Raw genomic sequence first — 72,089 nt, forward strand, 5'->3', positions numbered from 1 at the left:
ACCGTTTATATTGATCTTAATCTAATTAGCCCCTTCAAAGGATGGTATGTGTCATAATTCATGTCTTGATCTAATTAGCTGCTGTAGCTCAGACAGTGTGGATTTGAAATAATAATTGCTACTATGCAAACTTCTCCTTTTGTGTGTGTGTCAGAAGTTGTGTGCTAGATATAGGCATTTCCAAACATCTGAGATAGTTGACAATGTCAAAGATTCAGGCTAAAATGGCTCAGAGTTTGACTGGGAGTGTTGATGAACTGGCTTATCCATGTGACACTTAGCGTATGTATCCCCCACTTCTACCCCCCTGAATATTCTTCTTAGCACTTCAGATGAGAAAATAATTTTTTTCTTCTGGTATCTTGCTTTTGTCAGGAGGATTCCAGGGACTTTTGTGACCACACACCAGCCCGTTGACTTAGGCTTTTGGTATTGGTGTTGTCGTTGTTGGGGTTTTTTTTGTTACCGTGGACCTTGTGTTCTAAGAGTTAACAATGGCTACCAGAAAAAGACTTAGGTAGGAAATCAGGACATCTAGATTGACTTCTCACAGGTTGTGTTTGTTTTTGAAGAGGACCATGACATCAGGGAAATGATGACATGACTTTCAGTTGACTTTGATTTGAGTGAGGGAGGGCTGTGCAAGGTCACCAGCCTCACTTTTTCCTCCAGAGCCATCAGGATGACTGGGGATGGTCCAGGATGCAATGGGAAACCCTGGCCCTTTTAGGCTAAGGCCTTTTCAGGTACTCACTTAGAGTGAGGTAATGCCCTTTCAATGAGTAGGCCTCTTTAAGAAGTGATTGAAGGGATGGCCCCTTTAATTAGGAAAAGAAAAAAAAATCTAGCTGGGAGGGGAAGACCCTCAGGGTTGCTGTTCCAAAGACAAACAGTTCCCATTGACATTCACTCTAAGCCAGGAGGGCTCACAATACAGCCATCGGTGGAGCTTGGGCAGGGACCTATGCTTTCTTACTTACTAGTTGTGTGCTCATGAACAAGTCAGGATTATAGACTCCTGAAGATCATCTAGCTGAACCTTTTCATTTTATAGATAAACAAATTAAGGCCTAGTCAGATTTGAAAGTCACCTACATGGCAAACACTAGGCCCCTGGCTCATCTAACTCTGAAGCTGACATTTTCACCCCACCAGACTCACATTGCCTTTTCATCTCAGTTTCTCCATCTGTAAAACAGGAAAATAATACCTCCCTACATACCTCATAGGGATGTTATGAGTAAAGTACTTCGAAAGCACTACAGAATTGAAAGCACTATAATTTGAAAGCCCTAGAAAAATGAGTCATTAATAGCAACAATAAGAATAATGCCATTTTGTGAAATAAGTTAATTTTATCACACCTTTCTGTTATGGCCCTTGCTATAGGGAATGGGAGGAAATCATCTCTGATCCTTTGTAATTCTGATTAATCCTTTGAAAGCCTGCTGCTAGGAAAAAAAATCTATTCTTAGCTCTGGTTGTCTTAAACAGCTCCTAAAACAGCAGGTCTGCATTTCATTATATATTTTCACTTTGAATTAATGATTTTATTTTTTCATGAAATTAAGCCTCTCATCTCCAAGTGTCGTTGTATGCTTAGAAAAGATTGAGGGCATTCAACATGAACTCTCTTGGCTCCTCTGACCTTTTCCTCAAATTCTCAGAAGTATCACCAAATTTCTCTTCTTTGTTTTGTTCTCGGTAAAATAGGTTTACCTGCTTTCTATCCTTAAGATCTGTGTGTGAATGCAATTCTCTTTGCTTCCCCTGGGGCCTTGTTCCAGCAATCACTTCCTCTCTCTTGTGACTCCTCAATCTCTCCCTCTCCATTGGCTCCTCACACAGTTACAACTGACGTTTATCCATTACTTCCCTGGTGCATTGTATGTGCCAGGCTCTGTGGTAAGTACTAGGGGATTCATAGAGAAGCAAACATGGTCCCTTCCCACAAGGAGCTGACATTCCAACCAGGGAGATTACATGCAAATAAAAAGATAAGTACAGGATTCCACCTTGGTAGAGGGGGGTTATTTACCCTTAAAAATCTTGTCATACTTCTTCTACAATCCTAAAAACAGCTCAATACCACTCTGCTATAGAAGTGCAGGAGGGCACGTTGCTCATTTAGTCCAACCCCCTCCTTTTAGAGATGTGGAAACTCAGAGCCAGAGAAGGTTACTACGTGGGTAATAAATGGCAGGGCTAGAGTGCAAATTCAGGTCTTGTGACTCCAATTCTGGGTCTTTTAACTCATTTAGGTATCATCTCAACTATCTCCTAACCTTTACCATGAAAGTCACAAAATTATCCACACCCAACATGTCCAGTTCCTCATTGCATAATATAAATTCCTTCAGAGCAGAAATTGTTTCATTTTTTTAAAAAATGGTCTTTTTATGGCTACAACTGTGTTTATTATTGTTTTCCCTCTAGATTTGTTGTTTTGACTTTCCTATTTCTGTTTATAGCTTGATCTAATCTCCCATGTTCAAAATGCTAGACTTATCTTTGACCCCTCCCTCTGGAACATGTATCATATCTAATTAATTATCAAGTCCTGTCTTTTCATCTTCTTCAATATAACTTAAATTCATTTCCTTCCCTCTTGTTCTTCCATCACCCTCCCAGTAGAATCCCTTATTGCCCCTCACCTGCATTACTGGGGCAGCTTCTTAAAAGGGCTCACCATCTCTACTCTATAGCATCTCTCCTTTATCCGTCCTTCCTGCTGCCACCAGAATAATCATTGTTATTCATAAGACTGTCACTTCTCTGCTCAAAAACCTGCATTTGCACCTCCTTACTGCTTACTGAGTGAAGTTCAAACTCTCTGTCTCTCTCTGTATGTATCTCTGTCTTTCTGTCTCTTTCTGTCTCTGTTTCTTTGTCTTTGTATCTGTCTCACGTTAGTGCAAAGCCCTTCACAATTCGGCAGCAGCCCTCTCTCATATCTCTAAACAACCCTAGGCTGACAACAAACATTAATACCCTCTGCCATTGTTAAGTGGCTTGCCCAAGGTCATACAGCTAGTATGTGTCTAAGGGCATATTTGAACTCAGAAAGATGAGTCTCTTTTGACTCTAGGTTCAGCACTCCAACCATTGCACCATCTAGTTGCTCAGGCAGTTCCCGCCTTCTAGGAGCTTATATTCAAATGGGTAAGACAATGTGTAAATGGAAAAGAATAGTCAAGATACGCAGAGACAAGTGGAAGGGATGGGATAGACTCTATAATCCTTTCTAGCTGCAGATCATATTGCTATAGTCCTACCTTTTGGACTTTAGTTTCCTTATTTGTAAAAGTAAAATCAAGGTCCGAACTTTGTAAGGTCTCTTGTTCATGCTCTAGGTTCTAGAATTATAATAATAATAATAATAATAACATTTCAACTTTGTATGTGTGCAATGTGAAAAAGTATGAAAAATGACTTTCTGGAAAAGCAGGTTTTCGTAACAAGATGAAAATAAACCATTGGCTAATATGTGACTTTTCAAAACTGAACTCAACCCTTAGGGCTCCAAATCAAGCAAACCTCTTTGGTGATGAGTTAGTTATATGACTTTAGAGATCCGAGAATCCAACTCATTCAGTTTTAGGTGAAGAAACACAGAGAAGTTATGTCACTTACCCCAGGTTACTGTGGTTATGTCAACAAGGACTGGGACAGAATTGGAAGGACCTCAGAAGTCAGTAATACCTGAATAACAATCTCCTCTACAATATTCCAGGAAATCCAATGAAGGGGAACTCACGTCCTGAGACTTGAACTCAGGTCTTCTGTCTCTGATTTCTTGCTCTTTATATTATACTACACTGATAATTTTCTCTCTCTCTCTCTCTCTCTCTCTCTCTCTCTCTCTCTCTCTCTCTCTCTCTCTCTCCCTCCCTCCCTCTGTTTTAACAAGGACATAATCCAAATGCAGAAACAGCATCATTCCCTAAATGTTTCCATTTTTGAATGAATAATTTAGTTTATATGCATAATTTCATCTCAATAGGGCTAAAGGTCAAATTTTATTAGGATTGTTAATATTAATAAAGTATTCCTCACAAAGAAACATAATCTCTGATATAGAGACAAGTGGTGCTTGAAAGTAGAAAGATCAAGAAAATGCCAACTCAGTAACCAGCAATTATGACTGTCCTGTTCCCAGTTCCTTTGATGAATCACACTGGCTACCAGTCTCCAGAAGAATTGAATGAAACTCTCGTGTTCATATCTGAAATAAGGAGACTAAGGTCTCTGAAAATGAGAAATGTATTATTTTTTAAAAAGCAAAACTTCCAAAAGGGAACATTTAAAATCATATTAATAAATACAAAACTATGCCTTTCTCTGATTTTTCTCTTATCAATCCTAATGCCCCCATTGTAAACAGTTTAGAATCTTCTGAATGATCTCTGAGCTCTCATGATAAAACAGTATGCATTTTGGAATTTGTATTGACTCATAAGTCAAATGGCTAACCATGAATGAGAAGCTTATCTAAAATAACTTATCTTTTAATAATAATAATAATAATAGAACCAAAAAAACCCGGAAATCACAAACTCAGTAATAAAGGGAACAGTGGAGTTGACTATCCAAAAGAGGCAGCCTTGAAGTGGGTAACAAAGGTTCTCATTTAGTACGGGTTAGACTACAATAGTGAACATTTACATATTTCTTTATCTTTCCATCATGTAATTGATTATTCTGTTAAAAATGTTAATTGAAAAACTATCATTGAGTAAAGCTTTTCCTTGAAAGAATCCCCACTGGAGTTGTTCTTTCTATGTATATTTAAAACTAGACTTAACAATGATCACAGATGGAATTTGATCAAGCTAAACTGGGAAGAAAATTCCAGTGTTAAGAAATGAGTATAGAAAATATACTGCCTCTTGAGCTTCAAATCTATGGTCTGTGATCAGGTAGGAGCCCATGATCTCGATTGCCATGACAACCTCGTTCCTTATGCATTATCTTGAAGCAACCAGGATTCAGACCCTAATAAAATTTATAAGTTGAAACCATCACCTCATATTAACCCAGAAATGAATTGTGAGCTAGTATAGAAAGAGGTTTTCTGTTTAATATTTGAATTCCTGGGGTGTTTTAGGTCCTGTGTGGACTAGAAATATTACAGTCTTTGCCCTATAGTAGGTTGTTTTTGAAATATTAGGGTCAGTCAGAAAATAAGGCCTTCCACTTTCTATTTCCCTACATTGTCATGAGTAGATTGTAGAATATGTGTGTGTGAGTCTGTGTGTGTGTGTGTGTGTGTGTGTGTGTTTGTGTGTGCGCGTAGAAACACAACATATACATTTGTTTGCAATAAAATCATCACGTTGGAATATTGTAGCATCTAAATTAAGGAAGCAAGTGCTTACCATTAACTCTTTTGCATTGTTCAAAAACAGCATACATAACACAATCCACCTATATGGTAATTTTCTTTTGGTGAAAGATCAGTCTATGGTAATTTACAGGGTGTTCCTAAAGTCTGGATACATAGGAAAAAATGCATATTTTCAAGAAATGAAATGAATGAAATTTTCAACATTTGATTTAATTGGAATATTAATAAATACCATCTTCAGTATGGTTTCCATCATTTGTAATGCAAAGGTTGATGCGCTTTGCAAGATTCAAGTGAACTCGATGCAATAACTCCACACTTCCTATGTGTCCAGACTTTAGGAACATCCTGTAGAATGATTTCTTGATTTTACCTATGTTGATGACGTTCTAGTGAGAGAAAACATGGCATTAGAAAAGGTAGAGAAATCGGAATTGTACATTCTGAGTACTGGCTCAGCTGGGAGACCCTCAACAATAAAGCTACAACTACCACAGGGCTTCGTACCAAGGTATTGACTAGATGTTGTTGATGAAAACAGAGCAGAACCCCAGTATATGGGAAGAAAATGCCAACCCTCCACTAGACTGTTGGGGCAGTAAGAAATCATGCTCAGGGACCTGGTGTGATGTTAGGTCAAGCTCTCAACGGGACTCCTGGGCCAAATTCCACCATTCCATAGCTGCTGAGGCAGCAACTTGTACAGAGTAGCTACAGTTTTATTTGGTCATCGCTAAAAAGAAAAGGGAACTGAACTTGGAGCCAAGAGACCTGAGGCTGCAGCCCTGCCATTTACAAACCACACACAAATTTCTTCCCTTCTTTCAGGCTCAGTTTCCTAATTTTTAAAATGGGCAAAGCTTATTAGAGCTGGAATAATCCTTAGAATCCATGTAGTCCAACTTCCACGTTTTACACTCAAGAGTGCTGAGTTTGACTGATTTGCTCAGAGATGACTGATTTGCTGAATTTACCCAAGAGGTTGTAGCCATCCCCCATCCCCTCTCTTCCTCCCAGATCTTATCCACTCTATATGTATCTTGTATGTACCTATTTGGATACATGTTGTCTCTTCATTAGAATGTAAGGTCTTTGAAGGCAGGGACTGATTTTGTGTTTTCTTTGTATCCCCAAAACCTAGCATAATGGTGTGCATAAATATTATTAATTTACATGTGTTAAAGCCAGTTCATACTGGCCCTTGAGAGTTGAAAGTTAAATTATCAATATGAACATTTATTGCACATAAATTGATAAACTCTACAAATCAGGGTTTGCTATATTGTTCTGTTGATTGTCTAGACCAGGGGTGGGGAACCTGTGACCTTGAGGCCACAGATTTCCTACCTCTGCTCTAGACTTAAGAAAATGATAGCGGAAATAATAATTATAAACTTAAACTTAAAAATGTGTTATGTCCATTCACAAGCACAATACTGGGTGGACCTCACCCCACAGCTGTGGATTTAAATTGATGAGCAGGTGAAGTTGAGATTAGCCCAAGGAATGTGATGTAATCTACTGTCCATAATTAAACTAGAGAGAAGCTGAAGACTGGAAAAGTAATAACTGTGAGAGTCAGACCTGACCCTAGTATTTCTAGCCAAATATGGGGATCCCATGTTTGATTCAAGTCTTTCCCTTTCTGAAACCATTTTAACCTGTTTTTTAACCTATATTTTTAACATATATTTTAACCTAAGCACAGAACTGGTTTTGGAGGTCCTTGGATTTAACTTGCATGCTGAACCAAAGGGACGTTATTGCTTGGATTTAGGCAGGAACTGCAGGCATCAGCTCATACTCAGTCCTATGATAGATTTGCTTTTATTCCTTTTCCTGTGGTTATGATTGAAAAATCAAATGCAGCTAGGCCATGTTTTTGTAAGGTGGACTGCAAAAAAGGTAAACATTTCACATGCACTTGCCAAGAGTCTGAATGAATAATTCCACATACACTTAAATCTTTAGAATAAGGAGATTAGACTTTCCACCCACCAAAGAGGTAGAACTGAGGAGGAGAGGTAGCCAGCTCTCTGAGAGCTAAAGAGAGCTTGGTATTACTCCAGTATCTCGAAACTTTTAGGAATAAGAATATAGAAGGCTAGTAGTACTTGGTCCTTTTACCCTAACAGGATCAGGCCATTAATCAGCAGCAACCCCTGGTAGTTAAGTATAGATGAGAAAACTGTGGCCTTGCATACAAATGATTTGTTCAAGGTCATGTAATGTCAGATTATGTAATACTGAAACTTGCTTTCACTTAAAATCACAAGAAGTATTGCTGAAGCCCTCCAGCTGGTGTCAGAGGAATAGTATGTGATTCAAAGTAAAATAATCTGGATTTGAATTAATATACTGACATAGTCTTGCCTCTGTGACCTCGGGCAAGTCATTTTCCCTCACTGGGCCTCAGCTTCCTCATCTATAAAATAAGAAAGTTAGACTAAATGATGCCCAAGTTCTCCTCCAGATCTAGATCTCATGAGAAACCATAATATAAAGTGAATAGAGGGGGGGCTGAGTCTGGAGTCAGAGAAGCTGAATTCAGGTCTTGGCTATGCTGTTTAACCTTGGGCAAGTTCCTTCATTTCTCTGGGTCTCATAGGTTTCTTCATTCCTAAAACTGGAGAATTAGGGTTAGAGTGCAATAGATATTTCATTTAGCTCTAAATCTATGAGCCGATGACCCTGATAGCAACCATGACTATAAGGCTTTAAAGATCACAAGACACTTGACATGTTATCTCATTCGATCCCCACACCAACCTGGGGAGGTGGATGCTATTATTCCCCCTTTGCAGATGAGGAAACGGAGGGTAGGAGAGATTAAGTGATTTACCTAGGCTTACAACTAGTAAGTTACAAGGTGAACTCTTCTGCTAAAAGCCAGCAGGGGTTGATCTCAGGTCTTCCTGACTTCAAGTTCAACATTCTACCCATTGCACCCACCTAGATGCCTATGAACTATAAGAAGCAATCCAATCTGATAGCATTTAACTCAGTCCTCTCATTCTAACTGTCAAAGGTCAGATAAGTAAAATGGAGGTAGGGTAGTAGATAGAGGTACTAATGATAAATAATAGCTAATGGTTATATAGTGCTTACAATGTGCCAGGCATTGTGCTGAGTACCTTACAATTATTATCTCATTTGACCCTCACAATAACCCTGTGTTATTATTTTCTTCATTTTACAGATGAAGAAACTGAGGCAAACAGAAGTCGAATGACTTGCCCTCGGTCACACAGTAAGTGTTTGAGTCTAGATTTGAAGATCTTCCTGACTTGAGGCCTGGGACTCTATTCAGTGAAGCGCCTAAAAGAGGGCTAGCGATTGTGGGCCTGATATTATATGGTTCTGGGAAAATCTCTTCCCCTCTCTGGGTTCAGTTTTTCATCAATTAAATCAAGGTGGTGGTGTTCCTCTATAATTCTTGTCTACTCCTACATAAAGAATCTTACACTACTTTGTTTTCAGATGAATATCCGGCAAATTAAAGTTCCCCCATTGATGTCTTTAGGTGCTTGGAGGAATGGAGGCGACTGGATTCTTAAAGCTCATGGTCATGGAATATGACTTCTCCCTGTCTTCCAATATTGTAAAGACTTCCATTAGTGACCTGATGATGTACTTTGTGTTTCTCATCCAAAGTGCAACCCTGTTATTTTCAGAGAGACTCCTTACCAGCGGATGGCTACTATAGGATGAAGGAGATTTTTAGCTCATCTATCTTTGTTGTTGTTGTTGGTTTTTAAGCAGACCTACTTACAAGATCACCTACTAAGTAGAACAGGGACCATAGTCTGTGGGGGTGGAGAGAATACTCATGATGAACTTAGGGATATTTTTTCTTCTGGTGTAGAATTACATCCTTAATGATTTTACATTTGAATTTTATCAATAAAATCTTTTGGAATTTGGGCATGGACATTTTTGCAATGGGAGGCAGCATGGTAGAGTTGGGAAAAGTGCTCAATTTGGTGTCACAAGACCTGATTTCTACTCACTTCTGCTGTTTACTACCTCTGCAGCCATTGAAAAATCATTTTATTTCACTAGACCTCAGTTTTCTCATTTGTAAAGATGAGGAAGTTGGATGAGATGACCTTTATAAACCCTTTTAGATCTAGACATATAACCCTCTGAATTCAAATCTACATGGTGGAAATTCATAGAATAATAGCTCCCCAAATGGAAGGGATCTCAGAGGCCAACCTGTTCAACTTCCTTGTTTTGCAGATGGGGATGATGGATCTTAGGAAGGCTCACAGACCTGCAGCTGGTAGATCCTATGTGCAGGCTAGAAACTATTTTAAATTTACCATCAAAATGTGAAATACAACAACAAATCAGATTTGGCCTATTTTGATCTTAATAAAGTGTTGTTGTTGGTCATTCATTTCTGACTCTTTATGACCCCATTTGGGATTTTCTTGGCAAAGATACTACAGTGGTTTACCATTTCCTTCTCCAGCTCATTTTATAGACAAGGAAACTGAGGCAAACAGGGCTAAGTGACTTGCCAAGGGTAACATAGCAAGTAAATGTCTGAGGCCAGATTTAAACCCCAAAGATGAGTCCTTCTGACTCCAGACCTGACACTCTATCTACTGTGACACCTATTGCCCTGCCCTGCTTAATAAAGTAGACATAGCAGAATGTTAATTTCCCTTTGTCTAATAGATAGCAGGATTTCAATAAGTCATGGAGCTTTATGTAATATGATCCAGGCATGGATTTAAATTTTCAAGGTATTCAGAGGACCTGACTCCCCTCACATTGCTACCAACACTTTCTCTTTATAAAAACCAGTTCTGATGAGCATGCTTTGATGATGAATTTCTGATAAACTTTTTAATAAGTAAGATGACAATTTCATACAGGAGTTGCATGGAATCATAGCATGATAGGGTCTGAAATAATTATTTTCAGGGTATGCATTTCATAAGCCTGGTTGGTATTGTGAGCGAATTTTCATTTAGTTATTAGCTCTCTAGGAAGTAGATCTTTCTTGTTATAGAAATTTTAATATGCATTTAATAGATTTAAGCTCTCACAGGCAAACACTATATCTTTCTGTCTTGGATTCTCTATGAGATTATATACATTATGAGTTAACAAATATTAATAGGAATGCCCGCTGGAAAGATCATAGGGCTCACCTCTTACTGCCCTGGCAAATAGAAACCCAAGGCCTTGAGGTCAAAACAAAACAAAATAAACAAACCCAAGATATGCCACATCATGGCTCAGCGGGATTAATGCTGGACTCAAAAAGAGTACACTTGGAGTCAAATCTTGCCTCTGACAATTGCCCATGTGACCATGGGCAAGATTGTTTATTTCTTGGCATTTCAATTTTCTCATGTGTAAATTAAGGTATTATTACATATGTTCAGAGAAGGAAGCATGCAGGGTACTGGCTCTGGAGTCAGAGATCCCAAAGCAAATACATTCACCTTACATTTATTTTCTGTGTGATCTTGGCCATATCACCTCAAGTTTTTGAGTCCCTGCTTCCTCATTTGCACAATGAGAAAGCTGAACCAAATTATCATTAAGATGCCTTCCAGTTTCAGAGACTGTGGTATTACAAATGAGGAAATAAAAACAGAAATTACTTCCTCACTGTCACACAGATTAAGAAGAACAAGGCTAGGATTGGAGCCAGCTCCAAATTCAGTATTCTCCTTTATACCACACTTAACCAAAGGACTTTCCCCCACTCTCTAACAATAGTAACACTAGATCATAGAAGTGTACTGGCATGTGAATCACACTGGTACTAATTTAGACTTGCCATTTGTCAAAAGATGGTGAATGCAGTCCAACTCCAGTGAAATGAAGCAAAATGGATGAGCTTTAGACTTTGCCTGAATGATGCTCTTTCAAACATATCAACAACCGGATTACGTTCTGCTCTTTAGTAGGAGAGATTGAAGATCATAACAGGCAATTATGTTAAGGGAAATCAATGCCAATATGTGTGTTTCTATTATCCCTCTATACCATGAGGGCTTAGCTTGTGAGTAATTTGAAGACACTTTCATTATTTCACTTACGAGTAAGCAGAATGAACAGTCCATGAACAAATGAACTATGGAAGCTTGTGATTAAAAGAAAAAGTACACAGCTGGCCAAACCCAGTTGTTCACTTAAGGTCATTAGGTGGTATTCAGTAGCATTAGATTAGTCTCGCTTCTCAGGACTTACAAGTAACACATTTAAGTTAGAAGACCACAAGTTGGAAAAATGGCAGTCCACCATATTCCTCCATGCCCTAGATTGCTCATTTGTGAGACTTTGTCATTTTGATGGATTTTTTGTCTCACAAAGATGGACTTTTCTATTAGCTGTTGTCATAATCATTCTATGACCTCTCATTCTTTGTGATTCTTACTTGTGTTTTTTCATAAAGTCAACGTGGAGAATTCTCTATTTCTTTGTATATTTTTTGGATTCTATTAGACTAGGATACTTGGGCTATTCCTCTTGTTATATGATCTATCTTCTATCTCTTTTTATATGTTCTGTTGACTTCCTTTTCATGTGTTAACTGTATGATGTATATGGAATGATCTGTCGTAGGCAAGTCATTGGTGCCAGTATGCTATAGCCCATCATGAATCTTTGAATTGGATTTTGGATTGATTATGATTTTTATTCTTCTCAGTTTGTGTTATTCTATGATTTGTAACCATAGAGAATCACTAGGAAATGAAAATAACAATTAATCCAATCTCCTGCCTAGAGAGGATGTGTACTTGAATGAGTCACACAATCTCCCTGGCCCTATTTTTTCATCTGTAAAATGAGAGGATTGGACTAGAACGTGAGTCCCCTTCCATGACTAGATATTTGCTGCTATGAGCCTATTTTCATATTTACATCTGTGTGTGTCTCTATCCATCCATCTATCTATCTATCTATCTATCTATCTATCTATCTATCTATCTATCTTATAAGTAGTAATTGTTTCTATTCTTGCCAGAAGCTCTGAGGGTCTTCCCCTCCCAGTTTGACTTTTTTTTTGAGAAGGCAAACTAGGCTATCTTTTGGCTCATTTCTTACCTAACCTTAATCATTGAATGGCTGTTGCCTCAGACAAACTGAGACCTGGGAAAGACCTTAGCTTGAAAGGGCCAAGGTTTCCCCCTGCATCTGGGATAATCTTTAGTCATCCTGTACTTGCCACTGGACTCAGATAACCCTGGAAGAGAGAGTCAGACTAATGAGTTTGCACAGCCCTACCTCAGTTAAATCCAATTCACTTGAAAGTCAAGACTTGCCTGTCAAGACTTGTCTGGACCTGTCTGCTGTCTCTGTCATTTTTGCTCTTGTTATATTTTTCTATGTATCTGTTAGATCTTTCCTACTTGCAATCCGAATATAAGGTCCTTGAGGGGAGGGGATTTAAAAAAAACTTTTTATATACAGTGCCAAGTAGTATCATTGATAAAGAGCAGCAGGTTTAGTACCTATCCATCTTTTAAGTAAATGTTGGAGGAATTGAATAGAAATTGACTTGCTGAATCAAGGAATTTACCATAGTGTAATCCTCCTGCTTATCCAGGCATAACAAAAATTCTTGGACTGTAGTTGTTAAAATGACCCTTAAGGATAATCTTGTCCAACCACTCATAAAAGCTAAGTGAGGCCCAGAAAAGGGATTTGAATTGACAAAAACCACATTAATAGTTATTTTTTGAACTAAGACTTCCGCCTATGTCACCTATCAACCATCCAAGCGCTCATTTCACTTAATAACATCACAGTTTCCTCTATTTTCTTAAATAACTTTGGAAATTATTTGGGGACATGGCTTGGCCCTTACCATGGCTTTTTGCCCCTTGGCTTGTGGGGCAATACATTATGGACTATGAGGTTTAGTTGCCTAGCTGCACTCTTTGAAGGCTGGACAAAATCAGCCATTACTTCAAAGATAATCCACAGATAGTAGCATCTGAAGGACCCTTCCCCATGCCCTGCCCATGTCTGAGGCATTAAGAATGTTTACTCTCTTCCTGTGTTTCTCACATAAGGCATTCCATCTACCATCTCCATAACACTTTCATGCCAAATGTCTCTTGTGCTTAAAAAAAAGGTTCTCTTTCCCTCCAGCCTCATAGAATTCCTCATTCCTCTCTAGATGAAGCTCAAGCACTGTGTTGTATATGAAGCCTTTCCCAATCCTCTGATTGCTTATGTGTTCCCTCCCTAATTTATATGTATGTATATATATATATATTCACATATATTACATATGTTATGTGTACACATATATGTATATATTTATATATACACATATATACAGGTATGTATGTGTATGAATATATGTGTGTGTGTTAATTTTATATTTTTACGTATTTACATGCTATCTCCCCCAATAGAATTGAGAGCAGGCATTATTTCATTTTCTGCCTGTATCCTGAGCGTGTAGAACAGTGCCTGTCAGTTCTTAATAAATGCTTGTTGGTAGATTGATTGATTGATTTGGACTCTCCATTGGGTCCTCTATGTAAGTAGCAAATACTTTTGGTCCAAATTTCTCTTTCTCTATTCTTCCTCCCTGGGTACAGAGGATCTTTGAATATATGTACAGTGTCCTAGTAATCTGTACCTTTTAAGGAATCTGATGCTTCTGGAATATTCAGGAAGGACACGTTGGAGGTGCGCTCTTTAGGTTGTGTTTGCTCAACTGAATTAAATGTCATTTTGTAATCAATAAAGTACTAGGACCTTGTACTCAGTATGGTGCTTAATAAATGTTTATTGACCGATGGACCTACTATATCTTTCCTTCCATTGTGCTACTGTGATGATGTAGTTGGCTGAAAGAAGTTGCTTTTGAAAGCCTGCCTGTTTCCTTCTCATCTGTAAAGGATATCGCATGATTACTCTTCAGTAGTTTCCTTGAATTGAGTAGAAGCAGGAGTGTGGGCTGGATCTATGGGACAAAACATGATTTCATTAGATTGGGCATCTCCTTGGACGGTAACTCCTTCCATCTTTGCAGAGCTGACCCTCATCTATAGCTTATATTCTTCTATGTAAATCCTTTCCTGGTTCCCACTGCTGGTGCCCTTACTCACAAACTACCTTGTATTTAACCACTTTGCATTGATTTATGTTATTACCTTTATGTTTATAGTACACATAAAAACTTAAACATATTTTTGCTATCTCTCCTGATAGAATATAACGTCTAAGTAGGATTGTTTCATCTATTGGAGTTGTACCCTTCCCAGTAAATAGCATAGTGCCTGACACATAGTATGCCCTTAATAAAACAATTGCAGATTGAATATTAATGATAAATTTGCCAGGGGCATTTAGAGAGCCAGTAGCTTGCTCCTTGTGGCACAATCAGTATCAGGGTCAGGATTTGAACCCAGAACTTTCTGACTACAAAATCTTCCCTCTATCCACTGATTCACATAGTCTCTCATAGGCTGGATTACTTTTGCATAATTGTGTAGGACTTTCAAAAATCCTAAGTGGTTCCTAACATAGAAAAGAAAAACAAAAATAAAAACAAAAACAAAAAAAAACCCCAACAACCTCAACCTTTTAGCACCAATATTTTTCCCAGAGACTCTGTATGGCTGCAGCCATTAGATAATAATCATTTATCTTTTATTATGGTGCCAGGCTCTGTACTGAGCAGTGGGGCTACAAAAAGAGGCAAAGAACAGTCCCTGCCCTCGAGGACCTCACAATTAAATGGGGGAGATAATAAGCAAAGAAATATATACAAAAAATCATGACACATCCTAATGTCTGAGGAATCAAAATTACAGGTGACTGGAAGAACAAAGGAGAGATGCAGCCTGAAAAGTAGCCTGATATGGGATCTTATCTAGGAAATGTATCATTAGAAAGGGAGTTATCAGATGGTCATATACAGATGTGTAGACTGAGTATTCATGGAATATTAAAATACTGGGAGCAATGGCTCTCATACTTTGAGTAGTCCCTTTGTGGAAGATGTATGTGAGGACTTGCACAAGAATATGACACAAGATGAGATAGGATGCACAAATTCCAGTCTGTATCAATGCAGGTATTGGCTCCATTGATAAGCTGAGGTATTTGGCCACTGGCCACCTAAGGTATTTCTATAATGCTTTGTGCCTTTTAAAATACTTTTCCTCAAATGTTCTCCAGAACAACCCTATACTGGAAATTGTACAAGTACAATTAGCTCCATTTTAGCCAATAATAAGCTCTTAATCCATAACATTACCCCCATAACACAACTTGATTAATCAGGAAGCATTTGAAAATGATGGTGACTTTTGTTTTTGTTTTAGTTTTTGTTCTTGTTTGTGTCCAGGCCTTGTACTAGATCCTGAGGATACAAATATAAATGGAGGCAATGTCTGCCCTCAAGACACTTGTAGTCTTTGGGGAAGCATAATGGTGAAACTGAGGTATTGATGGGCAAAGTGGCTCCCCCTAAGGCAGGAAGACTAATTAGTGGCAGCGATATGAGCCCTAGTCCTTGCCCATTATAGCTCCATGTCTTGCTGGAATTTATCCTTCTCTATACTTAAACATGAGATAAAAATGACCACATCGCTAAAGGCAGGTTTCTTATCCATGCAACCTGTCTCCGCCAATAAAATTCACAGGTTCACAACTGCCTCTACAGCCTGGCCACATCATGGGGGTGGATGCTGAGCCAGGTAGGAGGTTTCTCTGTACCATGCCAGAGAGATATTTGATCTATTATGTTCACATTCAAGTCCTTTATGTTTGGGCCAGATGTGTCATTCCTCATTTGCTTAGGAAGTGGTCTGTTGCTGCTGAAACGGCTTCTCTAAATGCTAGTGAATATTTGTAGTGTCCAGGATTAAAAGCATTCATCAGTTGTAGGAGGATGATTGTCACCGACAGACTTAACAGAGCAATGAGTTCCACCACAATAATGTCACTCGACACTTGCAATTGGCCAAAACACAGGCCCGGGCACTAGAAGACCATGATAGCAGCAAGGCCCAGACACAAAGGTAGGTGAATAGGCCATTTACAATCAGTCTGCTAAGGAGTAAAAGGTAGAGACTGCATATTTATTTGGCAATGTCAATCAATCCTAACATAGTTAATAACCAAGTAGAAAGCAACATGGTACATTGGAAAGAACATTGGCTCTGGAAATCTGAGTTTAAATCTCATCACTGGCATTTCCTATGTGTGGAATTTGATGAAAATCATTCTACCTCCCTGGGTCTCAGTTTTCTCACATGTAAAATAGGAAAAGTGAGCTAATTCTGATGTCCCCTTCAATCCTAAATCTATGATGCAATGGTGGGGAAAGAGATTTTAAACTACCAAACTACAAGATGCTTCATGATCCACATACTATAGTTACTTGGCTCAGTGGGTAGAGTGGATTGGGAATTGGGGAACTTGGGTTCAAATCCTGCCTTAAATTCATATTGCCTGTATCTAGGTGTGTTTCACATTCCATTTATCCAACCAACAGAACACCAGGATTTTCTAAGCACCCATGAGAATTTTGCCCTGCCCCTCTTCCCTTCTCTTCACCTGGTACAAAGATCCTCTATTGACCAATGCTTCTAAAGATCATACTTCTTCCCTACATCCCTTCCTTTCCCTAAAAAGTAAATTCAGCTTTGGAACTGTGTCCTGAGGCTTAGCTGTCCTGATTTCCACCAAGGGACCAGGGACCAGGGTCTATTTGCCCAGTATAGGCACCTGGGCATTTGCTCAGTATATCTCCCTCTCCCTTTCCGTCTCTTGCTCTTTCTCTGCGAATAACAGATAATCAATAGTACCATTGTTTTGGGAAAGAGCATGACAGTCTGCTGCCCTCTTAAAACCCCTGTAACTACCTCTCTGGACTTAGAATGAGAGATCAGGGATTTTTCTTCTTGCTACGTTACTTTCTTTTTGTGTGATCCCAGGCTAGCCGTTTAACCTCTCTTGGCTTGTTTCATACTCTGTAAAATGAGAGAGTACTCAATGAGATGTAGGTATTGTTCCAGCTCTAAATCCTTCAACTGACATCCATATCTGTATCCCATGGTATCCTCTTCGTAGCAGGCATTCAATACACATATGCTGACTTGAGTTGTTCTTGAAATAGCAAACATTTTCATTGGTGTTTCTTTCTCTATGACTTGAGGTTCAAAAAGCAAAGTAGTCTGGTGTGTTTCGATGTTGAATGCTATGCAAGTTGCAGCCTCAGGAGTGTGTGGGGTGAAAATGAGAAATATGTTCTTTTCACTCTTCGCTGCTCCCAAACCAAAAAACAATCCCTGCCTAAGTTGAAGGACTTGATAATGTCCAAGTTGCAGCTTGTCTTTCCACATGGAGAAAATCCAAAACAAAACAAAATTAAAAAAGAACACATTTTCCACCTAAAGGTTGAAGGAAGGAAAAGAGCTCTCAGGAAAGGTCAGTAGAGCCAGTAAGAACTAGGTTCAGGTCCCACCTCAGACTCTTACTAGACTCTTTGCAAGGCACTTACTCTTTATAGGATTTAGTTTAATCTGCTATAAATGAAGGGGCAAATGGCCTAATGGCCTTTTGGTTCCCTTCTAGTTCTGAATCAATGAGCCCATAAGGTTGTTATTAGTGAATTAGTTAACATGAGAAAGACACTTATTATGTAAGGGATAGAAAAGGTTCATCAGGTCTGATGTGTCAGACTTTAATCAGAAGCCTAAAGCTGTTTTTTAAAAATCAATTAGTCAACAGAACTTTATTAAGGTTTGATTATATGGGAAGAATGGTGGTAAATGCAGGGTGATGAGTGTCTGAATCACATTGGCATAAAAAGCAATGGGAGTTAGGGATGATCGTCACGCAGAAAAAGAGATGTGCTTCAGCAGCGTGTATTAGTTTAGGGCAGCAGAAGTTTGCTATCCCTCCTTGGGCACTGAGGGGGTAGTACAAGAAAAGGTTGAAGATGAAAGCTTGTGACGTTATGGAGCATGAATTCCAGAGAGCACAGTAAGAAGAATGGGTAGATTTGGAGGGGGACATTTAGATGACAGAGTTGAGGAAGATGGAAGGCTATACATACATATATATATATATATATATATATATATATATATATATATATATATATATATATATGAGGAGCATGCTAACCCTTGAGGAGTGAATCCAAGAAAATATCAGTAGCCGAAGAAAGATTCATTGAGGGAGTCAGGTGACTAGACTGTTCAAGGTTCTCTTTCAGACTTCATGGCAGGTGGTGATATTGTGTCCTGCAAAGCCCAGGAGACTTGCCTCATTAGCAGGCCAACGGTAAGTGGAGGTATAAGCTAGGGGACTCCAGTCAGAAGTCAGGATCTGGCAATTCTGGGTGGGCCTGATGTAAGACTAAGGCCAGAGGCCTGAGGCCTAGACATGTGGAAACCTTCTAGTGTGCCTGGCTAAAGTAAATCTAGTGGGGCACAGATAACCCCACTTATTCATTTCTCTATTCAGAATGGTAGACATTCTTCCTGTTCCATTTTCCTTACTCTCTCACTCTAGACCTGGGATGGAATCCATGAGTTTGGGAAGACTGGTTTGGACTGGGAGAAGAGTATGGTGGTGTTTTGTCTGACACAGTCTGCCTCTCTGTAGGGATGTTATGAATATCACTGTCAAATGCCATAAATCACCTCAAACTCCTTTGAGAAAAGGTGCGTTGTAAATGTCAAGTAATGAAAAATGAGAATATTGAAAAACAAGAATTGCAGTTTAAAATCCTCAGGTCTACTTTTTTCCTTCCCTTTGGTATGTACTTTTCTCTCTCTTCTGGGCTGATCACAAAACCGAATATACACTCTTTAAGAAAACTAATAAAAGTGAATTAAGCTATGCTCTTTGGGGCTTAATGCGAGCTTCCATTCCCTATCTTATCTCTCCTTCTCAGTCTCCTAGGGATAAAATCATGTGCTTAGCAAAAGAAGTATTTTAAAGTGTTCTTTTGATGCTTAGTCCACCCTCCCCAGGCTAGATTTTCAAAGAAAGGGCTTTCAAGTGCCCATACACATGTAAATAAATAGAAGGATTCTCAGGGGGGTAGTTTACAGATCTGTTTATGTTCAAAATGCAGATTTTAGGAAAAAATTCTTTTATATAATACCATATTTAATCAGGAGTGTTTTTCTGACATTAACGGTTCTATTTTTGTACAGCACAGTGTTTGGCCTGTGATAATTTCATGATCGTCATTGTAATATAAACACTTCTACTCATGCTACCATGTTGTCATCATTTTCATAATAATAGAAGCTTATTTTGATATCAGGATTTACAGATGTGCTTTGCCGTCCATCATCTTATTTGATTTTCTAACAACTGTGCAGAGGTTCACTTTTGAATCCCACCCCATTCACTCCTTAGTAGAGTAGCTGCAGGAAGTCTTTGAAATTCTCAGAAACCTCAGTTTCCTCATTTGTAGAAAAGGGATCATAAAATTTCTATAATCTCCCTCACAGGGTTGTTGTCAGGAAGACACTTTATAAATCTTAAAGAACTGAAGAAATGGGAGTTGTTATGCCCTTATGTCTGCACCCCCTTGGTGTTTCCAAAGCAGGAAGCCATAAAGGGGACTTGTCACCATCTGAAGCTAGGGAAGAAGATCAAGGGGCCAGAGTCTAAGACCAAATGTGGGGACTTAAATAAATAAAATCAAATTGGAAACTGCATCCTCCTGAATGAATTTAATTCTGTTTGATGTACCTGATGCTTTGAAAGTTCACCTGACCCCTGATAATGACTGTCAATTCTTTGTATGTTGGTAAGTGACACAGAGGACAGAGCGACAAGCCTGGAGTCAGGAAGACTCCTCTTCCTGAGTTCAAATCTGGCTTCAGACATGTACTAGCTGTATGACCTTGGGCAAATCACTTAACCCTGTTTACCTCAGTTTCCTCATCTGTCAAATGAGCTGGAGAAGGAAATGGCATACCACTCCAGTGTCTTTTCTGAGAAAACCCCCAAAGGGAAGAGTCAGACATGACTGAAAAATGACTAAACGAAAGCTAAACATTCATATAGTGCCTACTATGTGCCAGGCACTGTGCTAAACACTTTATAATTATTATCTCATTTGATCCTTACACCAACTTTGTGCAGTATATGATATCTATTATCCCCATTTTACAGATGAGGAAACTGAGGCAAACAGTAGTTAATTGGCTTGCTCAGGGTCACATAACTAGTAAGTAGTGACTGTCTGAGCCTGGATTTGAACTTGGATCCTTGGCTCCAGACCCAGCATTCTATCGACCGGGCCACCCCTGTTTCAGGATCTTAATCTCTATTTTTTAACACCAAAACTGTCTTGGTGGCAATGTGGCATAATAAATAAAGGGCTGGCCTTGGAGTCTGGAAACTCTGGGTTTCAGGCAGGCCTTTTAAATATACTGGCTACATGATCCTCAGCAAACCATGGAACTTTTCAGTTCCCTAGGCCACTGTGGTAATCTGCATTGATAGGGGGTGTTCCCTGTCCCCGTGGAATCACCCATCTCTCCTCCACCTCCTGCAGGTATGTTGGAGAAAGAAGATTTGGGGGCAGGGGAAATTTGAGTGATGATCATTAACAATCTTTGTGCCCTGTGGATATTCACACAATGTCAAGGGGAATACAAGGAAGACCCTCAGATCTTTTGGGTGGAGACCAGTATTAAACTCATGGGGGGACACTGACAATAAATGCACAACATGGGCAGACAGATGGGTGTGCTCATCACGTCAGAAGGAATACACATCTGTGATGAGCTCAGAGATATTTTGCAATATTGCAAAACTGCCCACCATTGCTGTCTCTGGCCCTGCCTGATAGCTTGTGGGTAATAATCAAGCCTTGGACTCGAGGACCTCTACTCTGCCTCCCGATTCTAATTCCAGCACTTTTATAAAGCTTCCTGCACCTGGTTAGTCATGTTGTTCAGTACTTTCAGGTGTGTCTGACCCTCCATGACCCCATTTGGGATTTTCTTGGCAAAAATACTGGAGTAGTTTGTCATTTCCTTCTTTAGCTCATTTTGCAGATGAGGAAACTGAGGCAGACAGGGTTAAATGACTTGCATAAGGTCACACAGCTAGAAAGTGTGTGTATGTATAATTTTGTTTAGTGAACTATTTAATATAGTTCATTAAATAAAATAAATATATTCATTTATATACATGTATATATTCCCATAAATACATTCTGATACTATATATGTGTGTATACACAAAAACACATATATTTTTCTTGTACTCTTATGAAGCTTCTTGCTCCTGGTTAGCCATGATAATACACATATAAGTATGCATATATTTATATATATGTATATGCATACACATATATGCACATGTGTGTACCTATTTATGTATACACACATGTGTGTGTATATATATATATGTATTCATTTGTGCATATAGTTAATTTAATTATGGAGAAAACAACTCTTTGGAAATTTGAGAGATTTTAACTTGGGGCTTATTTGGTGTTTCCTGCATTGTAATTTTTTTCAGACTATGACATCAGGATCTGCTTCCAAAGGAGAAATGAGTAGTGTATGTAAAGAAGCTTCAAAATCCTGAAATTTCCACAAATTCTTAAAATGACTAGACATTTATCTTTTAGAGAGAGATGTTATTATTGAAGAAATAATATACTTTTCTCTGAAGGGTTTCTTTTGATACGAATGGACACAAGATACCCTGTCTATTCAGTCTCCAATCATTCTTGACAATGTATACTGTAACAGTCTGACCTATACAGGAATAGTAGTACATTGATTCAAGCATTGCTTTCACTCCCACACCTCTCACAGGAGCACTCTTCAGCTTCCCAGGTTTCCTTAATGAATGGCACAGTCCCAGGCCTTGGGAGTTGGGAGAGAAAATTTAAGGAGAAAGATCTGTTAAAGATCAGGGGGATGAGAGTTTGGCAAAAGTCCTGAATCCTCAGTCATAATACCAATGATCTGGACTTCAGATGTGTGATCTGGTTGTTCAATAAGCATTTATTAAGTGCTTACTACATACAAGGCACTATGCTATTTGTTGGGGATTTTTGTCCTTTGTTTTTCTTTGTCTTGACTTGCACTTGAAATGGGTTTAAGAGAGGCAGAATTGCACGGTCATCAACCTCACTCTCTCTTTCTGAGTCACTGTAGCCCAGTGGCAAGAACAAAAGTCAGGACAATTGGTGACAGCCCTTGATACAGCAGCATCTTTGATGTCTGACCAAACTCTAAGCACTCCACAGAGCCTATTTCAGCTGCCTTCATGGCTGATGTAATATACTGTTCTCATCTGCCCATTCTACCAGGGCAGTCTTCACATGCTTGGGATAGACATCCCTGAACTCACTGATGGATTTGAGCTATATCGATTCCCCTGAAACTAGTTTAACCTGCCTGCTGAGATGATATTAGCAGGATGTGGCCGCTGCGCATGCTACAGCTTCTTGGAGCCACAAGTGAGAATTGGGTGACAGATGGACACTGAAGGCAGATGAGCAGCCCTGAAAAGGGCTCGGCAGCCCTCACACCAGAGGTGCTAGTCTTCCCTGAACTCCCTAGGACCAGCACCTCTGCTGTGATTTTTGGGGATACAAAGAAAGGCAAGTCAGAAGAAGGATGGGTACGGAGGAGGCAGAATACAGCCATTGTGATGTAATGAAGAGCAGCGGATTTGGAGTCTGACAGCCTGGGTTCCAGTCTGCGCACTGACACTCTCTGTACCACCTGGGCTAAATCACATACCCTCTCTGAGCTCTCAGGGTCATCCTTTGTAAAATGGGCCAAGAGTACAGGCACTACCTATTTAGAAGGGAAAACAGTGTAAGACACAGACAGTTTGAGCCTCAGTTTCCATATCTGAAAAATGAAGTTCATAATATCTGTGTCACTTGTCTTGTCGCGCTGAGGAAAGCACTTTACAAATTTATAAGTGCTATCCAAACGTGTCAGTATTAACTGTCAGAACTGAATTTAAGTCTCAACTCTAAGCCCAAGACCCTTTCTACTGTACCCAATTTGTCCCTTGCATAGCCAGAAGGGATGTCACTAAATTTGGCCTATTACATTGTTTTGACTAGAGCTACCACTGAAGTGTTACTGCTCCTAGAAAGAACATAATATTTACACTTACTGGAGAGAATTTCAGGTCAAAACCAGGAAGATCAGCCTCCTGGGAAGCCACGCTACTGTCTGTCCTTCCTTTGTCTGCAGCTGTGTCTACAAAGCTACAGGCCAATTCTCTGTGACTCTAGTCAAGAATAATGTCTTAAATAATCTCTTTCACCTTGTTAATTGCAGGACCTTGTGGTACATTGTAGAATAAGCTGAATCTGGAGTCAGAAAATAATGAATTTCTGACTTAGCTTTGTGACTTAGTAGGTATATGACTTTGGATGGTACCACGATTAGAGTGCTGGACCTGGAGTCAGGAAGACCTGAGTTCAGATCTGGCCTCAAACACTTACTAGCTTTGTGACCTTGGGTAAATCACTACCCTTTTTCCCCTCAGTTTCCCCATCTGTAAAATGGAGATAATTATAGGAACACCTACCTCCCAGGGCTGTTCTGAAGATCAAGTGAGATATTTGTAAGTTCTTAACACAATGTCTGACATATAGTAGATGCCTAATAAACACTTCTTCCCTTTCTTCCTTAACCTCTTCGAGCTTTTCATTTCCTCACCCATAAAATGCGCATGTCAATATTTCCAAAACCACTCTCTCAGGTCCTTAAAGGAACATGTTGTATGAACCTCAAAGTACTATTGAAAGTGAGGGCTATAATAATTACCATTACTTTTATTAGCCATGAACAAATTGAACATTGTTTGTCATTTCTAGGATAATGGTACTATCAGATATACTTCTGTATCTGAGCAGATAGATTTTTTTTTCCTTCATCTTTCCATCTTGCTGTAATGGCTATTTGGTGCCCAGGAAAGAAGAGTGTTAATTAGTTTTCCTCTCTCTGCTTAGCCTGGCTCAGCCTGCAGATGTTTGAGCAGCTGCTGACCAGATTCTCCCTCTTCTCTGGCCTCAAGGGAAAAGGAGCCAGAGACAAAACTATCCTGTTGGGGACCTGTTCTGAATGGGAAAAAAAGTGTGACTGGGCTAGAGAGAGAATATGAGAGAGACAAACAAAAACTGCCAACTGCTCTCCTTTGTCTTAGTTTCCCCCATCCAATTTTCAGGCCTTTTAATCCTAAATAGGAGCCATCTTGAGGAAATCAATAAGTAATTATTCATTGAGTTTTTATTACATACATAGCCTTGTAATAATAAGGACAGCTCACCAGCCACTGTTATCACTATTTAAGATACTGTGACGTTAAGTCTATAAACCTATTTCTCATCTATAAAATGAAAATAATGATACTTAACCTCCCTAGCTAGTATAAGAAGAAAGGTTGCATCCTAGAAAGAATTCTGGACCCAGAACTGGAAGCCCTGGGGAGGAACCTGGGTTCTCAAACTCATTAGCTCTGTGACCCTGGGTAAGTCAACTAACCTCTTTGAGACTCAGTTTTCTGTGCTTATAAAATGGGAATAATAAAATCTGCACTACTTCCCTTAGACAGTTGTTGAGGGGAAAATGTCTTGTATGCCACAAACCACCCTACAAATGTTAGTTATTTACTTTGTAGGAGTGTTCTAAGGTTTAAATGAGATAGTAAACAATAAGACAGTATACAAATGTATTATTTTGTTAGTCAGGCAAGCACGGTGTAATGGAAACCTACTTTAGGGGTCAGTGGACCCAGCTCAGTCACCAGTGACCTTGGGTAATTAACTTAATTTCTTTGGACCTCTGTTTCAACATCTGTAAAATGAAGGAGATAGACTTGGTCCTCTAAAATCCTTTCGAGCTCTGATATTCTGTGTATCTACGGTGAGCAGCCTGTGATTCTTCCACTTTGTTATCTCTTGACAAAAGTAAATGCTGAATTGTTTGGAATTATTAATACTATTCATCAGAATCGGTTAATCAACAAACATTTATTAAGTGCCCACTATTTTGCTGGGTTCTGTGAATATTAAGACAGAGTGGAATAATTTCTCTTCTCAAGTAGCTCACATGGCCAGAGGCTGACATATACATCTCTCTTCTACAACACCTGACTTCATAATAATGATAAGAAATATTTCAAATATATTAATAAAATGAATGAGCCTTGAACATCCTACCCAGGAACTTTTCCAATATCATGGGCCAAAATCCATCAGATTTGGGAGCCAGAGAACTTCATTTGGAATCCCAACTCTCCTATGTACTTCATGTGCATCAATGAGAAAATCATATAGCCTCTCTGTCTCTTTTCTCACCTTTTAGATGAGGTTGCTGGATTTGATCTTAGAGACCAACTTCTGCACTAATATCCTGAATGCAAATCTTGCTGCAGGCTTATTTAGCTATGTGACTGGACAAGTCACAACTTTTCTGAGCTTCCTTTTCCTCATTTTTATAAGGAGGTAGTTGGACTTAAATAGCTTCTAAGGTCCCTTCCAGCTCGAAATCTAGGATTCTGTGGTCCTAGGGACACTTGGGAACTATGGCTGTTGGTTTTCTTCAAGAGGCTAGGATCTGCCTTTCCACTTGCTCTCCTTTCCCTCATTTTATTTCCAGAGGCAGATATTGTCTTGAATTGAACATAGTTATAAGAAGGGGATAGTGATTGCTAATAATAGCTCGCATTTATATAGTGCTTTAAGGTTCCCAGAACACATTGCAAATGTTATCTGAATTGATCCGAGTAAGAACCCTATGAGGTAGGTTCTACCATCACCCCCATTTTACAGATGAGGAAACTGAGGCAGACATAGGTAAAGTGAAAGTTACACACCTAGAAAATGTCTGAACTCCATCACTCTATCCACATATACCTGATTATACTTCTGCTATCTCTGGCAGGGGGTTGCTGTGGAGAGCAGATGCAATAATCTGAGTGAACTTGCTTTGTAACCATGATGTACTGTGGAAATGTGAATGAGTTATACGTTAGAGTCATAGATCTGCCACAGAATAGCTGTTTCACTTTGAGATAGTCACTTCCCTCTGTTTTTTGTAGTTTCCATTCTTATTTCTGTCTTTAGGGCCCTTTGTTTCCTTGAAAGATCAGCACAAATTCCATTTCCTAGAGGAAGTAGTTCCAGATGCTAGTAGCTCTCCCCCCCAAACAGCTATAGATTTATTTTGTATATTCACTTATCAGTGTGTTTGTTATTTCTTCTTTTACGGTACCCTCTTGTTTAATTTTTGGCTTTGCATGTCCAGTGCTTGGCACTTTTGGGGGGGCCTGGACCTGTGCTTTAATAGGCATAAGGAGCTCCTTCAGGAGGAAATTCCTTCTGCCAATGCAGGTGGACAACTCTTCTAACTCTTCTGTTTCTGAGAGTTTAAGTATTTAGCCTGGGGCCACATGGCCAGTAAGAACATGCTGAAGGTACAACTTGAATCCAAGTCTTTTTTTTTTTTTGAGGGGGGAAGGCAGGGCAATTGGGGTTAAGTGACTTGCCCAAGGTCACACAGCTAGTACATGTGTCAAGTGTCTGAGTCCAGATTTGAACTCAGGTCCTCCTGACTCCAGGGCCGGTGCTCTACTCAGTGCACTGCCTAGCTGCCCCAAATCCAAGTCTTTCCGATTCCAAAGATGGATGTCTTTTATGACATATCCTTGTTGTTGTTGTGCAGTCCTTTTTCAGTCATGTCTATCTCTTCGTGACCCCATTTGGGTTATTTGGGGTTTTCTTGGCAGTGTTACTGGAGTGGTTTGCCATTTCCTTCTCCAACTCACTTTACAGATGAAGAAACTGAGGCAAACAGGGTTAAATGACTTGCCCAGGGTCACACAGCTAGTTAGCATCTAAGTCTGGATTTGATCTTGGGAAGAAGAATCTTCCTCTCTCCAGGCCCAACATTCTATCCACTGTGCTATCTAGCTGTCTCTGCCATGCCATGCTAGACATTTAATAAATGCTTGTTGAATTGCATAAAATTACCTCTAAAACGGGGATCTTATGTTTGATTATCTTTAAGTTCCCTTTCAATTGTAAAAATTCTAAGATAATGCTAATGTTTCCTGAGCCCTCAATCTCTAAGCAGCATGGGAGAGCTGGGCACAAAAAATGTTAGAAGCACTTCATTTACAGGTTATGAGCTTTTCAAAATCCCATCAGCATCGCCACCACCCAGGGTGCTATCTTGTCCCACAGTGATATTTAATACACCGAGGGTTCTGGCATTGCAAGGTAAATATTTAAATGTCCCTGTTTTTCAGTGGCTCTGTTGCCTTTAGTCATTATCTCCACTTACTGAGCACCAGGAAGGGGTTAGGTATTCCAGTAGCAGGAAAATAGACAAGGTTTAGGACATATGTTAGACAAGGGCAAATCCAGCCAAATGAATTCCCAGGGGGTGGCTCTTGTGTGGCGGCTGAAACAATGCACGCTTGACTTGCAATGCTGCTCAGCTTATCACCTGCTGTCAGGGCCATAGTCTCAAAAAGTCTTCAAAGAAGAGATAAAGGGCTTTAAGGAGAAGGTTGAGAAATGCATGGAGGATGCAGAGAAGGGACTGCTCCATAAATAGGGGCAAGGGGTGAGGACTTGTGGGGTATGGAATTTACAGAACTACTTAGAGAAGGGAACGATGCCACCACTATTTATTTTGAATGAATGAATAAATGAAAAAAATGATTAAGCTCTTACTATATGCCAAATAAATTCAAAATGTTAGTGTCAATTGTCACTTTTCTCTCTCGTATCTAAGAAGTTAACCTTAATTGTACCTCCATAGGTTTTACCATATGTTCACTACACTCTATTTCAGAAAATTTATTAAGCTATTATTTTATTTATTACTTATTACTATTTACAAGGCAATGTTGGATAATGAATAGAGTGCTGGCTTTGAATTCATGAATCCTGGATTCACCTCCTGCCTCAAACTCATGTTAACAGTGTGACCACAGGAAAACCTCTTAATCTCTTAGTGCCCCCAGGAAGCTCTTTAAGGATATATATCTATAACTATATTTAAGTATATATATATATATATATATATATATACACACACACACACACACACATATGTGTATGTATAAAATCAGTGATCTGCAACTTATATACACAGAGATACACACAGAGACACACACACATATAAATATAAATAGATGTGTATATACATATACATATATATATATATATATATATATGTATGTATGTATGTATAATGGATGAATTGCAGATCTCCACGGAGAGTTTCCACATTCAGATTGCCCATACTCGTAGCTCCAGACAACACTGTATCTCCCCCTCAACACTACCTTTGACTTGCCAATATGCAAGGCAATGAAAATACAAAGCCAAAAATAAAATAATCCTCAGCCTTAAGAAGTTTATATTCTACTGGGGAATACATCATATACATGAATAAGTAAGCAAAAGATTTTAAGATGAAGGGAGTTGATATTTCTGGATCAGGAAAAACCCTGTATACAGGGTGGGACTTTAGATGAACCTTAAGGGAAGACAATGATTCTAAGATGTCTAGATGTGGAGGGAATCCATTCAGCTAGTCAGTTACTAGATAGCTTTGTTGTGAGCTCTGTGGGTGATTGGGAAGGTGGTGGAACCCTTAACAGCAATAGAGAAGCTCAGAAGAGGAGAGAATTTTGAGGGACAGATAATTAGTTTAGGTGTGGATGTGTTGGGTTTAATATACCTATGGGACATCTGGCTGGATTATCTAAAAGGCAATTAAAGATGTGATCCTGCAAGTTAGGAGAGAGGTTAGGGCTGATCTAGTGGATCTATGAGTAGATGTATGAGTCATCTGCACAGATTTGATAATTGAATCCATGGGAGCTGATTTCACCAAGTGAAATAATCTAGAGGGAGAAGAGCAGAAGCTCCATGACAGAGCCATGGGGTACCCTAATGATTAGTCAGGGTGACATGGATGAAGATTAAGCAAAGGAGACAGAAAAGGAGTGATTAGATAGGTAGGAGGAGAATCAGGAGAGTTGTGATACAAAAACCTAGCTTTGAAGAAGGATGAAAATGTTTTGAAGTGTTCTGATTTATGGGAATGTGAATCAATTATGGAGATATAAAAGGATTGCCTTGCTGCAGTGAGGACCCAGTTGTGATAATGTGACATAAAATTGTAATGGATCCCGCCAGCACAGTTTCATGATTTTCCCCAGCTTCCTTCAGGACCATGTGAGTAAGAGTGAAGGCTAAAGAGTGGGAATAATTGAAGGCTGGGGACTGAAGGGCAATTTCGTCAGTAGGGTAAAGAAGCAAATCACTCTGGGGAAGGTGGTAGTATAAAACTAAACTCATCTAACGTGGGCTTCAGTTGTGGAAAGGGAAAGACTAGGGCAAGGGTGATGGACTGGGAAATAATTGAGAGGTAGATTGATTGGAACATTACAATGCTTTCTTCAGTGACATCTATGTCATTGAAAGAGACTGTCCTAACAAACCATTCAGGAAAAAAAACAAATGGATGAATGATGAATGTTGTCCAGACTGATATGCCACTGAATAGGCTAGCCCACCATTGAGTGGATCCTGGATGAGTACAGCAGAGGGAAAATGAACTGGTCTGAATTCAAACAGAAGAGCAGACTGGACTGACTCGAAGAGTGTAACAGTGCTTCAATAATGCTGAGCTACCTGAGAGCTGATACGAAATCCTATTTTTTTAAATACCATTGTTCTCTTAGAGATACCAAAAATAGTGTCAGTAAGCTAAAATTCAGAATAAGTTGAAGCTGGTGAGATAAACTAAGTTCGATAAATCAGCAAACACTTATAAAGTACCTACTGTATGCCAGACCTTATTCTAGGTTCCGGAAGTAAGAATTCAATAACAAAAAAATGCAACCCTTAATTTAAAGGAAGTTATATTTCAGCAGGGGAGACAACAAGTAAATATATAAATATGTAGAACTAATAGAGAATAAATAGAAAGAAGTTAAATGTAAAGTAGTTTAGTAAGGGAAGTAACTGTAGCTGGAGTTGGGAGGGGAAGTAGATAAAGAAAGGCTTCATGGAGACAAATGGTGCTTGAGGTGAACCTTAAAGGAAGAGAGGGTATGTATGAGGCATAGATGATGAAGGAGTGCATTCCAAGAATGGGAAGACAAACAATGCAAAGGCATAAGAAATCTTTGAAGAGTGTTGTGTGTAAAGAACTGAGAAAACAGTTGGTCTGGATTGCAGAGTATGGGAGAGGCAGGAATATCCAATAGGATTAGAAATATAGGTTGGGGCTAGTTGCGTAGAGCTTTAAATGTTTAACAAAGGGGTTTATTATTTTATCTTAGAGTCAATGGGACCCACTGGACTTTATTGAGCAGGGAAATGACATGATCATATCAGCACTTAAGGAAGGTTACTTGGGCAATATTGTGAAGGAGATCTTGAAGTGGAGAGATACTTTTGGCATGGGGACTAATTAGGAGGCTGTGGCAATCATAATTGATGAGGGGCAAAAGGGTTGATATTAAATATATTGTCCAGGTAGAAATGTTGAGATTTGATGACTAATTGTACATGTAGAGGTAGTAAGAGTGAGGAGTTCATGAAAGTGCCCAAGTAACAAACCTAGGAGATTGGAATCATGGTATTGCCATTATAGCAACAGGAATATCTGAAAGTGGGGCGATTTTGTGGAAATAAAAGATGATGAGTTTAACTTTGGTCATGTTGAATTTGAGACATCTCTGCTGCATGCACTTTGAAATGTCCAATAGGTAATTGGTGATACAGGATTAAGGCTGAGGAGAGACACTATGGTTGGATATCAAGGTTTCATAGACAATTATGATAATAGATTAACCTATTAACCTATGGGGAGCTGAGAGCGAGAGCGAGAGCGAGAGCGAGAGAGAGAGAGAGAGAGAGAGAGAGAGCTTAGAATAAACAGAAACTTGGGGAACAGTCAGTGTTATGGAGTGTTATATGGATGATTAGCCAGTAAAGGATATGGAGAAGTGGTCAGACAGGTAGGAGGAATCAGGATAAGTATATCAGGAAAACCCACAGAAGATGGATTATACAAAAGAGGGTGGTTGGCAATTCCAACAGATTTGACAATTAATAGATCATTAGTAACTTTGCTAAGGGCAGTTTTAGTTTGTTGATGAAGCCAGAATTAAGATCGCAAAGGATTGACACCTGAGTGAGATAAAGTATAGATAGGTTTGTTTGTTTCTTTTCTAGGACTTTGAGAGAAGGAGGAGATGATCTATAATAATAGTAGAGTCTAGCTAGTGATTTTGTGGGGGAAGGGAAGATGGGGAGATAATAATAATTGAAGCAAGTACGAAAGATTCCTTTAGATAGTAAGAGATTGAAGAATCAAGGTGGGAGGGTGGATTATTAGGGATACAATCTGCTAGATAAGATGGGAAGGAAGAGGACCGAGTGTATATCTAGAGGAGTTGGATTTGGCTAGGAGAAAGTCTAATTCATTGTCAGATACTGGGGAGGGGGAGGGCAAGAGAATAGAATGAAAAAGAAGACAACCAAAATGTTTTTATTTAAATCCATATTCAGAGAAAAAAGCATCAAAGAAGGGGTAAGACCTTTGCTTGAAGCAAATGGAATGATACTTGAGAACAGAGAGTAGGCAGGGCTGCTTACCTTCCACTTTGTTTTAGTGTTCTCGTCAAAGGAGAATGACATTTATATTGTACCAGACAGAACCAAAATGCCCATCACAGAGTTGGTACCAAAATAAGTAAGGGAGATAGTAACAGAACACCAAGATGCCCTTGATCAATTTAAGTCCCTTCATCCAGATGAGCTACAACGTTAGGTTCTGAAAGAACTAATGAATTTGGTTACTGAGCCACTATGAGTGATGTTTAAAAGGTCATGGAAAACCAGAGAGGTACCACAAGGTTGGGGAAGGGTAAATGTTATAATTTCCAAAATATAAAAGAGAGCAGTATACAAACTGTAGGCCAACATTTTCTATTTCAATTCCTGGGGGGAAATAGAATATATAATGAAAGAGAAGGTGAATATTGGGAAAGGAAAGCAATGATTAAACAGAGCTAACACAGTTTCATCAAGAACAGGTCTTTTCAGATTAAATTCATTTCCTTTTTGAATAGGGTTGCAAACCTAATAAATGAAAAGAATGCAAGTGATACAGTTTACCAAGATTTTATCTAGGCTTTGGATGAAGTATCTTGTCATATTCTTGTGGAGAAAAATGTAGAAAAGATATAGGTTAGACAATGGTACAATCAAAAGGATTTAGTACAAGTTGAAAATATAGACTAAAGAGGACTTGTTAATGGCTTAGTGTCAGTGTGGCCAGAAGTCTCCAATGGTGTGCCCAAGAGATCTGTGCTTGGCTCTGTGCCATTTATCATTTTTATCACTGGGTTTGACAAAGGCATACTTGCTTGTAAGATTTATAGATGTCACAAAACTAAATGGGATAGCTAACACAGTGGACAATAGAGACCACAGGATCATTAGACACTAAAATGCTGGGCTGGTAAGATGAAATTCAATAAAGATAAATGTAAATTCTTAGAGTTGGGTATAGAAAATTAAATTCATAACTATAAGGGGGTTAATGAATAAGTAGCAAAAGAAGACCATGGAGTTTTAGTAGGCTACACCTCAATATGTGTCATCTTTGGGAATAGAAACCAGAAAGGGTTAATGTAGTCTTAGCCTGCATTATGAGGGACATGGCTTCCAGGAGTAGGAGAATCATGGTTTCACTGTAGTCTGCCCTCATCAAACCTCATCTGGAATGTTGTATTAAGTTTTGGGCTCCTTAAGAAGGACTCGGATAAGCTAATGATTGTCAAGAGAAAGGCAACCAGGAGCATGGCAAAGGTCAAGTAAAGTAACTAGAGATATTTAGCCTGGAGAAGAAAAGACTCAAGAAGGAACATGAAAGCTATCTTCCCAGTATTTGAAAATGTCATATGGAGGACTTGTTCTGTTTGGCCCCAGAAAACTGAATCAGGAGAAAGACATGGAAATTTCAAAGAAGGAAATTTATATTTGATATTAGGAAAAAAAAAACTTCCTAATGATTAGAGCTGTTCAAAAGTAGAATGGGCTCTTGTAAGAGGTAGTGGTTGTCCCTCCTTAGACATCTTCAATCTAAAGCTGGATGATAACTTGTCTTGTATGTTACAATGTTACATATTTTTAATATGTGATTTTAGCTTGATGGCTGCTGGGTCCCTCCCAACCCTCAAATTCTTTGGTACAACCAAAAATCATGGAACACTACAATCTCGGGAGACAAAATTATGGGTGTCCCAAAGGTCAATGGAGAAGCTTATGGTGGTAATAAAGTAAGAAGGAGAAGAATGATATTTTGTATGCAATAAATGGCATGAGAGATGTTTTCCAAGAAATGTAAAACTTGAAATGCAGGTCATATATCAAGAGTAAGAGATTACAATAGATGACCAGCTTGAGTGTTGTATTTTATACCCATGGATATTGAAAGATTTATAAGAAGGCCATTGGCATGGTGGGTAATTCTACTATGTAGGAATTGTGGGAAGATATGGATGTGAAACCTGTGAAAAATAAGATGTGGACAATTTATAATCTGTGCCAATGAAAGGAGTGATCATATCAGTTAGATCATGGAACCATTGAATTATTAGTGTAAATATTTTAACAGAATAGCAATGCCAACTTTTATCCCCTTTTACATGTTTGTACATTTAGAAAGTTTTCTGGCTTTGGTTGGGTTTTTGTTTTGTTTTGTTTTCTGCAGAGTGGTAGTCTATGTGTGTGCTGTCAATATTTGTCTTCAAGTAACCATTATCTTCAAGTGAATTTTTTCAGTCATCATCCAGACTCTCCCTTTGCCCAGTATCTGCTAGATGTCATTAGCAATCCTGAAACTTACTATATAACTTAGCTTACTATATAAGCTTATAACTATTTATTACTATATAAGCTTACTATATATAGCTTACTATATAACTGCTTTGGATATTGAGAACATTTGGCCATTGGCAATGTCTTTGTCAGATTAATTACGTGCAAATGTCCTTATAAAATATGCTAATTATTTTAAAATAATTTCACAACTGACCAGGAAAATCACTTTATTCCTGTTAAACACCTCTCTTAACTTGGAATCAAAGGTATTACTGGTGAACTATATTCAGACTTTTTAAAACGTTTAATATTTACTTCGAATCTATCCAGATATTTGTATATATATGTATATATACATACATATATATATGCACACACATGTGTGTGTGTTTTTTCTTTTTGAAAGTACAGGATATTCCAAAAGCCTTTACACAGTTTTAAGTCACTAAAGCTTAATATTGCCATGAGACATTAACTGAATGATGGCTTAAATTTAGGGGCTTAAAAGTAGTATGCCCAAACTCCTTCTGCCAGTAAGGCGACTGCTTTGAATCTTTGGATTTCCATATGATTGTTTGATCATTGCTGAAGATTGTGTGTGTGTGTGTGTGTGTGTGTGTGTGTGCGTGTGTGTGTGTGTGTGTGGTATTGGATGGCTATATTGCTGAGAATTTGATGATTGGGCAGGTTGAAGCTAGGTTGTAAAGCACTTTTAAGAGAGGAGTTTTTAGTTTATATTAAAGACAATAGGGAGCCACTGAATCTTCTTGGTCAGGACAGTGACAAAGTAGGATTTAAGCTTTAGGAATATCAATTCAGCAACAGTGAGGAGTATGCATTGTATATGGGAGTGACTAGAGGTTGGGGCCAATTAGGAGTCTATTGTAATAAACCAGATGAGAGATGTTGAAAACCTAAGGTAGGGTGGAACCCATGTAAGTAGAAAGAAGGAGACAGATGTGAGAGGTATTAGAGAGTTTAGTAGTTATAGGAGAAAGCTATTCTTATCTTTGATATGGGTATTCATCTGATTAGGACAGAGGACAGGAAAAGGTATAGTAATGATTGAGGGGAGGGCCATTTCAAGATGGATGCTACTAATCTTGCATGTGGATATAATGAAAGGGAGGGGAGGAAATTTGGAGGCTTATTTTGAATTGAGGGGGTCAATTGATTATCTAGAATTCACTATAGTTCTCCATCTCATGGTACAGGAAATCTCTGGAATATTTTTCCCCTAGTTTTCTATTTTGTTGTGGTGTGGGAAAAGTATAGAATGTCACCTGAGGCAAGCCTGTAAACTGTGGCATAGCTAGGAATATAGCGTTCATCCCCTGGAACCTTGGGGTGGCTGGATTGAACCATACAGAGTCATCCATATAGGGAAAACCAAGTGGATGAAGATCACATCCATTTTATGATATTCAGTTAGATGGACATACCATTGAGTTAGACCATTGGGTAAGAAAGAATGTAAACAAGAATTTATTAAGTGCTTATTACATGCTAAGTGCTTTAAAAATATGACATCATTTAATGCTCACAACAACCCTGGGAGATAGGTGCTAATATTATCCCATTTTACAGTTAAAGAAATTTTGGCAAATGGAAGTTAAGTAGATTGCCCAGGCTCATACTCCAAGTCCAATCCTTTATCCACTGTGCCACCTGCTGCATCTAGCATGTATCTTGGATATGGATTACATTTGGTCAATTACATGGGCTCAGAATTGGATCTATGGCATTTGGGAATTTGCCCAATTCTTTTAATAATCCTTAAATCCACATTATTAAAGGCAATATTCCTTGCAAATGCTACTTGCTTGTGATTCATGGAATGCAACATCTAAAGAATTATTATTTCCAAAGGAAATAATGGTGATCCAAAGGAAAATGGAGAGATGCAAGGTGGGTGTCAATGGGTTGCCACTGATACTGGTGATTATCTGAATGATAAAGTAGCCTAAAAGACATTATCAAGGCCCTGTGTGACCAGAAAAGGAGATGGGCCTGTCATGTATGATAGCAAGGGATAACAGATGGATAGCCCAAGTGCTGCCCTGGTAACCATGAAATATTAAAAGAACCAGAGGAACTCCTCCACCACACTGGGTGGATGCCATATGAAAGATTTAGGAACTACACAAGATAAGTAGGGGTGGATGGATGCCTCATGAAATGGGCCAGTGGAGGAAGCACCCACATTAAAAAGATGATTGCTTAATCAAAATATTGAAACTTATATTTGGCTTCTAGGTGGGGCCTCCAGCTTTTATTATCATTCTGGGAAGGCATGGTACCTGATCCTCACTTTCCTCTCGAATGAGTCTTGACTCTCCCTGAGCTCCTTCTTGTATGCTGCCAAGGCCCTGCTGAAATTGGACATGTGGGCCACCATCTTGTGCCAAAGCAGCAGCTGATAATAGCTCAATTTGGCTGTAGAACCCTGCAGAGAGCCCGCTTTCTTTTTTTGTTCACCTCACCAATTAGAGAAATAGCCTGTGACCAAGGCCTGACTCTAGGAGGTAGAATTTGTTCACTCAGTAAGCAGAAGTCAATAGTGCCCTGCAGTGCTAACCTCCAGTGGTCTTAAAAAACCAATAAAGCACTCTCGGGTGAGGTGAGGGAAAAACAAAAACACACAAACCCTTGAGATATTAGACTACCAGGGAGAGATACAAGGAGATCTATAATGCCTGCAGGTGGGATTGGATTGGATTGGATAAGGGTAAGATGGCAGAATAACAACTCATATTTGTTTAGCTCTTTAAAGTTTATAAAATACTTTCTTTGAAACAATCCTGCATGGGAGGTAGTGTAGGATTTATTATCACCATTGAACAGGGGAAGGAACTGACACTAAGAGGGATGAAGTGATTTAATCACAGTCACTGAGCTAGTAAGTGTCAAAGGTGGGATTTGAGATTCTGAACGAGGACTCTTGGTTCCCAAGTTTAGAAGATCTGCTTTGCTGGAAAAAAATGTTCTATGAATGCTCTCACATAGAGTTCTGACTGAACTGTGTTTCAATTCTGAAGCATCGTGAGTGATGTACCTAAGTCAGAAAATATTGCCTGATTTAGAAGATTCATCCCTCCCAGGAGTAGAAACAATCCTGGATACCACAGCTGGGTACCACAGGAAGTGGTTGTCTATGTAGATAGGAAAGCAATGATCTTACTGGAGTTCTATTACATGGCAGTCCTCTGGAAGTAGATGGAGGACCTTAAGTAGGTTCTATTCTACCATTGTCTGTGTGTCACCCTTAGGCCTGGTTGGAAAGTATTTATTGGTCAGTTTATGCTTCTGTTCTCTACTTTTGTTTTTTTTGTAAAGTAAACTATCAGCCTTTATTTTACTACTACTTAAAAATTTAAAAACTAACACACCAAAAAAAGATGAAAAAGTTACGCTAGGAGCTTCTCTCACTTCATCCTCCATTTTTATCTATCTCAGCATCTGACTTGACTTGCTTGTTCCTCTCATTTTATTTCCTTAAACTTTTGGCTGCAGTTTTTTTACTTACTCAGAGCTCTCCTTTCCTTAAATTTGTCCTTTTCTCTCTTGTTCTTGCCCTTTAAAAAAATCCTCCTTTACTCTCATCCTTTCCCCCTCTACCCCCTGTCTTACTGTCTTTGATTTCCCCTACCAATGTCTCTTTTCCCCTACATGTCTCTCTAAGAACATCTCTGTATGTGATTTCCTTTAAGCTTTGTAGTCCTTCACTGATTTCTATAGGAGACATCTCTCACTTCTCTGTAAGCATGAAACACAAATCTACTATACTTACAATAAATCATCCTTCCCACTTTTGTCAGGATTTGATCTCTGAAATACAGTTTCTTGATGTCATAGAGACTTCTCAACCAGGTAGAGTGAGCCTTCTCAGAGAACAGAACACTCTGCTTTTTAGTGGTGGGATTTCAGAGTTCCACAGCATCCTACTCTCCCAAATCCTTCCCTGCTTAGGACTAAGGCCAGAAATTCCACAAAAGGGGCTTTATGTCTTTAGGTGGTGGTTCTTCACATTTTGTGTGTGTGTGTGTGTGTGTGTGTGTGTGTGTGTGTGTGTGTGTGTGTGATGGACCCCTTTCTAAGTCTTTTGAAGCCTATGGACCCATTCTTAGAACAATGTTTAAATGCATAAAATAAAAAAATACATATGATTACCAAGGAAACCAATCATTGAAGTACAATTAGCTAGCTAGCTAGCTACTTAGACAGCTGGCTATCATCTACCTAGCTGTCATTTATTATCTAAGTCAAAAATAATTAGAATAAAAATTGGTCAGAAGAAAAGCAAAAGAAAACAACTTTGTAAGGCAACATGAATTCTATAATAGTCAAAATAAAAACAGGGGTTTCAGAGACAACTCAGGGATCATTGGTTTTCTAGAAAAAAAGATAAAATTTCTTAGACACTCAGTTTAAATATTGCTTAAAAGAAAACTTCAGCTGCTGTTACTATATAATTCCCCTTGGGAGAGGCTCAAGGCCAAACACATCTCAATTTGAATGAAACATCTGAAAGAAATATTTTTTTTCTTCCTTTTTTGGGGGAAAGGTTGTCAGGAAAGCGAGGAGAGACTATGATTGGCAAGATGGTGGAATTAATACTATCCCCATAACTATCCAACACAAAAACCTCTAAAGATGGAAATAAGTGCCAAATCTTTAGTATCTAAATCTTAATCCTAAAGATAAGAAGATAGAGAACACATAAGGTAAAAAGATTCTCATAAAATAATGTTGATTAATTTAAATACTTAAGGCTTCCATTCACCCTCCTCAGCCCCAGTCTGTTACACATGCTGGGCACAGCCAAGGTAAGCAACCTCATAGGCTTGGGTTTCAGAGTCCAGATGAGGGATCTCCTGCTCAATTCCCCTGGGAAATTGCTCACCCTGAAACCACAATCTCTTTCCTCCTCCTCCTCCTCCTCCTCTTCTTCCTTCTTCTCTCTCCACAAAGGACAGAAAATGTTGATATTTTTCCATACATTCAAAGAAAAGAAAAGAACTTAAAGTGTAAAAGTCAGAACAAGGAGCTAAGGATTTAGCTAAAAAATCAGAAGAAGAAAAGGAGAAAAAATGAATTAATATTATATGGTCTAAACATAGCAATAAAGAAATTATGTGTGTATTTGTATGTGTGTGTGTGTGTGTGTGTGTGTGTGTGTGTGTGTGTTTGTTTGTAAAAGACAAAAGGAAGTCATTTAAATACAGAGCAGAGAGGCAAGAAGCAGATGGGACCCAAAAATGTGCTTCTACTCTACTCCCGAAGGTGGAAAGGTAAAGAATAACAATTTCCTTAATCTCTTAACGAATGTGAGGGCTAAGGGAAGGTGGGTCTAATTTTACAATGGAAAATGAAAAAAAAAGAGTCTTTAAATAATGTTCTCATTGATTAAAGAGAGAAAATAGACATATGTCTGTGATAAGAGGAAAGGGCCTTATAATGAGTTTCATTTAGGCGTGGAATAGGCACCAATAGGAAACCATCATTATGAACAAGTACTATGACTCTCCAGACAGTGTACCATTCAAAAGGAGGAGCTTTGTGGGCTAGCTCTGAGGGTGATAAGGGGGAATATATATCAAGAGATAGGATAAATAGAGAACAGGAGGGATAAATGAACATGGTAATTAATGTCAGAAGTTAGGACTGTACCTTGTGACTTGGTATATCAAGTACACATGTGGTAAAGTAAACTAAATCGCTGCTTCTTCCATGAATTGATATTTCTGAGAATAAGGCCTCAGGGAAGAAATAAAAAAAAAAAAACTAAGCAAGATAAAACAATTAAATAAATAAATGTACATATAAAGCGAAGGAGTTTTAGAATGATATCTATACATGCACTAGTCGAGGCTAGAGGTTGGAGGAGGGAACTCAAATTAGGTATGTAAGAAGTTCTCCCTCTCTTCAGGGACACATAGAATGAATAAATGCAAATACAATGAAGAAATTCAGAATCGACTAGAAGGGAATATAAGTAAAGGAAGACAAAATAAATGAAAACTTCTAAGAAAAGGGTGTCATAAAAGAATATTACTTTATCTGTGAGGTTCAAGTGGTGATTGTGGTGGGGTAGGAAAAGGATTTTGAACTAAACATTCCTTTAGATTGAGAAAGGGAAAAATAATGATAAGAGGAAATTTGTAAAGAACCACAATTAAGGCAAAATGTTTAAAATGGAGGCAGTTAGGTGTTTCAGTAAATACAATGCTGGGGCTGGAATTTAAGAAAAGGCCTGAGTTCAAATCAAGCCTCAGACCCTTGCTAGCTGTGCAACCCTGGGCAAGTTACTTAACTTGATCCATTGGAGAAGGAAATAGCAAACTAATCTAGTATCTTTGCCAAGAAAATCCCATGGATAGTATTGGTGTACTCAAAATCACAGTCAGACATGACTTACAATTGAATGACAACAACAAAAACAAATAATGGAAACAGCGATGTCAATGTGAATACAGTAGCATAAATTAGCATACGTGTAAATAAAACAATTATGAGTAAATAGAACTGACTTAAAAAGAGGAAAACATGGAATTATTACAAAATAAGAATATGAGGGAAATGCAAGCCTAGAAATTGTATTTTTAAACATGGATGGAATAAGAAATCCAATAAAATGAGAGATGAAAAAACGATTGAAAATACACCAATATTTTCTGTGTACATGAAAATCACTAAATAGTAAAGATATATAAAGAATTAAAATGAGAACTTGGCACAAATAATGCATGACGAAGTCAGGTTATTCTAATAAACCAGGATCTGAAATGGCATTACAGACAAAGCAAAAATAAAAATTCAAAATGTCAAGAGAGAAACTCAAAGAGAAAAGAGAAAATATATTATGATTAAAGAACCAGAGACAATGAAACAAAGTCATTTTTAGACTTCTGAGTACCAACTGGCATATCACCAAATTCAAGAAGGAAAAAAAAAGTTAGCTAAATTTTAAAAGGACATAAATATTACCAAAATAATTGTGATATGTTTTCATTTTTTTGCTCAGAGGATCATAAATCTAATTAAAACTTAAATAAAAAGGAAATTATAGAATGAACACAATCTTGGAGATATTAGATTTGAAAGGTATATGATATTTTCATGATGACAAGATTGAACAAATGCTTATTTTTCAGCATCAAATGTTATGTTTCCAAAAACAGACCTATGCCAGAGCACAAAGTAAACAAATACAAACACCTGTAAAATGAAAGAAATATTAAGTATATTCTTAACATATAATATATATTAATTATGTCAATAAACAATGTCATAAAATAATAATGCTAAAAACAGAAGAAAATGTTTTATACCTAAAGATTTAATAATGACATAAACAATGAATGAGTCAAAAAGTATATCACAGAAATAATGAACAATTAAGTGAAAAAATCATAACAATGAAATAAGATAGCAAAATATTTAGATATATCTAAAGCAATGCTTAGGGGAAAACAAATACCTGAAAACATACAATTAAGACAACTAAAAAAATAAACAAATTAACCAACTCAAAAATATGCAGAAGTGAAGAAATTTTAAAATTAGAATAGGAATAGTAGCATTAGAGTAGGAATATATGAAATGTTAAATAAAAATAGCATAGGCATAATTAACAAAACTAATAGCTCATCTTTGAAAAAAACAGTTTTTAAAAGCTGAGAAACCTTTTGCTAACCTGATTTTTTAAAAGCAGAGAAGTAAACTTACTTATATATACTTATATGTATATACTTATATATAAAAAAAGGAAAAGTAAATTCATGACAGAGAGCAGTTATAAAAATAACTATCACAACCTTTTGCACAAAATTATATGATTGTAAAACTGAGAAGTTAAAAGATTGCCTGCTAAAAATACAAAATACCAGAAATTAATAAAATAATGGGAATTCTGAAACAGGCCATAAAGGAATTCAACAGATCTTTCCAAATTTCTAAATGCAACAGTTCTATTTTAGAATAATTTACGGATTAGTTATATCAAATATTTAAAGAGTAGTTAAAAGCTATGGTACATAAATTGTTCTCATTAGTTCAGAAGATACTCTATTAAACACCATTAATGATAAAAATATAGTATTACTCTATTAAATAGGGAGTGATAAAGCAAAGAAAGAGAACTGTGGACTATTGTCACTAATGACTACTGATGGAGAAAAATAAATTCAACTCTAACAATAGCAACAGCAACAAGAAGAAAAAACTCTACGACAATTTGTCTTTTTTTTCATGGTGATCAAGTTGGATTTTTACTGGGATGCAAGGAAGCTTTACCATTAGGAAAATATTTAACAAATTAATCATTCTTAATACATTTAAAAATACAAACAATTTAAATCACAGGATTAAATCACTAGACGCAGGAAAATCCTTTGAAAAAGTACAACACTGATTTATATTTACCACTTTTAAAGTCCTAAAAAACAGGAATAGAAAGGTAATTTTTAGTTTATATGTGTGTGTGTGTGTGTGTGTGTGTGTGTGTGTGCGCATGTGTAAAGTTAGCATTGTTAACAATGGAGAAACACCACAAGTTTTTTCCCCCCAACAACTCAGGGCAAAAGCAAGGATGCCACCTCTCCACTATTATTTGATACATTTCTAGAAAGTTGTAGGAGTAAAACAAGTGTCGGGGGGGGGAAGAATACAAATTGTCAATGGGGATTCACAGTATTTGCAGATGGTGAAATAGTTTATGAAATCCTGTAAAAATCAGCAAAGAAAATAATTGGGATAACAGCTTCATTAAAATAGCAGGGTACAAAATAAATTAATAAAACATCATGAGTGTTTCTATATAACTATAAAAAGTAGGACGGACTAATAGAATGAGAAATATGATTTAAAATAACCTTAAAATCATAAAATTTTGAATCAATTTATCAATACATACTCAATTTTTAATAGGCATGCTTATGTATCTTTCTTTATTAAAAATAGTTGTACACAATTAGAGGAATATTCATTGCTCATAGCTGGGTCTTGTCAATATAACAGGAATGATTATATTAGTAAAATTAGTTGATAGCTTAAATGTTATACAAATCAAACTACCAAGGGATTCCTTTATATTGGTGGAAAAAATAATAATCTCTATTAAGAATAATAAAAGGTCTAGAAATTCAAAAGAAATAATGAGAAAAAATAGAAATGACTAATGAATACAATTGCTGGATCCCAAAGTACAGAAATGGGAGATCATATTAAGTATCTGTGGATAGATAGACATCATGAAGCAAATTTGGTAAAACAAAACATTTAAAAACCTACTTTTTCTTGGAATTTGCAGTAGCTTGTATCTTCCTTTCTATGGTGTTCATAGAACCAAGAGTTCTTTCTGATATCTTCATTTTCTGCCACAGCTCAGTTTTCCCTTTGCTTCATGCTTGTTTCAACCTCTTAAGTCAAAGTATTCTGAATCTCTGATTCTAATATAACTTACCTTTTTTAAAATAAAAAGTATAAATCATAACCCAGTCTATATCACACAATGGCTTCGAATGATTTTAAAAAGGTCCAGGTTCACACTTAATGCTGGCTGATTCAATTTAAAAAAAAGCAAACCATGTATTTATAACTAGTCAATGCACCAGAGTCACATAAAGTATTTTCAATTCTATCCATACTTTCTAAAGTCAGTTATCAAGACTATTTAGTAAAAAGAAATGAAAAAATAAAAATATATAAAACTGGATAAGGAAAACTCAGAAATAATTTCAATCAAAAGCTTAGTGGTTGTTCAAGCAAATTTCACAAAAACTCCTAGGAAATGTGGATTGAAGTTTGAAAAAAAATAGGGTTAGATCAGCATTTTATAATATATACAATAAGTTCCCAATGGGTCTATAATGTAAATATAAAAGGCTACATATGTATCACAAGAAATTTTTTTTGGAGAAAAATGGAAAGACACTTTTCATAACTATGGCTAGGGGAGAATTCTTTATTAATGACTAGAGGAGACCACAAAAGACAAAACTGACAATTTCAATGTCATAGATTTGAAAATCAATGAAGCTAAGGTAGTAAGGAAGAAATTCTGAATGGGAAAAATATGTCCACATAAGTGATTTGTAATTAAGTCCTTATAATTAAGATATATCAATATTTCAAAGATTCAGATGCCTAATTATAATAAAAATTAAAAAAAAAACTATTCTGAAGTTTCATTTCATACCCAGCAAATAAGCTGAAATAGTGAAATACTCGGTGTTGGAGAGGCTGAGAAAAGAAATATCCACTAATATATGCTAGGTGGAACCATACATTTGCCAAAATATGGCAAACAATTTGTAATTACATGAAAAAACATCATTGAACTCTTCATACCATTTGACCTAGACATCCTATTGTTATTACAGTCCCTCCCCCCCACAAAGTCCTGTGTATTCCAAATTATTTATTTTTGCATTTTTTAATGTCAAAAAACTGAAAACAAAATGGATGCCCATCAACTTAAGATTAACTAAATAAAATGTTGCACATGAATGTAATGAAAGACTATTGTGCTGTAAGCACCTACAAACACAGGGAGTTCAGAGAAATTTGGGAAGACTTTTATGAATTGATGCAGAGTGAAGTTAAGTGGAATCAGGAGACCAATATCTACAGCAATTATAATAACATTAATGGAAAGAATAATAAAAGTAAATAAAACACTAGAATTGTTGAAAGGCAATTCTGAGCTCTGCAGCCTATATAAGGAAATGTACCTCTATCCTTTCATTAAAGAGGAATGGAATAACACATATAATGGCAAATGTGGGTGATATATAAATGGTATTTGCTTACTTTTTTTTCTTCTTTGGTACATCAGAATGCTCACTGAATATGTGTGTCTATGAGTATGCGGGGATGTGGGGAGAAAGACAGAGGGAGAGAGAGACAGACAGACAGAAAGAGACACAGAGACAAAAAGAGACAGAGACAGAGACTGCAAGGGAAAAAACATAATTGGAGATAACTGAAGAAAAAGCAAACAAACAAAAAAGAAGTCTTCAAAATGGTGCCCTCAGTCTTCAAAAATGGTAAGTCATTTTCTGAGGTGCCTAGGACAGTAGTGGTGGAACTAACATTAAGTATCAGAGATATAGGGTTATAAAGGACCTTAGTGGCCATCTAGTCCTTCCCTGTCATTTTACAGGTGACAGACCTGAGGCTCAGAAAAGTGAGTTATGTAGACAGTGAGTGGCAGAGGTGGGTTTCAATACTAGTCATTGGACTCCAAATCCATTTCTTCCCATTTCATCACACCGGCTCCATAAGAAGGGAGGTAAACGTGGAGTAGGCAGGTAAAATCCTCACACAAGCACAGAAAAACTGACTAATTTATAATTTTAGCTTAGGCTCAGTCTTGAATATAGGTAATCATCATTTTAGGCTGGATTTTAGGCTTTTTCTTTACCCTATCTCATTTCAGTTTGCCATTTTTGAGCTTTCTGAAAATTGATGGTGGTGTGTTAAAGGGGAAAGAGCATTGCCTCAGAGATAGGAGGAGACCTGGTACTATTCCATTCTACTACCCTTAGCTAGTGCATCTTGCTCCTTTTACAATACAATTAATGTTTATTCAGCATGCTCTGTGTGCTGGGCCCTGTACTAAGCACTAGAGATACAAATCTGGGAAGATAGTCCCTGCCCTCAAGGAGCTTACAATCCACTTGTGCATGACAATAAACAAAAGGAAACTGAAAATGGCAGGGTGGGGCAGAGGGCATTTAGGTGGCCACTAGAGAAGTTAAGGCTTGGAGTCAAGAAGATCTGAATTCAAATCCTGTCTCAGACACTTACTAGTTGGATGATCCTGATTAAGTCACTTTAAATGGGAATAAATCTATTTGTAAACATATAAATGTGGGTAGGCCCAAAGTATTATAAAGTACAGCACCAATTCCTAACAAATTTAAGATTTGTATACTTGTCAAGACACAGAGGCTCGGGGTCTCCTGTCTCCTCCTCTACACCTCATATCTCACTTCCTTTTTGGAAAGTGTTGCCAGCCCCAAACAAACATCAAAACATGCAAAAAAACAAAAAAAACAAAAAACAAAAACAAACCCAAACTAGCAAACCACACGTAGTTCTCTTTGGCCATCTACAAATGTTGCCAGCTATCACAAAACTGACAATTGATTTACTACACATAATTCATGAGTAGGCCTAAATGTTACTGTTGGTAGAATCATTAAATATAGGTGGAAGGGGAACCAGTTCAACCTTTTACTTTATAAATCAGTACACTGAGGGGCAGAAAGGACAAGTGACTTACCCAAATACATAGCCCTGGTGGTAGAACAGAACTAGAAGAGCTCATTTCTCCTGACACCTAGTTTCCAAACTCCAATATTGCATCCCATTAAAAAAAAAAGGCAGCATGTCCCAATGAGGAGGGGACTGGATTTGGACTCAGAGGACTTGGGTTTTGCTATTAACTAGCTGTGTGACTTTGGGTGAGTCACACAGATTTTCTGCGCCTCAGTTTCCTCATCTACAAAATGAAATAATTAGATTAGATGGTCTCTAAGGTCCTTTCCAGTTCTAAATGACTTTATGAATCTGTGAACTGTTTATCAGAAGGAATAGAGTCTTAACACTGAAAAAGGGATATGTGTATGTGTATATTTATCTATCTATTGAATTCTGTGGATTATATATATAATATACATCTATACATATGTGTATGTATATATATATATGTATGGGTATATGTATATATGAATGATATAAGTAAACATAAATTACATACAAATACATATAAATATTTATACAAACATGTATGTGTGTATATACAGACATACACATATATATATATGTAGTGTACTTTCCAGGGATGTACACTTGGATAATGAAGTTGACACACACATTGCCAGAACCAGCTCAGCATTTGGGAGGCTCTGAAGGAAAGTGTGGGAGAGAAGAGTTATTAGACTGACTACCAAAGTAAAGGTCTATAGAGTTGTGCTGACTTCATTGTTGTATTCCTGTGAAACCTGGACAGTCTACCAGCACCATGGGAGAAAAGTGAATCACTTCCATTTGAATTGTCTGTGAAAGATTCTAAAGATCATCTGGCAGGATAATGTACCAGACACAGGTCATTTCTTGAATTAAACAGTGAAGCCTTCGAACTCTGCTTCAGAGAGCACAACTCTGATAGGCTGATGATGTCGTTGGAATGCAAAAAGTATCCTTCCCAAAAAGACTATTTTATGGAGAACTCACACAGGGCAAGCACTAATATGGTGGTCAGAAGAAGCAATATGAGGACACTCTCAAGGTCTCTCTTGAGAACTTTGGAATTGATTGTGTGACCTGAGAGACACTGGCACAGGACCCCTCAGCATGGTGTGCCTGCATAAGAGAAGGTGCCGTGCTCTATGAGCAAAGCAGAATTGAAAGAGCTCAAAACAAATGAGAGATGTGCAAACTTAGAGAATTCACCCCAAATGTTCACATGGATTATTAGCGCCCGACCTGTGGTGGAGCATTGGTCTGATCAGTCACAGTCAGACACACTGTAACTTGACTCTAGCATAGTGATGTCATTTTAGTCCTCTTCGAGAACGAAGGACAACCATATATGTATATATATGCACATATACATATATGTGTGTATACATATATACTCATATACGCATACATATGTGTGTATACACTCAAATATGACAAAGGAAACGGTTAAAATGTTTAAATGAATGTGGATAACTTCTGTGATGAATCTTATCTAATTAAATTAATGGACAATTTACACCAAGTCATGGAAACCTGTTGAAAGGAGGATCTAATGGTTAAAAAATGATACTAACATTTTTTAGCTCATTTCCTCAATACCTGAAATAAAGAGGCTGAAGGAATTTTGGTCTCCAGGACTCTACCATCAACATATACCATGAGGAATTCATGTTATATTGAATCCTATTTTTTCCATTAGCTTCTGATAGTTTGAATACCTTAAAAGATTTTCAGAAAGTAGATGGTTTGATGCGAGGTAGTATAATTTAGTGGAAAGAATACTGGAATTTTACTTGGAAGATCTGTGTTTGAATTTTACTTCTGCTTTTTACTATTTGTCTGAACTGGAGTACGTCACTTTACTTATCTGTGCCTCAGTTTGTTGGTCTTAAAAAGCAAAGTTCAGAGTAGGGTATAAGGTATCTGCTATCTTTAAATCATAGGATTTGGGCGTAGCTTCCCATAATAATGCCTTGTCAGAATTCTTTCTAGGATGATGAATTTAGGTAGGGCTTGTAATTTTCACCAATTTTTACTCATTGCCTCAAATAATGTAGGTTTACTTTCTTTGCTCGTCAGTGTAGAACACTAAGCAAAAACCAATTTGAATAAAACAAAGATCACCAAAGATGTTTGTTAGTGAAAAGTGGGCTTTTCTGCCATCAATGAAACAAAAAAAAAATTGAGCAAGGATACAAGAAGATGTACCTAACACTTCTAACAAAGGCACCAACCTCTTTCCCACTCTGAGTCTGCTTGTAACTCACACATTAAAGCAGGGATAGTTGTTCAGTGTTTTCAAATAAAAGAGAGGAAGAAAAGTGAGAGAGACTTTATTATGGGAGATCAGTATAGCTCTGTGGAGATTATAGACCTGGGCACCATTCCCTGTGTGTCTATGTTTGTTTTTCTTGTGTTGTATAAGTCTTGAGGGAAAGTCTTTTATATCAAGCTGTATTATAAGATGCTGGAGGTCTCTGGGATACAGTATACCACAAGGGTGATCAGTGATGACTTCAGGTCATAAGATCATCAACAGCTGCCTCCTTGAGGACCCCTTTTGAAGTCGTCTCTGCTGTCCAAAGAGGCTGGACTCTGACAGGAGGGAGAAATCCTACTCGAGTTATTCCACACGGCAAGCCTTTTTCCTCTTCTTGTGTTTTGAGAGCTGGATCGTTAACTACATGAGACGATGCACTTATTGCTAACTAGCTGTCAAGTTGTAGAACAAAAATATCAGCCATAATTATATTCATACCACCAGCTTTGGCATTAAAGTTAATCTGAAAAACACTCATTTTTCCTAGGCTACGTTATATAACCAGCACTTGGATGCAGTTATGGTTCACTGTCAGGCTTTATTCTACTGTGTTTCAGCTAAGAGTGTTACTTGACAACCGTGAAAATGCTGGCTTGCCCTGTGTCTGTCTGTAAGGGGGAACCTTTAAAGAGCCTGACATTTGTCAAATGAAGCTGTTATCAGGGTAGACTATTTTTAGGGCACTCTTTAAGCAACACGCTTTAGTTTTCAGGTATTGGAGTTAATGATCTGCCTTCTGTTTCAATAAAGATTTTAGAAACTGTTTCCTTGAGCAGACGAAATCATAGGATTTAGAGTTGAAGGGGACCTTAGTGGTCAGTTAGTACAAATGCCTTGATTCTAAATTTGTAGGTAGGGCTTCTGATGTCTTGGCACAAGCTTCAGCAATATATTTTTTTTTCCCAAACATCATGAAAATCACTGGGTGGGTAGAACCTTTGAGAGCAACCTCAGTCTTTAGGAAAGACCATCCCCATTAATGAGGAGATCCCAAGACACTGCGGCCTGTGGGAAGAAGAAGAAATAAAAACTCTGGAGCACCAAGAGGTTGTTGCTAGGGTGGCTGCAACTGGGGGAGGAAACAACAGTACTAGATAAAGAAGAATCTCATCTGAGATGCAGCTGGTTTTTTTTAACTTATTTTTCTTGTTAATTTGGTACTAAACTTATTTTAAAAAAAAATACATGCTGAGAGACTATATTAGCACCCTCTAATTTTCGGTGTCCCAGGTCAAAGCCCTGTTACCCTGCCCTAGTTATGCTATGGAGCCAAGATTTAAACCAATTGCCTATGACTTCAAATTTGATGTTCTTTATGTTATATCATACCATCCTTGCTAACACCCTATGGCTGTCAGGATCATTGGGCAAATTGAGATCCTCATAGTAGTCTGGAAGCTACTATATTTGAAATGGTTTGAGACTCCTGATCTAGCAAAGATGTATACTTTAAATACATGGAGCAAATCTACAGATAGTTATTTTCCATTAGGCAATTAGAGAATTTTTATTTTTATGTTGTATCTCATATTTCTAAATGACTGTCAGCTTTATAATATACGCCTCTGACAATGTCACCACTCTGTTCTTGTGCCTTAAAATGTCATCATACAAAATATAAATTTTGGGGGTTGACATTCAAGGCTCTCAAATTTGCTTCTAAAACTATCCTTCCAGTCTTAACTCATGTTCCTCCTTTCCATATACTTTATCCTCAAGAGAAATTGGATTACTCCTGATTGCCAGAAATCATCCTCTCCTTTCCCATTTCAGTGGCATACATTTCTCTCTGGTTATCCTCTCTATCCTTCATAGCCAAGCTCAGGTACCACTAATGTCATTGAGCCTTTTAAAAATCTTCCTCCCTGCTTTGATCCCCAGGGAGTAACCCCCTCTTTTCCTTGTTTGCACTTCTCTTACATACTTATGATGCTCTATCAGTGCCTAGCTCATTGCCTGATAGTGCCATATATTGTATTTGTACTTAGAGGATCTGATTTCAAATACTGGCTTCATTGCTTTTTGCTAAATTGACCATGAGTAAGATACTCGGTCTCTGGATGTAGGTGTCCTTGCACATAAAATGAGTTTGACTAGATGTTTCCTATGACCCTTTCCAGTTCTGAATCCTGTGATCCCAGGAGCTAAATAAATCATTATTGAACTGTAGTGTAGTGGAAAGTCTAGAGTAGCAAAAAAAATACTGGACTGGAAGTCAGAACACCTAAGTTTGAGTCTTAGTAGTTAACAATAATAATATAATTATATTTAAATAATGCTTTAATATTTATAAAGTACTTTACATAAGTTAACACATTTGATCCTTGCAAAACATTGCAACGTAGGTGAAATTATTATCCCTATTTTACAAATGAGGAAACTGAGGCATAGAGAGGCTGAGTGATTTGTGTCACACAGCTAAAGAGTGTCTGATATAGGATTTAAATTCAAATATTCCTGACTCCAAGTACTGAATTCTCTACACTGCACCACCTAGCTGCCCTAACCGTTCTGTTACTTACTACTTCTATGACCTTAGAACAAGTCACTTTAATTCTCCAGGCTCCATTTTCCTAATCTTGAAAATATTGGGATAGCATTGGAGGGAATAAATGAGGTCAAATGTCCCTCCAGATTCTAGAATTCTGTGAATTATTTGCTGAATTTGTATCCCCAGTGGGTAACACATAACAACTAATTTGTAAATATCCAGGATTTGTTGAATTTAACAGCAAAAGCAATCAAACCTTTAGAGTTGTTGTAAGCAAGTGCTGCACAAATCTGTGGTAATAGCTTCTTGAATAGTAGGTAAAATGCTTAGGAGGAAATAAATGAACCTACCAAACAAGGATCTAAGAAGTTAAAATGGTATATGTGGTGTTGTGATGCTTAACATCAAAGTGGTCAGTGACTGGCCAATAGAAGTTCAACCTATGAGGGAATGAATGACAGAAATAAAGTGGGGTAATTTTCCCCAAAGATACTGCCAGTTGGTGAATATTATATCCTTTTTTTCTGCCTTGTATATATCTTTGAATTGGATAGAATTACAAAATCTTGAGGGTTAGAAGGAAATGCAGATGGTTTCTATGAGATTCTAATATTTATTGGAAAAAAAAATCACCAAACAGGTTACCATTGTCCAACCTTTTCCTGAAGATTTCCATGAAGGAGAACTTCCTTCCTCTTACAGCCATCCATTCCATTGTGGGATAGATACAATTGGGGAAGGTTTTTCCTTATATCGTTTAAAGCTGCTTCTTTGTAATTTCATCTCATCACTCCTAGTTATTCCTTCTGCTAAACAGAACAAATCGATTCCCTCTTCCATATGACAGCTTTTAGAATGTCCAGATAGAGTTCTTGAAAAGCTGATAGCCAACTCTCCTTTTCTATTGTTTCAATTTTCTTTTTTAAATTCATGCTGAGACAACAATAAAAACAAAACCCTTCTTACATACATACATACATACATATATATATATATATATATATACATATATATATATAGTCAAGCAAAAGAAATTCTTACATTGGAGATACACACACATACATACACACATATATATGCGTATATACACACATATATGTACATATATAATATGTATGTATGTGTATTGCATGTATACGTGTTCAGTCATTTTTCAGTCATGTCTGACTCTTTGTGACCCCATTTAGGGTTTTCTTGGCTAAGATACTAGAATGGTTTGTCATTCCTTCTCCACCTCCCTTTACCAATGAGGAAAGTGCATCAAACAGGTTAAGTGACTTGCCCAGGGTCACACAGTAAATGCCTGAGGCCAGACTGAAACTCAGGAAGATGAGCCATTCTGACTCCAAGCCCAGCACTCTTTCCATTACTTCATCTAGCTACTCCATGTATATACATACATGCATATGTACATGCATACATATGTACATACACATCACATGCATGTGTATGCATATATGTGTGTGTGTGTGTGTGTCTCAGTCTCTATGCTGTTACCACCACCTTTCTATCATGACCTATGCCAATTTTTCTTAAACTGATCCTCATGTGATATAAAATTGAAGGGCTTCCTCATCCCTGGTTGCCATCCTCCAAATACTCTAAAGTTTACCAATATCTTTCCTATACTGGCATATAGTAGGAACTATATGAATTTTAGCTGTTATTATTAGGTAATAGTGAGTGCTACTTTAGTGACCAGAGTAGAGAACTGCAGGATTATCACTTCTCATCCTTCTAGGCCTGGAAAGAGAGAAATAAGCATTTATTGAGCATCCACTCTGTCACACGCATTTGCCAAACACTTTACAGATGTTATGTCGCTTGATCCTCACAACAATACTGAGAGGTAAGCTATTAATATCCCCATTTTGTAGTTGAGGAAATTGAGGCAGGTAGCTTATAAATGACTTGCCAAGGATTAAAATAGCCAGTGCATATCTGAGGCTGGATTCTAACTTAGGTCTTTCCCGAATCCAGGCCCAGCCCTCTATCTAGTGCTCCACCTACCTGCTTAGACATTCTGTCTCCTTTCCAACAATCTAAGATTATAGTATTGGATGCCATATCTTACTCTTGATTCATATTGAACTAGAAGTGCACTCAAATGGCCTGAAGTTCTGGGAGCTTTAGTGGATTGTTAAACTCAATCCATGTGAATAAAGAGTGTCATTTGGTACCCAAGACAACGAATGCAATCTTATTCACACCTAGAAAGGGTGAAAGACAATAATTAATGGTAAGCAGCCATTACCATGAGCAACCTACAAAGGAAACACATTTCAGATCTCAGTGCTTATGTGGTCCATACATGCAAAGTCATAGATTAATAGGAGATGGATTATAACTGCCATCCTCCTGGAGCTGCTGCACCAATGGAATTGCCATTCCATTGGTTTAGTCATACTATTAATATAGTTTGTTATAGGATTTGGGGGTGGGAGAGTGCTGTGGTTTGAACAATTTTTTTGGAAATTAAAAAGACTAATTTTGCTTTGTCTTAAAACCTGTTCAAGGGCACAAATGCATATTAATTAACTTATAAAAGAAATTCTATGACTAATCATGTCATAAAGCAAAATGCTTTCCCATTGATGTCCTCTCTTGATCCAGAGAAGTGAGACTGGGGCAGCTCTGGAAAAAAATGGTACCCTCAGTCTACTGCAGTATGTTCACAGGTCAGAATAAAGGAGAACACACTTTCTAGTTGGACAAATGGAATAGCTAGAAGCTGTAAGTATATTCTGAGTAGAGATTGTTTCATTCTTTGTACTTGTATGCCTAACATTCAATAAAATGCCTGGAACACAGTAAATGCTTAATAAATATTTGATGATTGATTGACTCAACACTTCAAAGATATGTGATTTTTTTCAGGCATTCTCTCCAAAGAAGTAAATCATACTTCATCTATAGCTTAGGAGGTGGTCTTTAAAACTTTCCAGTATGGTGAAAAATCATTACTCAGGTCATAAAGAATGGTAGATTTGTCCTCAGCAAAGTATTATACAGTCCCTTGCCACATGTCCCTACTCAAAATTTTTCCAAGTTTGTGTGACCTATTAGAGCTTGAAGTGTGCTGGGATAACTCTTCAGAAGCAATGGTTATCTCCATATCTTAATGAGTTGTTGGGGAGCTATAATGGCTGAGGTACCAAGAACAGACTAAACATTACTGAAAGCATGCATTTGACAATCAATATGCCCACTTTGTCATGCTAGAAGTATATATCTCTTTTCATGGTAACTTTATATTCCAGCTTATACTTTTTGAGTTTAGAGCATCATAGACTAATAGATTTAGAGCTATGTGCCTTAAGTGTCCTATAGTTTAACCCTCTCATTTTTAAAATTGAAGAAATTGGGGCTCAGAGAGGATAAGTGACTTTCCAAAAGTGATACAAGTAGTAAGCATTATTTAAACCTTCCTAACTTTATACTTTTGGTTTTATTTTTATTGTTTCTTGATTTCTCATAAAGGCAACAACTCCCATTTGCTCAATTCTAATTTTTAAAGAATTATTTTCTTCAGCGAGATTTTGTACCTTCTTTTCCATTTGGCCAATTCTACTTTTCAGGAGTTTGTTTCTTCAATGAATTTTTGTGTGACTTTTTCCATTTGGCCAATTCTGCTCTTCAGGGCATTCTTCTCCTCATTGACTTTTTATACCTATTTTGCCATTTGGAGTAGTCTGATTTTTAAGGTGTTATTTTCTTCAGTACTTTTTGTGTCTGCTTTACCAACATGTTGACTTGTTTTTCATGATTTTCTTGCATCACTCTCACTTTTGTTCCCAATTTTTCCTCTACCTTTCTTACTTGATTTTCAAAATCGTTTTTGAGCTCTTCCATGGCCTGAGATCAATTCATATTTTTCTTGGAGGCTTTGGATATTGGAGCTCTAACTTTGTTATCTTCTTCTGGGTGTGTATTTTGATCTTCTTGTCACCATAGTAATTTTCTATAGCCAGATTTTTTTTTCTGTTGTTTGCTTATTTTCCAAGCCTATTACTTGACTTTTAACTTTTTGTTAAAGTAGGGTTTCTGCTTCTAGGGAGGAGGGTGTATTGTCCCAAGCTTCATGGGTTTTGTGCAGCTATTTTTGAGATACTTCTGGGGACCTGTATTTTCAGTTCTTCCAAGGTGGTATGATCTAAGGAGAAGTGTGCTACTCTCCTGGCCTGTGCTCTGGTCTGTGAGAGACCTCAAGAACTCTTTTCTGCCCTGGACTATGAGGAAGGTCCCCACTGGCAGCAAGCTCTGATGTGCTATTGTTCCTTTTTGCCCTGGGACTGCCACCCAGGACAGGAATCTGGATCTGAGCTCAGGCAAATCAACAGAGTCTTGCTTCACTGCTAGCAAAGAGACTGCTGTGATCCCCTTCTGGTCAGTTGTTCAACCCCCTTAATGACTGTGAGCTGAGAGCTCCAGAAGCAGCCACTGCCACTGCTGATTCAGTGGCTCCCAAGGCCTGCTCCTGGTTTGCTGGGACTGTGTTGGCAGGGCCTGTGCTGGACTGTGTTCCACTCTCATCCAGGTGTGACAGACCTTTCCTGCTGACCTTCTAAGTTGTCTTTGCAGTAGTCTGTGGACTGTGAGGTCCAGAAACTGCCATTGATGCCACTGATTCAGGCACTCCAAGCCTGCTCCTGGTTTGCTGGGGCCTGGTCTGCACTGGCATGGCCTGTGTTGGATAGCACTCCTCCCTCACCTAGGTGTAATAGACCTTTCCTGCCAACCTTCCAAGTTGTCTTAGGCTGAAAAATTTTTTTCACTCTGTCTTTTTGCATGTTCTGATGCTCTAGAATATGTTTAGAGTCATTTTAAAAAGGTATTTGGGGGGGTTTAGGGGAGAATTCATGCAAGTCATCTGCCTTTTCTCTGCCATCTTGGCTCTGCCCTTTCCTAACTTTATAGACTATAGAGGAGAAAAATGGAAGCCCTAAGAGGGGAAATGATTTTCACATGGCCCTATGTCTAGTTAATGATAGAAGAGGAATAGAAGGTAAGTCTCAACTTCTTGTACATTTTTCTTTCCATTATGTCAACCTACTTCTCTTGTATATAACCTACAAAAGAGATTTAAATGTACCACTAACATTAAATACTTAAGGGATCCCAATGATACCCAAGTAAGGGGAAAATGCCAGCCTTCACTATAAATAATTGGCAGAGGGCTCTAAACACAACCATTAATAGCCAACTACCTTTGTTAATAAGAAAAACAAATGTGAAAGAGGAAAAGTAGGCTCATAGCCTACAAGAAATATGACTCTACTATGTCAGATGTTTCACTGATTTAAAGTGATTAATTTCACCATACTATATAGTAGATTCAGACTGTTAGCGCTAGCAGGGATCTTAGTAGTCATTCATCTGACTTTGCAAATAAGGTAATAATAGTCCACAGAGGTTAAATGACTTGTCAAGGTAACCCAACTAGTTAATAAAAGGACTGTTACTAAACCCTATCCCTCCTTGCTCCCAGGCTGGTGTTCTTTCTACTATGGTGGAAAACTTCTCTTCTAACTCAACATCTAAGCTACTGCTTATATACTGTACTAAGCAATATTTGTTGAGTACCAATACTGTGCAAAAATCTTTCAAGAATATAAAATAACATGATTTTGCTGCCCAGTGATTTTACTATGGAGCATATGGAGTAGAGAGAAATGTGGTGAACTGAATTTATGACTGTTTGGTGTCATTGCACGTCATGGATATATTGGATCTCACCCATGTTGTAACTACTTACATTAGTTCTCACTCCCACATCGGAACTATCATCAATATGAAAGAGAACTTGGAATAAAATAGTGTTTCTTTGACCCTTATCCAGAGGAATTGGTTCCTGCCGTATCAAAAATAACTCCTTTTGTGACAGTTAGTTTAGTAAGAACCATGTAAATAGTATTATAGAAGCATGGGAATTCAGTCTCCAGGGGCAACATAGTAGAATGAAAAATGTATTGAACTTGCAATCAGTTGATTTGATTGGTACTATCATTTCAACCACTGTTGAGCCATGTGATTTCAGTCGAGTCATTTTATACCTGAAAATGAGTTTCACTGTCAGTTAAATAAGGATAGTCATATTTATTTTTCCCTTAATACTTCTTAAGTCTGTTGTAAAGAAAGCACCTCCTAAATATATGAATCACTCTTTGACACTGGTTACTATTTGTAGTAGATTTGACATAACCATGTGTCCTGTATGAATATTCACACATCATACAGAAATGGTACATGGTAATTATCTTATTAATGGTAGTCAGGTATCAGTCTAAAAAAATCTACAAAATACACACTAAAAACAAACAATAAACAGATTGGGAATTAAAAACCCCATACAAGATGAATAGTGATCAACTAATATTGATATATCATAGAATAAGAAAAAAACTATAGAAACAACAAAACATACAGATAGGTATATAAAAGGGTAAGGCACTTATCTGGCACAGAGGATAGAGCACTGGCCCTGGAGTAAGAAGACTCTTCTTTGTGAATTCAAATCTGGCCTCAGACACTTACTACCTGTGTGACCCTGAGCAAGTCACTTAACCCTATTTATGTCATTTCCCTCATTTATAAAATGAGTTGGAACAGGAAATGGCAAACCACTCCAGTATCTTAGCCAAGATAATCCCAACTGGGGGCACTAAGAATTAGACACAACTGAAATGGCTGAACAACAAAATATAAAAATGCACGGGTAGGTGTCTCAACATCAAGATCGAGGAACAGGCTGATTTTAAAGGTTGTGCAACACACAGGTCACATTTTCTTTTTGCAAACTGTTAATTTCATTTTTTTGATGCTATCATAAATTCTAGTACTCTATGGGTACTTGGTAACTTCCTTTTTTATTCTATGGTTTGAAAGTGGTCATAGGACCTAGTGCTGGAAGGAATCTTAGAAAACATTCAGTCCAATCCTCTCATTGTACTAGTGAAAAAACTAGGTCCCAAGGCAGAGAAAAAAAAATTTATTCTTTCTTCTCACCTTAGAGGTGACTACCTTTAGACACAAATAGATTTTATATGCACGCACACATGCATGCACACACACACACACACACACACACACACATGCAAAATTATTTTGATCTACTCTACCATCTTCCCAGAATGTACCCCTAAACATAATTTTGAAAGAACTATCACATGTATAGAATGTTAGAGCTTGAAAAGTCCTTAAGAATCTTCTGGCCTGCTTTGTGGATTTCATCATTACTACTCTTCACCCTATCTCTCCCACCCTCCGTTTGTGTTCTTAATTGGGAGGAAGAAAGGGAGGTTAATGAAAGGTGGAGCTCATAATAATGTAATGATAGTAAAAATGATGTCTTGAAGGAGTACTGCAATATTTTGTGTAAATTCACACAACAGTAGTTCAACTACTAACATGGCAAGTAGAACTGTTTTAAAATAAACATATAGAATTATATATTAAAGCAAGTGGTATGAAGTAGAGTTCATCATTTCATATATAGTCCTATTGTTGTTGCATGTTTTGATTTATGTATGGAAATTCTCTTTATTGTGTTTAAACTAAGTAATGGGTAAAAACAGTTATAATAAAAAAGAAATTTCTAGCCCAAACCCTTCTTGTTACAGAAAACCAATGACCAATGAGAGGATGTGACTTGCTCAAGGCAAGGATGATGCCATGACATAGAGTTAAGTCTCCTGAGTTCAAATTTGGAGCTCTTTACACTATGCTGTGCTGTGACTTCTACTTTGGTGTGATCTTTGTTAAATGGTTACTTCATACCCCAAAGAGTTCAAAGTGAAATGAAAAAGACTTTTATGTACAAATATATTTTGTGGTGGCAAAGAACTGGCAACTGAAGGGATATCTGTTGGTTGGGAAATGGCTGAAGGAGTTGTGATATATGATTATGAAAGAATACTATTGTGCTTAAGTAATGATGAAGGGGATGGTTTCAGAAAAACCTAGGAAGCTTTATATGAACTGATGCAAAGTGGAATGAAAACATTGTACACAATATCAGTATTGTAATGATAATCAATTGTGAAAGACTTGATTACTCTGATCAATACAATAATCCATGACTATTCCAAAGGACTCATGATGAAAAATGCTATCCATCTCCAGAGAAAGTACTGATAGGTTTTGAGTGTAGATTGAAGCATTTTTCTTATTTCTTCTTGCTTTTTTTCTCACAACATTGTTAATGTGGAAATGTTTTGAATTACTTCATACACATAATGGGTATCGTATTTCTTGCCTCCTCAGTGTATGGGAGAGGGAGTGGAGGGAGAGAGGGACAGAATCTGGAGATGAAAATAAAAATAGAAAAATACAAGTTAGAAAGAAAAGGTCACTTCTCTCCTTCTTTATCCTGTCTTCCTTTCCCTGTCAACTAAATCTCATTTTATGATGGAAATCAATGAGGAAATGTGTATATATATATATATATATATATATGTATATACACACACAGGTGTATATACACATACATATACATATATATAGGTATGTAAAGAGGCCTATTCACTGAATGAGCATTACCTCATTCTAAGCGAATACATGAAAAGGCCTTAGCCTAAAAGGGCCAGGGTTTCCCATTGCGTCCTGGGTCATCTCCAGTCATCCAAATGAATCTGATCACTGAATCCAGGTGGCTCTGGAGGAGAAAGTGAGGCTGGTGACCTTGCACAACCCTTCCTCACTCAAATCAAAGTCAACTGCAAGTCACGTCACCATTTTCCTGATGTTATGGTCCTCTTCGAAAATGAAGGACAAATACAACAACAAGGTGTATATATACACATACACACATACACAAATACACACATATGTCTGTACAAGTATTAATAACTAATATCTTTTATAGAAAGGTGTAAAAAAGCAAGATCAGGAAATATATCTATATTGGAAGATATATATATGTGTATGTATATAAATGTATATGTGCGTATAAGTATATAGATATCTCACTATAGATATTTCTCTCACTATGTGTATGTGTGGGTATATATATATATATATATATATATATATATATATGTATGTATGTATGTATGTAGATAGATACAGATATAGATTTTTCAACTTAGGTTAGTCAGAGTAAGGCTTTCCCTTAACAGGAGAGGAGATACATGTAACCAGAAACAGTGGCTAATGAATCATGCAGCCACTGAGAACCAAAGGAATTTTACTACCCCCTGTGTATATTTGTATTTGACTTACTCATGATGGGTGTATTCAAAGGTGCCTGGGGTCCGCTTAGCCTAGATTGGTGCTTTTGTGGAAAGCTTTGGCTCTTGTTCTCTCGGGTATAAAACAGTCGACGCTGCAGCAATCAGGAAGCATGTAGGTCAGCCTATGGTCCTGAAAGAGCTGAATAGCTCCTGCTTAGACCTCATGCATGCTATGCCATGTCCCAGATCAAGACAAAATAGGCTCAGGGGGCTATATCAAAGGCTGGTACATGTCCTCACTGCATCCTTTGCTTTAATATCAATTGATTACAACTAGGTAAGTTCCTTGTGAGCATGAGCTGCAATCTCTCTTCCTTAAATAGAAACAGATCATTACACATAATCCAATGGAGATAGGGAAGACAGGAAGAGAGAAACTAAGTGTTCTCTAAACTCTGGCTAACCTTGCCCTGGATTTAGATTTAAGACACTTGGTTTCAGATCCATTTTGGGCACTTTGTGCCTTTGGACAAGTCACTTTATCTCTCTTGGACTCTATAAAAGAAGAGTATTAGACTTGATCATTGCTAAGATGTTTATATCTGATATTTGTTCTGAATATTCTCATTAGCAAATTGAGGCAAAGTTTGCCTCTTTCTCCTACCTAATTGTTATTTACTTGGTACATGGAGAAAGATTCAACTTAATTAGTCTATTAGAAATTTTTTCTTCTGCATTTGTATATGGGCATGTGGGTGTATTTTTCATGTTTATCAATTTACAATGGCAGACACCTAAAAGATAATCTGGTGCAATTTGCAGGTAAAGAAACTGAAGCCCGGAGATTACATGATTTGCCCAAGGGGACACATAGCTACTGAGCAGAATTGGAATTTGAACTCTGTACTTAGTGATTCAAATTTCAGTACTCCTCCCATTAGGCACTGCTGCCTCCCTTTGTTTTGACAGTTTAAGTCACACTCAGGACAGTGCCCCATATTTGTATGTGCTCTGAATATCTTTTTAAAATGAGATATTTGAGCAAATTATTTAACTTCCTTTTCAGTCTTCTTACATCTTGCTCTCTACCATGTACTTTTCTATCTAGGGACACTGGCCTCCTTGCTGTTCCATGAACGAGACTCCATTTCTTGGCTGCAGGCATTTACTCTGGCTTGCCCTCCTAATCTCCACCTATTGTCTTCCCTGTCTTCTTTTTAAATCCCAACTAAATCTTTTCCCAATCTCTCATAATTCTGGGCTTTCCCTTTCTTAATTTTTGCTTTCTATTTATCCTGTATATAGCTTGTTGTTACCTATTTGTTTGCTTGCTATCTCTCCCATTAGATTGTGAGCTCCTTAAGATCAGGTACTGTTCTTTTCCTTTTTTTTAAATTTCATTTTTTAAAATTTTTTTTGAATCTGCAGCACTTAGCTCAGTGGCTGCCACACAGTGGACACTTAATAAAAGTGACTGACTGGATAAAGTTAGGGAGTTGAACTAGACAAATGCTTAAACTCCTTCTAGACATATGATCCTACAGTTCATAAACTCTAGAAGTCATACTATAATTAATTACTTAGGTTCAGGAAGAGAACCTTATGGAGCACAAGTGGGATAACTGGTAGCAAAAGAATACATTTTCCTGCTTGGTTCCAGAGGGCAGAACTAGGAAAAATGAGTAGAAGCCAACAAAAGAATGTCATAATGACAATAAATGTCCAACAATGAGACTGATTTAGGATGTAGTACACTTCCTCTCACTGGAGGCCTTTAGACTTTAGATGATGAGTATTTAATGATGATGTAGGAAGTATTCTGTTTGGATGACATTTGTAAAGTCTTTTGAGGTGTGGGGTGCAATGGCACACCTTATTTCATATGATCCTTATAATAACTTTGAAGAAAGCATAATAGGCAGATGAAAAATCTGTATATTAATTTACCCAGTTGTTTAGAGTATGGAATGACTACAAATTTAGATTGAAAATAGTAAAATTTCACATACCTGCTTTGTACTCCTATCATAATTAGAATATTGGGGCTGGGGGCAGCTCTATTAGGCTCCTTCAGAAGTTTTCAATTTGAGGTGAAATGTGACCTCTGCTATTTCCTTCCTCATGTAACCTCTTAGTCCCACAATTTTTCATCTTTAAAACTGGAGGGCAGATGATAGGAATGGGATTGGACTAGAATATCCTCCATGGTCTTCTTCAATTTAATTCTAAGACTTTATGACTCTTGCATGGTTAAATGACATGGTTAAGGATCTGAAGTTAAATCTCTTCAGTTCGTCAGTCTAACATTGCGCCATATGACCTCTGCTGCAGTGGAAAAAGAACTGGACTCAGAGTCCAGGATACCAGGGATGTCTGGCTCTGTCATGAACTAGCTGAGTGACCTTGGGGAAATCTTTGGGCCTGAATTTCTATATCAGTATATCACTGTTGTTAAATCTAATCTGATCAATACAGGGGATGTAGTAGATGGAGCGTCGAACTTGAAATCAAGATGATCTGAGTTCAAATCCAGCTTCAGATAGTTATTAGCTATGTGGTCCTGGGAGAGGCACTTAGCCTCCCTCAACCTCAGTTTCTTCATCTATGAAATGGATAGAATAAAAGCACATGTCTGCCAGGGTGGTAAGAATACAATGAGATACTTACAAAGCATTTTACAAAGCTCAAATTGCTTTATAAATGTTAGCTATTTCCTCCTCCTCCTCCTCCTCCTCCTCCTCCTCCTCCTCCTCCTCCTCCTCCTCCTCCTCCTCCTCCTCCTCCTCCTCCTCCTCCTCCTCCTTCTTCTTCTTCTTCTTCTTCTTCTTCTTCTTCTTCTTCTTCTTCTTCTTCTTCTTCTTCTTCTTCTTCTTCTTCTTCTTCTTCTTCTTCTTCTTCTTCCTTTTCTGTCCCTTGTCCTCAAGCATCTCATATTCTGTCATAGAAAACAATATGCACACATATAAGTAAATATAAGATATATACAGAGCACTAGGGGAATTCAGAAAATATATTTTAGCTGAAGTTTCTTTCCTTTTTCTCCTTAAAATATTTTGTTTTTCATCTAGTTACATGTAAAAACAATTTTTAACATCCATGTAAAAAAATTTGAATTCCAAATTCTCTACCTCCCTCCTTTCCATTCACTGAGAAGGCAAGCAATTTGATATAGGTGGTATATGGTTATGATGCAATACTATTGTGCTATAAAAAAGTGAAAAACATAGTTCCATATTAGTCATGTTGTAAATGAATACAAAGGCTAAAACAAAACAAAACAAACAAAAACCCAGGAAAAAAGTTAAAAAAATATGAATTCTTCCACATTCAACCTCCATCAGTTCTTTCTCTGAAAGTGGGTAGCATTTTTCATTACAAGTCTTCTAGAATTGCCTTGGATCATTTTTATTGCTGAGAATAGCTTAAGCCATTCACAGCTGATCACTGAACAATGTTGCTGTTAATATATATACTCTTCTCCAGGTTTTGCTCATGTTACTTTGCATCGGTTTATGTTGTCTTTACGGGTTTTTTTCAGGAGGTATCCTGCTCATCATTTGTTACAGCACAATGATATTCCATCAAAATTATATACCACAACTTATTTAGTCAATCCACAATTGATGAACATCCCCTCAGTTTCCAGCTCTTTGCCACCATTAAAAGAGCTACTATAAACCTTTTTGTACATGAAAATCCTTTTTCATTCTTTTTTTTTAATCTTTAGGATACAGACCTAGTAGTGGTGTTACTGGGTGAAAGAGTATACATAGTTTTGGGTACAGTTCTAAATTTCTCTTCAGAATGTTAGGATCAATTCACAACTCTACCAACAGTTCATTATTGTCCTAGGTTTCCCACATTCCCTTCAATATTTGTTCTTTTCCTTTTCTGTCATATTAACCAATCTGATAGGTGTGAAGTGGTACTTTACCATACGTATTTTAGGACATATAAGTCCTTTTCCTTTTTCTCTTATCTCCTTGGGTATATCTAGTGATGGTACTGCTGGTTCAAAGGCCATGTACAGTTTTATAACCCTTAGAGCATAGTTACAAATTTTTCTCTTGAATAATTGGACCAGTTCATGACTGGACCAATGGTATATTATTGTCTCAGTTTTTTTCCACATCTCCCCTGACATTTGTTATTTTCTTTTCTTTTTGTCATATTACCCAATATGATAGATGTGAGGTGCTACCTCAGAAATGGTTTCATTTACCTTTCTTTAATCCATAGTAATTTAGAGCATTTTCATATGCCTATGGATAGCTTTCTTCTTTGGAAAACTGCTTGTTCACATCTTTTGGCAATTTATCAACTAGAGAATGACTTTTATTTTTACTGGTTTAACTCAGTTCCCTATATATTTGAGAAATGAGGCCTTTATAAGAGAAACTTGTTGTAAATCCTTCCCTCCCACCCTGCCACCACCATCCAGTTTCCTGCTTTCCTTTTAATCTTAGCTGCATTGGTTTTGTTTGTACAAAATCTTTTAAATTTAATGTAATCAAAATTACACATTTTACTTCCCAAGATCCCTTCTAGCTCTTATTTGGTCAAAAATTATTTCCTTATTCATAGATCCGACAGGAAAAATAATTTCCAAGGTCCCCTAATTTTCTTTTGATAGTCCCCTTTATGTATAAATCATGTATCTATTTTGACCTTATCTTGGTACATGATATGAGATGTTGATCTATACCTAGTTTCTGCTAAATTTCTTTCAGTTTTTTCAGCAATTTTTTAAAGTAGTGAGTTCTTGTCCTAAAAGCTTGGGTCTTTGGGTTTATCAAACACTAGATTACTATGACCATTTACTACTACTGTGTACTTACTCTGTTCCACTGATCTACCACTCTATTTCTTAGCCAGTACCAGATTGTTTTCATAATTACTGCTTTGTAATATAGTTTGAGACCTGGTAGTACAAGGCTACCTTCCTTCAATTTCTTTTTTTAAATTGATTTCCTTGATATTTTTTACTTTTTGTTCTTCCAAATGGATTTGTTATTATTTTTTGTAGTCTTATGAAATAATTCTTTGGTAGTTTGATTGGTATGGCAATGAATAAATTAATTTAGAGAGAGTTGTCATTTTTGTTATATTGGCATAGCCTACCCATGAGCAATTAATATTTCTCCAGTTGTTTAAATCTGTCTTTATTTGTGTGAAAAGTGTTTTGTAATTGTGTTCATATAATTACTGGGTGTTTCTTGGCAGGTAGACTCCCAAGTATTTTATATTGTTTGCAGTTGCTTTAAATGGAATTTCTCTATTTTTTCTGTCATGAGTTTGTTGATAATATATAGACATGAGAATGATTTATGTGCATTAATTTATATCCTGCTACTTTACTAAAACTAGTTATTTCAACTAGTCTTTTAGTTGATTCTCTAGGGTTCTCTAAGTATGACTTCATATCACCTGCAAAGAGAGAGAGTTTTATTTTTGCATTGCCTATTTTTATTCCTTAAATTTCTTCTTTCTTGTCTTATTAATATAACTAGCATTCCTAATACAATATTATATAAAAGTGGTGATAGTGGACATCCTTACTTTACCCCTGATATTATTGGGAAGGCTTCTAGTTTATTCCTATCACAGATAATGCTTACTGATGATTTTAGATACATACTACTTATAGTTTTAAGGAAAGCTCCATTAATCCTTATGCTTCCTAGTATTTTAAAAGGATTGAGTGCTATATATTATCAAAAGCTTTTTCTGCATTTATTGAGATTATCATATGATTTTTTTTCATTGAAATGGTAATTTTTTCCTAATATTTACTAGTCCTGTATTCCTGGTATAAATCTCACCTGGTCATAGTGTATGATCTTTGTTATATATTGTGTAATCTCCTTGCTACTATTTTAGTTAAACTTTTTGCATTGGTATGCATTAGGGAAATTAGTTTATAGTTTTCTTTCTCTGTTTTTGTTTTTCCTGGTTTGGGTATCAAAATTATACTTGTGTCATAGAAGGAATTCATTAGGAATCCCTCAGTATCAATTTTTCAAATAATTTACATATTATTAGAATTAATTGTTACTTAGATATTTGGTAGAATTTACTTGTAAATCCATGTAATCCTGGGAAGATTTTCTAAGGGAGCTCACTGATAACTTGTTCAATTTCTTTTTCTAAGATGGGATTTTTTAAAGTATTCCACTTCCTCGTCTGTTGATCTGGGAAATTCATAGTTTTGAAAATATTTATCCATTTTACTTAGATTGTCATATTTATTGACATGTAATTAGGCAAAATAGCTCCTAATAATTGTTTTAATTTAATCTTTATTGGCGGTGAATTCACCCTTTCCACTTCTGATACTGGTCATTTGGTTTTCTCCTTTTTTAGAAAAATCAAATTAATCAAATATTTTATATATTTCATTTATTTTTTTAAGTCAGCCCTTAATATTATTTGTTGGTTTAATTTTTTAAACTTTCAATTTTATTAATTTCACCTTTGATGTTCAGGATTTCTATTTTGGTACCTAATTGGGGATTTTTAATTTGCTCTTTTTCTAGTTTTTTTTTTTAAATTGAATGCCCAATTGATTAATCTACTCTTTCTCTTTTTACTGATGTAAGCATTTAGAGAAATAAATTTTTCCCTAAGTATTGTTTTGGCTGCGTCCCCAAAATTTTGGCATGTTGTCTTACTCTTGTCGTTATCTTTAATGAAGTTATTGATTGTTTCTATGATTTGCACTTTGACCCACTTTTTCTTTACGATTAAATTACCTCATTTCTTTTCTTTTTCATTAGTTCTTTTAAAATATTTATTTAGCATTTTACATTTTCCCAATTACATGTAAACACAATTAAAAAAAACTCTGAGTTTCAAATTCTCTACCTTCCTCCCTCTTCAACCCCTTCACAAAGAATGTAAACAATTTGATATAGGTTATGTATGTATAGTCATGCAAAACATTTTTCTGGATTAGTTATGTTGTGAAAGAAAACATAGACCAAAAAAAAAACCCTCAAGAAAAAAAAAAGTAAAGAAAAACTATGCTTCAATCTCTATTCAGACACCATCAGTTCTTTGTCTGAGGATGGATAGAATTTTTCATCTTAAGTCCTTAAAAGTTGTCTTGGATCACTATATTGTTGAGAATAGCTAAGTCATTCATAGCTAATCATCTCACAATATGGTTGTTACTTTGTACACTTCACTTTGCATGAGTTCATGTAAATTTTCCAGGTCTTTCTGAAAGTATCCTGCTTATCATTCCTTATGGCACAGTACTATTCCATCACAATCACATCATACCATTTGCTCAGCCCTTCTCCAATTGAAGGGCATACCTGATTTCCAATTTTAGCCACCAGAAAAGAAGGGCTGTAAATATTTTTCTACATATAGGTCCTTTTTTAAAAAGAAATTTCTTTTTGGATACTAGTAGTGGTATTGCTAGGTAAAAAGGTATGGATGGTTTTATAGCCTTTTGGGCATAGTTCCACATTGCTCTAAAGAATGGTTGAATCAATTCACAACTCTATCAGCAGTGCATTAATGTCTCATTTTCCCCATATCCACTACAACATTAGTCATTTTTCTTTTTGTCTTATTAGCCAATCTAATAGGTATGAGGTAGTACTTTAGAATTGTTTTAATTTGCATTTCTCCAATCAATAGTGATTTAAAACATGTTTTTTACATATGGCTACAGTTAGCTTTGATCGCTTCATCTGAAAACTGTTCATAGCTTTTTAACATTTTTCAGTTAGGGAATAGATCTTATTTTTACAAATTTGACTGAGTTCTCATTTGAGAAATGAGGTCTTTATCAGAGAAACTTGCTTTAATTTTTTTTCCCCACAGTTACAATTACTAACTGTATTTCCCTCCATCTGATTTCCCCTCTGTTTATTCTATTCTCTGTCTCCTTTCACCCTGTCCCTCCTCAAAAGTGTTTTGCTTCTGACTACCACCTCCCCTAATCTGCCTTCCCTTCTACCACCTCTCTCCCCCTTCTCTTATCCACTTTTTTCTCCTAATTTCCTGTAGGGTAAGATAGATTTCTATATCAATTGAATATGTATGTTATTCTCTCTTTGATCCAATTCTGATGAAAGTAAGGTTCACTCACTTCCCCTAAATCCCCCATCTTCCCCTCCACTTTAAAAGCTTTTGCTTGCCTCTTTAATGTTAGATAATTTACCCCATTCTACCTCTCCCTTTCCCTTTCTCCCAGTGAATTCCTTCTTCTCACCCCTTAATTTTATTTCCTTTTCGATATCATCCCTTTCTGTTCAACTCAACCTATCCCCTCTCTCTATACATACTCCTTCTAAATACTATAATAATTAGAAAGTTTCTTATGAGTTAAAAGTATCATTTTCCCATGTAGGAAGGTAAACAGTTTAACCTTATTATCACTTATGATTTCCTTTTCCTGTTTGTCTTTTTATGCTTCTCTTGAATCTTGTATTTGAAAGTCAAATTTTCTATTCAGCCCTGGTCTATTCATTAAGAATGCTTGAAAGTTCTCCATTTCATTGAATATTCATTTTCCTCCTGAAGGACTATGCTCAGTTTTGCTAGGTAGGTGATTCTTGGTTACAATCCTAGCTCTTTTGCTCTCCAAAACATCATATTCCAAGCCCTCTGATTCTTTCATTTAGAAGCTTCTAAATCTTGTGTTATCCTGATTCTGGGCCCATAATATTGGAATTTTTTATTTCTGGGTGCTTGCTATATTTTCTCCTTGCCATGGGAGCTCTGGAATTTGGCTATAATATTCCTGAAAGTTTTCATTTTGGGATCTTTTTAAGGAGATGATTGGTAGATTCTTTCAATTTCTATTTTTACCTTCTGGTTCTAGAACCTTAGGGCAATTTTCCTTGATAATTTCTTGAAAGATGATATCCAGGCTCTTTTTTGATTCTGGCTTTCAGGTAGTCCAATAATTTTTAAATTATCTCTCCTGGATCTATTTTCTGTATCATTTGTTTTTCCAAAGAGATATTTCACATTCTTCCATATGTTTTTATTCCTTTGGTTTTGTTTTTATTGTTTCTTGATTTCTCATAAAGTCGTTGACTTCCATTTCCTCCATTCTAATTTTTAAGGAATTAATTTCTTCAGTGAGCTTTGTACCTCCTTTTCCATTTAGCCAATTCTATTTTAAGGAGTTTTTTATTTCTTCAATGATTTTTTCTGCCTCTTTTTCCTTTTGGCCAATTCTTCTTTTCAGGGCATTCTTCTCCTCATTGGCTTTTTGTACCTCTTTTACCATTTGATCTAGTCTATTTTTTAAGGTGTTATTTTCTTCAGTATTTTTTGTGTCTCCTTTGCCAAGCTGTTGACTCATTTTTCATGATTTTCTTCCATCACTCTCATTTTTCTTCCCAATTTTTCCTCTACCTTTTTTACTTAATTCTCAGTATCTTCATTGAGCTCTTCCTGAGATCAATTCATATTTTTCTTGGAGCCTTTGGATGTTGGAGCTTTGACTTTGTTATCCTCTTCTTAATGTATGTTTTCATATTCCTTACCACCATAATAACTTTTTATGGTCAAAGTTTTTTCTGTTGTTTGCTCACTTTTCTAGCCTATTTCTTGACTTTTAACTCTTTGTTAAAGCAGGGCTCTGCTTCCAGGGTGGAGGGTGCACTGTCCCATGCTTCAGGGGTTTTGTGCAGCTGTTTTCAGAGATACTTCTAGAGACCCGTGAGGTTTCAGTTCTTCCAAGTAGGTATTATCTAAAGAGAGATGTCTTTGCTATTGTCCTGGCCTGTTGTCTGGTCTGTGAGTGACCACAAGCATTCTTTTCTGCCCTGGAACTGTGATGAGGGTCCCTGATCCACTGTAGCAACAAGCTCTGGTGCAAAGAGACCCCTGTGAACTCCTTCAGTGCAGTTGTTCAAACCTCTTAATGTCTGTGGGCTCAGAGCTCCAAAGGCAGCCACTGCCCCTACTGATTCAGTCATTCCCAAGGCCTGCTCCTGGTTTTCTGGGACTGGGTTTGTGTTGGTACAGCCTGTACTGGACTTTGCTCCACTCTCACTGATTTGTGATGGATATTTCCTGCCAACCTTTAACTTGTCTTTGGTTGGAAAATTATTTCACCCAGTTTTTTGTGGGTTCTGCTGCTCCAGGAATTTTTTATGGCATTATTTAAAAGTGTTCAGAGTATTGTGGAAGGGTTATACATAATGATACATGTGTGGCCTAGGTTGAAGTGCTCGACTTCTTAGGGAGGGTGGGTGGGAAGGGAAGAGGGGAGAGAATTTGGAACTCAAAGTTTTAAAAAACAGATGTTCAGAAACAAAAAAAAGTTTTTGCATGCAACTAAAAAATAAGATACACAGGCAATGGGGCGTAGAAATTTATCTTGCCCTACAAGAAAGGAAGGGAAAAGGGGATGAGAGGGGAGGGGGGTGATAGAGGGGAGGGCTGACTGGGGAACAGGGCAACCAGAATATATGCCATCTTGGAGTGGGGGGGAGGGTAGAAATGGGGAGAAAATTTGTAATTCAAACTGTTGTGAAAATCAATGCTGAAAAAAAATATATTAAATAAATAAATTATTTAAAGGTGAAAAAAAATGTTCAGAGGGGTTTGGGGGAGAGCTTAGGCAAGTTGCTCTCTTTTCTCTGTCATCTTGACTTTGCCCCCACATCACTTCATTTCAAATTAACTTTTAATCCATGCTTCCATAGTTCTTTATTGAATGTGATTTTATTGCATTATGATCTAAAGAGTATGCATGTAATAGTTCTGCTTTTCTGTATTTGGTTGTGAGGTTTTCATGCCCTAATATATGGTCAATTGTTTTGAAGGTGCCATCTAGAGCTGAGAAAAGGTATACTCCTTTCTATTCCCATTCAAATTTCTCCAGAAGTCTATCATATGTAACTTTTCTAAAATTATATTCAGCTCCTTAACTTCTTTCTTATTTATTTTATTATTAGATTTATTTGGTTCTTAGGAGAATGGAGATCCCACAGTAGTAGAATTTTACTGTCTATTTCCTCCTGTATCTCATTTAACTTTTTCTTTAAGAATTTGGAATCTATATCATTTGCTGCATATATGTTTAATATTGAAATAACTTCATTTTTATAGTAACTTTTAATCAAATATAGTTTCCTAGATTATCACTTTTAATTAGATCTATTTTTGCTTTTGCTTTGTCTGAGATTGTAACTACTACCCCTGCTGTTTTTTTTTTACTTCAGGTAAAGCATAATAAATTCAACTCCAGAACATTATTTTAACTTTGGGTAAGTCTTTGTATTTCAAGTGTGTTTCTTGTAAACAACATATTGTTGGATTCTTTATTTCTAATACTTTCTTCTATCTGCTTCCATTTTATGGGTGAGTTGTAATTTCCCTCAATCCTGTTATCCCTGCGTATTGCCCCTCAATCCTATTTTTCCACAGGTTATCCTTCTCTCTCTTGCTCTGTCTCTCTCTCTCCTCTGTCCCTCCTCAAAAGTCTATTTTCCTTCTGACCCCTGCCTTCTTTAATCTGCCTTCCCTTTTATTCTGCCCCCCCATTCTTCAATTCCCTTACTCTCCTACTACCCTCCTACTTCCCTCTTATGTAAGACAGATTTCAACACCAATATAACTTTGTATATATATTCTTTCCTCATTGAATCAATTTC

This window comes from Trichosurus vulpecula, chromosome 3 (genome assembly GCF_011100635.1).
Source record: "Trichosurus vulpecula isolate mTriVul1 chromosome 3, mTriVul1.pri, whole genome shotgun sequence".
Taxonomy (NCBI): Eukaryota; Metazoa; Chordata; class Mammalia; order Diprotodontia; family Phalangeridae; genus Trichosurus; species Trichosurus vulpecula.